At 46.1% G+C, this 50,601-nt stretch overlaps 2 protein-coding genes across 2 annotated transcripts in view; both read right to left on the bottom strand.

Annotated features, from left to right (window-relative positions):
* The window catches only part of Pglyrp1 (peptidoglycan recognition protein 1), a 147,826-nt gene extending 144,346 nt beyond the window's left edge, over window positions 1-3,480 (bottom strand). Inside the window, exons 1-2 of the mRNA XM_052763192.1 lie at window positions 2,810-3,480; window positions 1-44 (exon numbers count right to left, since the gene is read on the bottom strand). Coding sequence (XP_052619152.1) covers window positions 1-44; window positions 2,810-3,066 — 301 coding nt within the window. The 5' untranslated portion in view covers window positions 3,067-3,480. The remainder of the gene's footprint in view (window positions 45-2,809) is intronic.
* A 6,179-nt stretch (window positions 3,481-9,659) lies between these two features.
* LOC128125608 (MHC class I-like protein MILL2) lies at window positions 9,660-49,218 on the bottom strand. The gene is given in 6 exon segments (XM_052763188.1): window positions 9,660-10,633; window positions 23,350-23,489; window positions 23,491-23,860; window positions 24,903-25,178; window positions 25,781-26,044; window positions 49,102-49,218. Coding segments are annotated over 5 exon segments (1,107 nt in total). The 5' UTR covers window positions 49,190-49,218; the 3' UTR covers window positions 9,660-10,633; window positions 23,350-23,380.
* Window positions 49,219-50,601: the final 1,383 nt, after the last annotated feature.

The raw sequence follows: 50,601 nt of genomic DNA, 5'->3' as shown, positions 1-50,601 counted from the left end.
AGCCTCGGCCTTCATACACATGACCATCCTCTCCAATGAGGAAGCTGTGAAGAAGGAGTGGAGCTTAATAAGGGTAGGAGGAGCTTCCTTCAACATCCGTTATTATTTTCTACAATATTAAGGCAACTGCACCCATTTATTGCACCCCTCTTCCTTGCCAAGCACAGCCATGTAAATACCTTTTCCCTCATCTTTGTAGCAACTGGTGAGTTGCCACCCCCATTTTACATAGAATCAGAGAGGTAGAGTCAGCATCCATGGTAACACAGAAATCCCATTGTTACCTGCACTGTAAACCCAATTGTGTGGATAAGGTTGGAATTCACTCTTTCCCCCAAGCCTGTGGACTCGCCTCCTCCCCTCTCAACTCCTGAGGTTGGTACTGCTGCCTTTCCACAGCTTAAGCGGACAGCCAGGGCTCAGAGGCCCTGCCTCTCAGAAGTCTGCCCCGGGGCCAGAGAGATGGCTCATCCAGGACAGGCCCTTTGCCAAGCTTGGCCACTGAGTTCTGTCCCAGGGACCCACGTGGTGACAGGAGGGAACTGACTGGCTCCTCAGCTTTCCCTCTGACCTCGACACTGAGTCGTGCCATGTGCCCACCCCAGCCAAATAAAAGGTATAAAAGAGAGTTTTCAAAGAGGTTTGTTCTTGGTCCAGCCTGCCTTGGCTGTTGGGGTCCTCAGGCATCGGGATTGTGGACTCAAGGGTGCAGGCTACATCTACCTCTTTAGAGGTTTCTAATCTGTGAATTTCACTTACTGACCAAGTCTCAATGGAGACCCCACCCCCTCCAGGGCATCTTGGAGTTAGGTCAGCAGCCTGGAGTTGGATGGTGGAGGATTCAGCCTCTGAGGAGCTGATGAAGCACAGGATGCTGGAACTTGGAGTCCCAGTCACTGTCTGCCATCTAGGAGGCCCGCTCACAGTCTGCCTTAGAGGAGATGGGACGAAGATGGGGAATATGGGGACCCAGGGCCAGGCTCAGTCAGTCTAGTGTCCTGGCAAGGTGCCGACCTTTATGAAAGATTCTCTAATGGAAGAGTAGGAGACACTTCAGTGTGTGTGAGGCAGAGCCTGTCTCCTGCACAGGGACAAAAGCCCTGTCACTTTTGTGAGACACCAGATCCACCAGCAACAAGGCCATTGGCTGACTCCTGCATGCCCTCTGCATTGTGATGTCCTAACCACATCCGAAGCACCGGGCTGGGGTGGAGGCACTGATTGTACAAGGATGCCTGTAAACCTCAGCCACCATGACATGGGCTCTGTGGTTATGGTGCTTGCAGAAGACCCCGGTTTGGTTCCCAGGACCCACATGGTGGCTCAAAACCTGTAACCTAACTTCCAGGGGATCCAATGCCCTTTTCTGACCTATGAGGGCTCATGGTACACAGACTTATACTCAGGCACACACACGCCCACCCCCCAGAACAAAACAACCCAACCCTCCATTTACAAGCAAGGAAAGTGAGGCTCATATAATGTGATTTTGCTTTTCTCTAAGGCCGTGACCCCGGTTCAGTCTTCCCTAGTCCCCACTTTAAACCTGGGAAGCAGCTTTGATGTTGGAGCCTTAGAATGGTTCAAATCTCGGGTGGAGACGCCTGGGGACACCCGCCAGGTGTCTGATCCTCTGCTGTTTGGCAGAGCAGTTGGGTGGGCTGGGAGCCAGTATTTCCAGTAAATTCTGCAGGTGATTTGACTCTTAGTTTACTTAGCCTTAGGAGTCACAGGGTTCAAATGCTCCTTTTGGAAACAAGCCCAGGTATGGCAGCCTGTAACACCGAAAAGAAGCAGGTGCACCATATGGGTGTGTCCCCCAGGGGCCCATCCAAGCAGCCCCCAGCTCTCTGGTGATCAGCCAGAGGGAACCGGTCTTTGCCGGAATCTCCCAGCACTTGTCTCTGTGCTGCACCCCCACCCCAGCTTCCCTCTGTGTCTCCTAGAGCTACATCAAAGCCACAGGAAGCCATCCCTGCCTACCCTGCCCTCCCCCACTTCTGGAGATAGGATCTTACTGTGAAGCCCAGGCTGGCCTTGAACTCACAGTAATCCTCTTAGCCTCCCAACTGCTGGGACTACAGGCATCTCCAGCGTGCCTAGCACAGCTAGCCTGTTTTTCTCTCTGTTAAACCGTGGTGTGTGTGTGTGTGTGTGTGTGTGTGTGTGTGTGTGTGTGTGTGTGTGTGTGCGCGCATGCGCGCGCAAACATCAGTCCACCCGTGGCCGAGTCAGTTCTCTCCTACAGGTTAGATCTCTGGTTGCTGGGCTTGCTGGCAAGCGCCTTTACCTGCTGAGCCATCGAGAAGTCCTATTTCTGTGGATTCTATTTCCACCCCGAACCCATCTTTTTCTGTCTTTATGCACACGGTGATATGTGCCTAGCGAAGTCCCCATCTGGAACTCTGGCACACGGAAGACATTTGCCCATAGATCTGGGGCCATATGCTAGCCGGTTTCCCGGATGTTTAGTATTAGGAGCCACACTCCCATTGGCCTTTGCACAAGTGGAAGCTGAGCCCCAGGGCAACTGTTTCCCTGTGGAGCCCCCTGGGTCTCAGGCATCAACTATGCCCACTGATGCCATGGCTTGGTGCAAGGCTCAGTCAGCCTGGCACTGTCCTGCAAGGTCTGGGCCGTTAGGAAAGGATTTCCTTATGAAAGTATGGGGGAAAAACCTTGGTGTGTGTGAAGCAAAGCCTGTCCCCTCCCACAGGGAGGACAGTCCTGGCACTCGGGAGACACCAGACCCACACCGGAAGGGTTGGAACAGTGAGGGCTGACCTCCTCCCGCCCACTCTGTACTCACTTGTAGGCCACGTCGCACCAGCCCAGCGTGCTCATGTGGTAATGCTGCACATTGCGGGCCTGCTGTTCACAGGAGGCCGGGCTGGCACAGGTGCTGCCTGCCGTGTGTGAGATCACCACGTAGCGAACGGGGTGCTGCAGGGGCTGGGAGCACTCAGACGGCCGGGCCTTCCACTCGCTGCGGGGCACGTTGGAACTGCAGGAGGCTCCGAGGCCCACGAGAGCAAGCAGAGTCCAGGCAAACAGCATGCAGGACATGGTGGACAGGGCTTCCAGGGCTGTGTGTGAGTCAGGCCCTGGACTGGAGTTTTATATTCGGCAGGGTGGTGAGGTGAAGGACTTGCTTCACTTCTGGGCGGAACTTACTGGAGTTGTCATAGAGGACCCCAGATTTAGCTTCCTCCTTTGACAAGGGTAGGACAGCGATGTGGCCTTTGCTCAGAGTGTGGAATAGGTGGTGGTGGTGGGCGTGGGGGACAGAAGCTTCCTTATCGGGAAGGGCACAATGGACCGGGGCATCTGTCTTTGTGGTTTTCTGGAATTTCCAAGGCTTGGCTCTCAGCCCAGCTTTGTGTCCTCTCAGGAGGGATTTGTGCAACTTTCCAGGAAGTTGCACAGGCAAGAGGCCTAGGGCTTTGGCATGGACTTCCTTCCTGCAGGTGGGGTATAACAAAGGTACCTTTTAAAATGTATGAATGCACGCATGTATACATTTATCTTTAACAGAGTCTCATGTAGCTTGAAGTCACACTTTAGCCAAAGATGACCTTGAACTGAAATTACAGGTGTTCACGGCCACCGTGCCTGGCTGCAGATCCTCTTGGGTCCAAGTCTGAAGATGCCCAACCCTACAGGGTAAGAGGCTAAGTATGTGGAAGCCCCTTTCACAGCTGAGGAAAATGGGCTCGGAGACTGGAAGTTGCCTCCCGAGAATTGGCAGACAGTAGTGCCTCTTGTCCAGAATCAATCAGAGCCACACTGCCTGCACCTGAACTCCAGCCCTTTTGTACGGTGTGAGCCCACACCAACGACTTAACCTGTCTGTGCCTGTTTGTCCAACTCCAATATGGAGATCGTAGCAAGGTTTCTGACCCCCAGAGTTGATCAGGAATTGTACGAATGGACCAGGTTTTAGGCCTTGGACGTCAGGCACATAGTGTCATGAGTGTCCCCACTACTCACTTAGGTTAGTTCCTGTCTGAGGTTTGCATGGGTGACCATAGCATTCCATTCTGGAGAGAAAGGACTCCGAGTACAGAGGATCACAGTGGCTTCATTCAGGTCACATGGAGAGCTTTCCTGGGGCTTCTGTCCTGCCTGGGCTCCTGTTCCCATGCCTCTCCACAGCACACAGGGGAATCGGGGCAGACCGACGGCCTTCCTGTCCTCTTTGCTTCCACTTCAAATGATTTTGGGTAGTCCTCCCATGGAGCTGCTCATTCTCCAGGGATCTTTCTTTTCTTCAATAAATCTATGTTTGCTTTGCAAAATAGTAAATAAATAGTAAATACTTCTTGTCATGCTGTAGATGGAACTCAGGGCCTGAACATGGAAGGTAAGCACTTTACCACTGAGCCACACCCCCAGCCCCTCACTGGGGGATTCTAGGCAAGGGCTCTACCACTGAGCCACACCCACAGCCCCTCACTGGGGGATTCTAGGCAGGGGCTCTACCACTGAGCCACACCCACAGCCCCTCACTGGGGGATTCTGGGCAGGGGCTCTACCACTGAGCCACACCCCCAGCCCCTCACTGGGGGATTCTGGGCAGGGGCTCTACCACTGAGCCACACCCCCAGCCCCTTACTGGGGGGTTCTAGGCAAGGGCTCTACCACTGAGCCACACCCCAGCCCCTCACTGGGGGATTCTAGGCAGGGGCTCTACCACTGAGTCACACCCCCAGCCCCTCACTGGGGGATTCTAGGCAGGGGCTCTACCACTGAGCCACACCCCCAGCCCCTCACTGGGGGGTTCTAGGCAGGGGCTCTACTACTGAGCCACACCCACAGCCCCTCACTGGGGGATTCTGGGCAGGGGCTCTACCACTGAGCCACATTCCAGCCCCTCACTGGGGGATTCTAGGCAGGGGCTCTACCACTGAGTCACACCCCCAGCCCCTCACTGGGGGTTTCTAGGTAGGAGCTCTACCACTGAGCCACACCCCTAGCCCCTCACTGGGGGATTCTAGGCAGGGGCTCTACCACTGAGCCACACCCCCAGCCCCTCACTGGGGGATTCTAGGCAGGGGCTCTACCACTGAGCCACACCCCCAGCCCCTCACTGGGGGAATCTAGGCAGAGGCTCTACCACTGAGCCACACCCCCAGCCCCTCACTGGGGGAATCTAGGCAGAGGCTCTACCACTGAGCCACACCCCCAGCCCCTCACTGGGGGATTTAGGCAGGGGCTCTACCACTGAGCCACACCCTCAGCCCCTCACTGGGGGATTCTAGGCAGGGGCTCTACCACTGAGCCACACCCCCAGCCCCTCACTGGGGGATTCTAGGCAGGGGCTCTACTGTTGAGTCACAACCCTAAGTTCTGCTTTGTAATCTTAAAGTTAAGGTTCCAAGCTCTTGATTTCTCGAGGTTCTTCTCTTTGGCAGTTCTGCATGGTCCCCATGGGAACAGAGTAGGTCATGTATGTTCAGAATGTTCATGTGTAGCAAGAAGGTAAGGGTCTGTGGGTGATAGGACACAGCTGGAAAAAGTGAAGCACATGCTGTCATGAATGGTGAGGCCTTTGGGTCTGCATGAGCGACTAAAGAATATTAATTAATTAATTAATATTAATATTGATTAATGTTGGGGATGACCATCAGAAAAGGCCTGATCAGATCTGAGATTTTGTCTGACAGGGCCGGAGTTCGTGCTGGGAGACAACTGAAGAGAGAACACAGTCCAGGTAGAAGGAAGTAGTACAGGGTGGAGGGAAGAGCAATGATAGTAAAAGAAGTGGTTCAGTGAGTAAGATAATGTTAAGGGGCTGGAGAGACGGCTCAGTGGTTAAGAGCACATACTGTTCTTGCAGAGGGCCTGAGTCTGCTCTCCGCACCCATGTCAGGGGCTCACACTGCCCGTAACCCCAGCTCCAGGGCATCTGGTCTCTTAATCATTTGCACTCATGTGTCACACACACGCACACACACACACACACACACACACACACACACAGCTAATAGGGAAGAGCCACATGACTTGATGGTGGACTGTACATCATTTCAACCATCCGGTAACTGCTGAGTGCCTGTTGTGTGCTGAGCATCACCTGGGGTGCTGGGTATAGGCGGAGAGGCAACAAGAGTGATAGGCAGATGGTACTCCCACCCCCTGGCATGAGGCAGACTCTCAGGCAGCCCAACCCGACTGTCCATTTGCTGACTGGTGGAGGCTAACCCTGAACTCCTGATCTTCATGTCTTTGGGCGTGGGAGGGAGAGAGGAAGGGGGAACAAAAGCAGAAGGAAATCCAGGGCAGTGTCCAGTGACAGAAGCTAAGGGAAGTAAACATTTCAAGAAGGAAGTAGTCATCTATGCCAAAAAAACGGTCCAGTCCCAAGGTCATCCTGATAACGAGTGAAGGGCAGAAAGTTAAAACCAGCTCAAACTATATTATAAATGACGCCTAGGCCAAGGGCCGGCCATTCAGAAAGTGTTGAACCCCCATCTCACACCATGTGCAACTGATAATGTGTGATGGGGTCTAAAAGTCAGACACAAAATAGTGAGCCGCCTCACACAGTTAACAGTAGACATTTGAAAAAATTGAATTAACTGTTGTGGGTTTTTTTTGTTTTGTTTTGTTTTTTGGGAGACAGGGTCTCGTTATGTAGCCCTGACAAGCCTGGGTCTTGTCATGTAGACCAGGCTTGTTTCAAAATAACTGATTAATTAATGAATTAAAACTTTTTTTTTTTTTTTAAACAGGATGTCTCTATATAGCCCTGACTGTCCTGGAACTCCCTATGTAGACAAGTTGACCTTGAACTCACAGAGATCTGCCTGCCTCTGCCTCCCAAGTGTTGGGATTAAAGGTGTGTGCACCACTATACCTGGCAGTTAAATTTTTCTTTTGGTTATGTGTATGTGCCTGTTTGTGTGTATTTCTGTTTGTGGGTATGTGCATGTGAGTGTGGATGCCTGCCAAGGCTAGAGCATTGATCACCTGGAGCTGGAGTTACAGAAGGTTGTGAGCCACCAACTGTAGATGCTGGGACTCAAACCGAGGTCCTCTCCAAGAGAAGTCCAGACTCTTGAAATCTCTTCAGGGCACAAGAATAGAAAATTTTTAATTTTTGTTTTGTTTTTATGGTTCTAGGCATTGAACCCAGAGCCTCAACTGTAATAGCCTTAACTCCAGCACTCGGGAGGTAGAGGCAGGTGGATCTCTGTGTTCAGGGCTACCCTGGCTCTCCAGAGCAAGTTCCAGGACAGCCAGGGTTACATAGAGAAAACCTGTCTCAGAAAACAAAACAAAACAAAACCCAAACAAAGAAAAGCCAACTTAGCCCAAAGTAGTGGTATATGTCTATAATCCTAGTACGTGGGAGGTGGAGATAGGATCATGGATTTAAGGGCATCCACACTGACAGTTTTGAGGCCAGCCTGGACTACATGAGACCTCCTCTCTTCTTTTTTCTTAAAAAAAAAATAAAGTACAAAAAGATACTGTTGACCTCTTTCTATCCATACATTTAAGAATTGGTTCTCTCTCTCTCTCTCCTCCTAATAAAGCTCTAAAAGGTAAAACAAAACAACAACAACAAAAGAATTTGTGACACCCTTATTCGGGGTGGAGGTGAGGAGGCTCTAACACATTCCTAGTGGAGAGAAAAACTGTCAGCAGCCTCTTGGGGAAGGCAGTGCAATGACACATATTCAGTACTCTCTTACCTAACAAGCCTCTATTCCTTAGTGTCTCTATAAATGCTCCAGTGGCCGGGCATGGCAGTGCACACCTGTAATCCCAGGTCGGTGAGGCTGAGTGTGGAGGATCTTGAGTTCAAAGATAACCTGGGAAAAATAGGAAGCTCTGCCTCAAAAAGGAAAGGAGAGAGGGTGGGAGCTTGGTCCTCATGCTTACACAGCAGCGCTCTTGCTAGCTGTCCTGTTTCTCCAGCCCTCATCTTTCCCTTTTTCTCTTCTTTCCTTCCCATATCCCTCTACGTTTCTTCCTTCTGGATCCCCCATTGAGGTCCTGGGGGTGTGGCTCAGTGGTAGAGCCCCTGCCTAGATTCCCCCAGTGAGGGGTTGGGGTGTGTCTCAGTGGTAGAGCCCCTGCCTAGAATCCCCCAGTGAGGGGCTGGGGGGTGTGTCTCAGTGGTAGAGCCCCTGCCTAGAATCCCCCAGTGAGGGGCTGGGGTGTGGCTCAGTGGTAGAGCCCCTGCCTAGAATCCCCCAGTGAGGGGCTGGGGTGTGGCTCAGTGGTAGAGTCCCTGCCTAAATCCCCCAGTGAGGGGCTGGGTGTGGCTCAGTGGTAGAGCCCCTGCCTAGAATTCCCCAGTGAGGGGCTGGGGTGTGGCTCGGTGGTGAGGCCCTGCCTATCATGTCCGAGGCTCTGGGTTTCATGCCCGGAGTACTAGCCTTTTGTAAAAAGCACTAGAACATTTCCACATCAGATCTAGAACCACAGAAACCAGGCAGCGTAGCACATGCTTGCAATCACAAACCCACAGAAGGCTTACAAGTTCAAAGTCATCTCTGGCTATGTAGGGAGTCTGAGGCTAGTCTGGGCTGTAAGAGACCCTGTCTCCACCAAAAACACACAATGTATTTCTTCTGCCATAAACCACAGCTCTCTCTCAGGAGTTGGCACAGGAGGAAGGGAGGGGAAAGCTCATTTGGCGTCAGGCACCTTTTCCAACACCTGGGAAACTTCCATGATAAGCAGTAGGTTTTCCTTCCTCTTTATTGAGAGAAGGAACTCTCTCCCTGCCCCACCCCCGCACCATGCAGGTAGTTCCCAGGGTGTTTCTACCCATCACCCTCAGTAACTCAGACGACTTCTGTTTAAAAGTTTTTTATTTTTATTTTTTAAATGACGCCCTATGCTGTGAGGATCAAAGTCCTGGTGGGGGTGAAGAATTCTTGGACACGCTAAAAATCCTGCCCATTGGGAGATGGCTCAGTAGTTAAGAGCACTTGTTGCTCTTGCAGAGGACCCAGGTTTGGTTCCCAGCACCCACATGGCAGCTCATACATAGCCTTCTGCAACCCCAGTTCCAGGGGATCCAATGTCCTCAACTTCGTGGGTACCAGGCATACACCTGTGGTGCACCTACACTCTTGCAGGCAAAACACTCATACACATTAAAACAAACAAACAAACAAACAAACAAAACAAAACCATAAGCACTTTCAGTCCAGGAATGTGGGGTCTTTGGATGAATCTGCCAGCGGTTCCTAATTCACAGCTCACAACGCTTCCTATTGTTCAAATCCCCATTCTTCCTGTCCCACCACCATGGGTACTCCGCCATTCGTACCCCTGCTCTCTTCAGACCCAGAGACCAGGGAGCTTTTGGGTTTCACCTGACCCCCTTGCTCACTACTTCAGGAACGGGCTTGTGCAGGTTCTGGAAGGAGGTTAACTGCTGCTTGAACAGGAACTTCTCCATGTTGGGTCTTAGGGTCCTGAGTCTGATCCAGAAGTTGGGGCAGGCATATTTCTTGGTTCTCAAGAGGATCCTTACTTTGTGGGGAGAGATTCAGGTTTGAGCTGGAGGTAATGTTCATTTAAATAACATCCTGTATTATTTACTGAGCACCTACCGTGTGTTCCACCCTCCTGTTGGAGGAACAAGGCTCTGAACAAGAGATGTTCAGATGTTCACAGATCCTAGTGGGTGAGGCAAGAAGTAAATAAAAAAACCAGTAACTATTTCAAGAAGAAATATATTTCACACAATTACTCTGGTTGTCTGGAAGTTTCAGGGTTCCGGGAAGCATATTAGCTTTGACTTCTATTTGGGATTTCATGGGAGGTAGGGGTGTGGTGGGCAGGCGTTTGATGGGCTGGGTTCCCATAGTTCCCTCCTTTCTCCACCAGATGGCGGCTTTCCCTCATTCTCCGGGCTTTCTAGCCAGCATTTGCAAAAGCCGCCGCTGAACCCGGAAGGGTTTCTGTTGTGATCCATCCCCAACTCCCTCCTACACACAGAGCAGTTCGCTCGTGCTAACCTCAGCGACAATCATAATAGGAACTACCAGCTGTATAAATTTCCTGGGTTTTATGCTGGTGTCCCAAAGTCACACATTTCAGTCTCTCCTGCTTGACTTAATCAGCTCAAGAAGCCAGGAAGAAAGGTCCAGAGGAGGGCCCGCCGTGAACGAAGGGCGGGGAGGAGAGGAGAGACCCCCTAGGCGTGGAACTTTTAAAAGGTTGGAGGAATTGTTGGTGTAGAAAGAACTGGGGTGTGTGAGGAGTGGGGCTTGCATTTCATTCCTAGGGCACAGAGTCATGTGAGTGATTTCGCAACTTTGAGCGATCTGGCTGCTGTTGTTGGGAGACAGAGTGGAAAGTATTGTGAAGCTACTGATGTTCTCGGAGGGAGCTCATAACCGTGGGAAGTTCTGGAAGCCAGCTTGCGTTCACGAGGGAAGCCAAAATTAGTGTGGCCAGCGCGTGAGAAGGCAGAGAAGACAGAAGGTGACCAAGTTTGTGATGGTCCTGCTGGACCACTGGCGCTAGCCTCACCCCAGTGCCCCTCCCCTCCTTACCAAAGCTGGTGATCCAGGCCAGAGGAAGGCGCCTTTGCCGAGCTCTGCACTTCTGGGTGAAGGCTGACTGGGGGAAACTTCGCTGCTCCTCCGGGGCATTAAGGGCCCTGGAAACATACAAGCAGAGGCAGGTAACTGTGCTATGAAAACCAGATTATCAGTGTAAGATTTCTGAGGCGGCTTAAAAAGAGACGGAAGGCGGAAAGAGGCATCGTGACTCTGCATAGACCGGACCCCATTTGTTCATGGTAACGGGACATAGTCCCATCCAAGTGGGTGGATGAAAGAACGACTGCAGGAAAAAGATGTCTGTGACCCGGTATAGGAGCGGAAATGACTGCAAGGAGTGTGTGTGCGTGTGTGTGTGTGTGTGTGTGTGTGTGTGTGTGTGTGTGTGCGCGCGCGCGCGCGCGCTCTCGCTGTCCCTCCTTTCCAGAGTTGCCTGTCTGCACCGAAGCTTGGAAGTGTAGTCTTCCCCCCCCCCCCCCCAGGAAACCTATCAATCAGGAGAAACCCCACGACATGGACCCTCAGCGTCAGAACTTCAAGTGAAAACAAACAAACAAACAAAAGCACATTTGCTCAATCCTGACCCGCCATCCGGCTAAAACTGAGGTCAGCCTGACCCTCGGGCGTGCACAGTATTTACAGGAACCGTAACTCACCGGCCATGGTTCTGCATGGCGACACAGCTGTGCCCTATTCTTGCTGAAGTTCATATCCTGTCATGCCAGCTAACAGCCATCCCAGCCACGTCACCGGATGCACCAAACTTGTGGTTTTACCTCTATAACCCCCCTGCTCCCTGAGCTCCGGGCCTCTTTATCATGTGATCACAGGAGGGCGTGCTTGGGTGGCTCAATAAAACCTCCAAATCCACGAGGAGTTTGTCCTGCTCTCCTTCTCTTGGTGAGAAAATGACTACAATGGATGACGTAACTAGAAAACATGACTTTTATGTCAGGTGTGGTGCATGCCTTGAGTCCCAGCACATGGGGAGTGGAGGCAGAAGCCAGCCTCTGCTACATAGAGACTAGCCTGGGCTGTGTGAGAGTTTGTCTCAAAAAATAAACAAAAACAAACCAAATAAAACGTTAAACACTTCTCAAAAAAAAAAAAAACAAACAAAAAACCATAGTGTGTGTGTGTGTGTGTGTGTGTGTGTGTGTGTGTGTGTGTGTGTGCCAAAACAGCTTGACCACACAGCTGCCATGACAGGCTTGGAGGCCCAGACACAGCTTCTGTGACAGGCTTACTGGCAGGCAACAGCCAGACCCAGGAAAAGCCATGAGTGGACCCCACCCAGGCAGGGCCTGCATCTAAGGGGAAATACCTGACATTCTAAACATTCCCAGCACCCCTAGACAAATGTCAACCAATCAGGGTCCTACACCCTGGAAATCCCCTCGCCCCAACCTCTGCTATGATAAAAACTACCCTGCCTGAGCTCAGGGCTCAGAGAGACCAAGCCTTGGAGCTTGAAAATAAAGGTGCTTTGCTTTTACATATGGGATTTGGTCTCCGTGGCAGTCTTTTGGGGGTCCCAGCGATCTGGGCATAACAATACAATTATTACAGGTCAGTTAAAATATCAAGATGCATTGTAAAACATTTCCCAGCTCCTTATAAGTGAGCTGGTCCTCAGGGAGATCTCCTCCAGATCAGTTCTGACTTGAGTTCTCTACATCCTGCAACGGGGGCCATGTGTTGTCCTCAGCAATAGGGTCTCACCTTCTGGCTCTTTCCTCTTTCTCTCCAAGCAGAAGAAAATTTTTTTTATCAAAGGAAATGATTGTTATAGAAAGATAGACAGGAGACTTCAAAATATAGTACAGATTTTTTTTTTTTTTGAGGGGGCGGGGAGGGAGTGGAATCTCACTGTGTAGGTCTGGCTGGCCTGGAACTCACAGAGATCCCGTCTCTGCCTCCTGAGTGCTGGGATTAAAGGCTTGGACCAGCGTGCCAGGCTTGAGTTTTCATTTGGAGAATAGTTACTTTTATTAAGCAATGCTTTCTACATTTTGTGATAAGAAAGAAACCATCAAGCAAGGACAAGACATAAAATACAAAATGTGTTTTTGGTAAAATATGAATTTAGAAAGGGAAAGGAAATAACTCTCAGAGGTCAGGTCACATGGGTTTGTCCTAAGGTAAAGGATTGTTCTAGAATGGAAATAGATTGATGGGGCAATAATGGCAGTTTAAGCTGGAACTAATTGGCTTTACTTAAAGGTTACTAAACACTCCCAGGGTCAAATTTCAATGCCCCAAGGTTAAACTGGTGATAGACATTTACAAAAAACTGCCACACAGAACAGGATTTTGTCTTTTGTCTTTGTATTGAGCTGTTAAAGAGTTGAAGTTTGGGGGGCTGGAAAGATGGCTCAGTGGTTAGGGGCATTTATTGCTCTTGCCTAGGACCTGAGTTTGAGAGACTTTACTCACATCAGATGGCTCATAATCACTCATAACTCAAGCTTTGGGGAGATATAGCACCCTCTGCTGGCCTCCATGGGGACTGCACTCATGTTCACATTCCTCTCTCCCCACATAGACTATTAAAAGTAATAAAAATATATCTTTTAAAAAATTAAAAAAAAGTTGAACTTTGTGTTTTATCCAGATGTTAAGTTTCTATGTTTTCCTACAATGTACCGCTCTGACTTGCCAGATAGCCACAATGGGAAAAATTCTGTTAATGGGTATTACTCCTGTCGGGGGCATTTCTGTTAAAAATTACATAATAATTACGAAGCATTACTTTTTGTGTATGTGTGAGTGTGTGTTCTGTGTGTGTGTGTGTGTGTGTGTGTGTGTGTGTGTGTGTGTGTGTGTGTGAGCTGGTGCTCATGAAAGTATGTGGTGAATGAGTATAGAGAACAGAGGTCAGTCAACCTTGGGCCTCCAAGGCCTCAGTCCAAAGCGTATGGTGGCTTCAGCCATAATTCTTACAAAATTCTCCAACAGCTAATTAAAAAAAAGGAAGGGGGGACAATAAAATTTCTATGAAGGAAAAAAGGAAACAAAGAATTAAGCAGATGTTAATCCCACTGAATGAAAGTAAAGACCATCACCAAATTCTTTGGCCAAATTAAGCGAGCTGTATTTTCTGTTAGACAGGGCTACCCCCCCTAAAGTGGGGGTTTGAAAAAAAAACAGGAGAAGGTAGAGTTTAGTCCAAAAATACCTGCAAGACTGGGGGGAGGTTTCAAAGGTTGGGGGATTTCCAGAGGAATTTTGGTTACTTGGGAACTTGGCAGAACATTTTAAAACGATTTGGCATAACATCTTTTCAGGTACATTCAAGGTGTGAGTCAAACTCCATGGAGGGGGCATGTCAAATTCCAGAAACAGGGTAAAGCATGGTCAGCTTGAATTTTGCAGCACACAGAAATGGACTTGTTCTGGCCTTATGACAAAATGATTTCCATCCTTAAGAAGGAGTCAGGCTGGTCCACCATCCCCCTTGTCTGTGTGTCAAATCCTCGATAGTGACTGGTCATTTATATCTGTTGCACAGGCTGAGATGCCGGTGGACCACAAGCACCTTCGCATTTTCTGTTTGGTGAGAGACAGAACTTCTATCATGGTTAGGGTTTCTCTATGTCTGATTGGTTAGCATAGAAAGAATAATTTTTCTTAAAGCCATCCTCTTTGTTCTGTATAGAGCAGGTCAAGTGCCTTATCATATTGGAGAACTATTTTAGCTAATGAGTCTAGTCTACCAGTTGACAGAGCTTAGCCTATTTGTGGTTTTTTGTTTGTTTTTGTTTGGTTTTTCAAGACTGGGCTTCTCTATGTAGCCCTGGCTGTCCTGGAACTCACTCACTCTGTAAACCAGGCTGGCCTTGAACTCACAGAGATCCGCCTGACTCTGCCTCCCAAGTGCTGGGATTAAAGGCATGCGCCACCACTGCCAGGCAGTCTGTTTGGTTTTAACAGGTACCTTTTTTGACAACGAAGGAGTTTGGTATGCCAATAGGCATAATCTATATGGTTATATATATATATATGTGGCTATATATATGTAGCTATATATATATGTGTGTACATATATGCAGTTATATATTTATGGATATACATACATACACACACACACACACACACACACACACACACACACACACACACACGGAGTTCCCTTTCGATTTAACATTCCAGTCTTTGTTGAGGACAACAGATGATGTCTTCTCCTCACTACTTCCTGCTAAAATTAGGATGCTGTTGTCAGGGTGCAGGAAGGCTGGAATGTCAGTCAAAAGCTGAGAGGGGATTAGGGCAATGGAGCATTCATCAGCTGCATCTGGTTTACTGACCCAGCTGAAGAGACGGGGAGCAATTACACCGGTTGGAGTGGTTTAGATCAGTTTTCAAGTCCAGGGCTTATGGTTTGGGGACTGGCGTGGTGTAGTTCACCTTTGGAGCAGTTTGTAGTCCACAGCTGATGCTGCCCACCAGCCGAGTGGGACTTTGCCGAGACAAACACAGACTGTCGACAGAAGTTAAAGAGCACCAAGGAAACTTTTATATTTGGAGCTTACTGACGCATAGTCCTGGTAGTTGTGGGAGGGGAGGAGTCCGAAGACCAGGGGAGAGAGGGAGAGAGAGAGAGAGAGAGAGAGAGAGAGAGAGAGAGAGAGAGATCTCACCCCCAGTACAGGCTGTTGATTGACAGGAGTACTTGTCTGGGGTTCTTTTGATCTGTGAGAGGCAGAGCCAAGTCTTATGACTTCTTCCACTTCCTGAGCTTACAGGAATTATTTTTAGATAAGATAAAAGTTTTAGACATATTAGCATTACCACTACTTGGAATCTGTACTGAAGTCCTCATTATAGATAAAGCAGTAAATGGTGTCTGTCAAACAGCTGGAGTAGACTCATGTTTTTGAGTCATAGCCAAAGCCACAGCTTTGGGTTGAGAAGTATGAACACTTTTTTGGTCCAGAGGGCTGGATATAGATGGGACAGAGATATTTTTAGCCTGATGAGAAGCTCCTCAATCCTATATTTAGAAGACAACCAAAGGAAAATTAAAATCTTGAGCTTCTGACTCATAATAGTAGTCAATGCTTTACCAGCGTCTTAGAAATCCATTGATCAATGTTAAAACTCTGGGCCTTTGAAATCTTTGTATAAAGACAGTGTAGAGTAATTTGTATGTATTTATGTTTTTCTTTCTTAGTGTTCTGGTGGAAGCTCCACCTCAACTTCCCTCCCCATCTCTCTCTCCCCAAACCCGCTCTCTCAAAGCCCACCAAACAGCAGACCCTCCCTTAGAGCTGCCCTCTCCCATTCTAGACCCCCACCCACTCCCTCAAAGCCCACCAAAAGCCAGCCCCCTCCCTGGGGCTGCTCAAGACCATGCCTACAGATTACTTAAGGCCTGGTGGCTATATTTGTCATGCAACTCTTCCCTGGCCTTTCCAAGGGTCACCCAGGATTGCTTTGCTCTGTTCATTAAACATGGATTTATTAATTCAGTTTGATTTGGCTTACTACGTCAGTGGTGGTGGCAGATACCCAGCAACCTAGGATTCAAAACTTATCACTTAGCTCTTTATAATTTATTTAAGTTTTCATAGTCTCAGACCTTTGTAATTTGTATTTAAAATGTTTTCTTAAGTCTCTCAGAATGTACATAAATTTAAAACCTTTTTTTTGATTCAGTCATTTACCACGAGACACAGGTGGTTGATTGCTGAGAGCTGCCATTACAAAGCAAGTTCCTAAATAGTAGAAGTTGCATCCGAAGGCTGTTTACCCCTCGATATGAAGCCTGTTAGAAAGGATAAGCTGTGAGTTTGCCTTTCTCATCAGGAGAATTAATAGCTCTAGACAGGCAAAGCCAGATTATCAAATATGAAATGCATTAACCAGGCAGCTGCTGTTAAACTGATATAGCTACAGTTAGCCGTCAACACCATCAGAGATCTGAGGGTAAATTATAGCAGGAAGAATAATCCAAATGGTCTCCATATTGACTAAAACAACAAAGACTTACAGTTACCTGGATGGTTGCCCTAGGCTCCGGTGGTAGTTTTTTGGGGACAGAGGTCAGTCTTTGGCTGCCACAAGGGATAGTATTGAGCATAGACCTTCAGCTGCCAGGTCCGGAAAATCTGATTTTCCTGTGGGGAAGGCACCTGGGAAAACTGACCTTGCTTTGACGAGGCAGAACGTGACAGTCAACTCTACAGTTTGGTTAGAGCCTTGGCAGCAGGCCAGTCATGGGTAGCTCTTCCCAGTGGTTGAGCATTTCCACAGTCAGGTCTGTGCCCCATTGTCTTCTTGGGAGTCCGTGGGGCCGTCTCTAGGAGCTAGCATCTCTGTCTATCATAGGAAGTTTTTTCATTAAACATTTTAAATGCCATATCCAGCAGATCTTTGAAAAGTGTTGAGGGCTATCTATTAAGTATACCTGATTTTAAATAAACTTTGTGTTTCTAGTTATTTGTTTAAGGCTTAATCTTGAATATATACATTGGAGACTAAACGTAATTTGTTCCCGTAAATAAATTACATTTGTAGCCAGCATGACTACAAGCATAGTTCTGAACATATTAGTTGTTTATAAGGTGACTATCAACCCTCATACCGTAATTCATTTATTCTACTCTCATACAGTATATCCTGACTGCAGCTTCCTCTCCCCCACCCCTCCCAGTTCCCCCTTAGTTACTTTTTTAAACAGTCTAGAACAAGTTAGTAGCTTCTATAAGATTAAGATTCAAACTCAGTTTTAAATTGATTGGCATTATTGTTTTAACATTAGCCCTTAGAATCACTGACCTTGCTGTGGGGGTTTCAGACTGGGTGTGCTGTTGGCCTAGCAGAATTGAACAAGAAACTCAGTGGCCATTGATGCCCTCAGCTATGGCAAAGTTTGCTACGAGTATCCAGCACCTGCATATCCAAGTATCTGGCCTTTCATCCTGTCATGTAGTCCTTGTCTTACTTAGTTCTATCGTTGTGAAGAGACACCATGACCAGGGCAACTCTTTTTTTTTTCCTTTCCTTTTTTTTTTTTTTTTTAATGCCAAATGCTGTTTATTGAAGGAGGGAGGAGGTCTTAAATACAGACTTACAGCACAATGGGAGAACCCTGGAGGGCAGAAGTTCGAGGGCAGAAGTTTGCTACCTATTTTACAATCTTGCATCTAAGCTGTTAACGCGCGCATTATGCAGGATACACAGACAAGGAACTTCCCTTAAGCATTCAGGAGGGTGAAACCTGGGAGGGAATTAGCATAGGGAGGATATCAAGGTCAAGGTCAGCAAGCAAGGCAGCAGTTACCCAAAATGGGGCCAGGGCCCTACAGGTCCCCCTTTTACTAATAAATGAGCTTCTGACTTAGGTTGCGTGGGATGTCAGCAGGTCACCTTACCCGTCATAGAGACACCTGCCCAGGCCACACAGGTGCTCTGTCTTAGGTTGGTGAGCACCCCCCAGGCATTACCCGTCTCTGAATACTCATTATCATACAGGCTCAATAGTATGTAAGCTGCAGAGTTAACTGCTGCCAAAGATCTCAAAGTGGCGCTGGGCTTGCAATCTGTGTGTTCAACATAGAAAAGACCAACAGAAGTCCTAACCCACCCATAGCCAGTAGGCTAAAGGCAACTGAGCCATTCCCTTCCTTAATGAGCAGGGCAACTCTTAGAAAGGAGAACATTTGACTGAGGTGGCTGCTTACAGGTGGAGAGATGGTAGCGTGCAGGAAGACATGGTGTTGATGTCATCTTGATGAGGAGAGCACAACAGGAAATGGACTGTGACTCTGGGTGGTATCTTGAGCATATATTAGACCTTCACAATGACACACTTCCTCCAACAAGACCACACCTCCTAATGGTTTTACTCCCTTTGGGGACTATTTTCTTTCAAAACACCACTTTCTACTTCTTGGCCCCCAAGGCTTGTAGCCATATCATAATGCAAAAATGCATTCAGTCCAACTTCAAAAGTCCTCGTAGTTTATAACAGTTCCAAATTTGTTTCTAAGTCCAAAGTCTCTTCTGAGACTCATGCAATTTCTTAATGGTAATCCCTGTAAAATTTCTAACATATAATGGCACAAGATATACATTACTGTTCCTAGACATAGGGAAGGGAGCATAGTGAGGAAATACTGGACCAAAGCAAGACCAAAAACCAGCTGGGCAAACTCCAAACTCTGTGTCCCTAACATCTTGGGGTCTCCAAGGCAATCCAGGCTTCAACTTCACAGCATCACACAATGGCCTCTCTGGGTCTCCACTCAGGGACACCCCGACACATGCCTGGCCTCAGCAGCTTTCCTTAGTCTTGAGGGCAAATTCCATAGCCCCTTTCTTCTATCCTTAACTCCAGAATCACATGGCCAAAGCTGCCAAGTCAACTATATCTTCACCAACTTTCTGTGTTCAATGGTTAGACCATGCTGGCCTCAAGAGATCCGCTCACCTCTACCTTCCCAGTGCTGGGATTAAAAGTGTGCACCATCACACCTGGCTCTAAGCTTTTCTTTAATTCCTATTCACAAGTTGGAAATTTAGCTGGGTGGGATCTTGCCCTGAGGTCACCACTCTCTTTATTCCATTTCTTAGTCTGTTTATCTCCTTGAACACAGGACTTGGCTCCATTCCACTTTTTGGTGTTTCTTTTCACCTTAAATTTTACATTTTGCAATTTACCCTGCTCGGCTTGATTCTTTTCATTATAAATCTTCATTAGAGTTAACACCAATAACCACACAACAGAGTCAATACTAGGCTGCTTTGAGATTTCCTCTGCCAATGGAATGAATTTAAAACTCTTCACTTTAGCCTCAGGCAGAATCTTTGGACAAGGGCAAAAAAGCAGCCACATTCTTCACCAAAATATCACAAGAACGATCTCTAGGTCACATGCTAAAACTCTCCTCTGAAGCCTTTGGAGCCAGGCCCCCACAGTTCATCAAATCTCACCCAGCACCACTGCCTTCCATGCCCTGTGCATATTACCAAAGGCATTTTTGTTTTAACGCAAGACAAACTTTAAGATGCTGTCTTTTCTCCAGAGTTCCCTGTGGGATAGCATTGTTGAAATCCTCATTTTCCTCTGAGTTTTTTTTTTTTTTTTTGATTTTGTTCTTTTTTTAAAATCCCCCTAGACAGGATTCCTCTGTGTAGCTCTGGCTGTCCTGGAACTCTCTCTGTAGATCAGGCTGGCCTCGAACCCAGAGATCCACCTGCCTCTGCCTCCTGAATGCTGGGATTGAAGATGTGAGCCACTATTGCCTGGCTTTTTTCTTTTTTCTTTTTGGCTGTTTTGTTCTCTTTTTTTTTTTTTTTGTCACAAAATCAGGTGTCTCATGTCATAGGACAGACAGGAAACTTTTAAATAAGCATGCTTGGGTTTAAAGAAGCAGGAGCAATAACCCAACTCCACAGCCAGCTTTTCAATAAAGCAGAACTGCTGTGGATATCGCTCTGTATAAATAAAATGCTGATTGGCCAGTAGCCACGCAGGAAGTATAGGAAGGACAAGCAAAAAGGAGAATTCTGGGAACAGGAAGGCTGAGTCAGGAGACGCCAGTCTGCCATCCAGGGAGCAGCATGTAAAGGCAACAGGTAAAGCCACGGAACACGTGGTGACATATAGATTAACGGAAATGGGCTGAGTTTAAGTGTAAGAGCTAGTCAATGATAGGCCTGGCCTAATGGCTAAGCAGTATAATTAATATAATCTTCTGAGTGATTATTTTATAAGCGGTTGTGGGGTCCATGGGGCTGGGCAGGACTGGAGAAATCTCCAGCTACACAGAACAGCATAAAACAATATTTCAATATTGTCTAGATCTAAAAAACATCTGAATCCCTGAAAAACTGAATTCAGGGACCAGAGCAAGATGAGAACAGAGAAAGCAGCTATGGCAAGCCACCAAAGTGGCCACTGCTCCACTTCCCCCTGCTAGGTCCCTCCCGACTCCGTAGGCCATGGTTTTCCTAGGACAAGGAGGCGGAAGGAGTTGAACAAAGGAGATTAGATTCAGGGATCTTGTTCTGAAAAGAAAAAGGAGGGATATAGAAATGATAGGTTAAAAGGGTAGATTATTGAATCTAATTCAATAAAAAAACTATTAATCTTAACATATTTTATATTGGTATGGATTTTGGTTTATTGATACAAATTTAAAGTTAATTTTATTATGCTATATGTATATTTCTACTCTTATTCAAAATATTGTACTTATATAGATCATTTAAAAGGTAATGTGTAATTAAGAAATACATATTAATAGTCATTTTTTTAAGGTCACACAGAGATATATTTCAGATAGATAGGCAATCTATCTATCTGAATGCTTCAAAGTGCGACAGAATATGACATTTAAAATGTTTTAAGAGGGCCTGGAGAGATGGCTCAGAGGTTAAGAGCACTGGCTGCTCTTCCAGAGGTCCTGAGTTCAATTCCCAGCAACCACATGGTGATTCACACTCACCTAGAGTAAGACCTGGTGCCCTCTTCTGGAGTGCAGGGACACATGCAGGCAGAACACTGTATACATAATAAATAAATAAATCTTTAAAAAATGTTTTAAGAACTTAAATTTTTCATGACAGTGATACATGTCTCCTCCTGGCAGCACCAATCTACTTCAGAAAAGATATTGGGCATTGAAAAAACTCTATATGGAGTTTGCTTTCTTTATGACAAATCTAGCCATGTGGGCAAAGAAACTGCCCTTGCTTCAACTGCTGACAGTTACTGTCCAAACTGGACCAGCAGGATACAAGAAAGGTGACTGCTGAACTTTGCCAAGACAAGGTAGGACAGTCCTTCAGAATTCCTTGCTTCACAGGAAAGTCTGTCAGATATGCTAGGCCTGTAGGCCAAAGGTGGATGACCCAATGTTACAGAGGAACTTTGGGTGACTGTCCAGGCAGCCTGATGTCCCTGTCACTAGGTAACATTTCACCCTTCTGGGGTCTTTGATGGAGTTGAAGAATAGATAGTAATAGTTATAGTTTTCTTTAGTTATGATAAAAGATAAATTAGGTACAAAACTTTGGACTCACAAAGATAAGATAGATAATAGAGCATTTTCTCTAATTGTGCCAAATACAAATAGACTGGATATTGTAACTGTAATTCTTACTTGATAATTGTTTTCATTGTGTATAATCTTACTATGTTAGTTAAAAAAATCTTCCTTTTTAATTAGACAAAAAGGGGGGAATGCTGTGGAATAATTCTCTTGTACACTGTAAAGATTTTTCACCCAAATTGGTTTAATAAAATGCTGATTGTCCAGTAGCCAGCAGGAAGTATAGGCAGGGTGACCAAACTAAGGATGACGGGAAGGAGAAGGGTGGAGTCAGGAGTTGCCAGCAGAGGAGCAGGAGATGGACATGCCGTACTGAGAAAAGGTACCAAGTCACTTGGCAAAGGATAGATAAAAATACGGGTTAATTTAAAATGTAAGAGCTACTTAGTGATAAACATGAGCTATTGGCTGAGCATTTACAATTAATAAAAGCCTCAGAGTGGTTATTTGGGAACAGGGGTCAGGACAGAAAAACTCTACCTCTGTCTACACACCACATACACAGACACACATACACACATACTGTGTACACATACACCACACACACACACCACACACATACATACACACATATACCACACACATCACACATCCACTGCATATACACACACACACAGCAGATATACACACGCACACCCCACATGCACATACACCATACACATACATCACACACAGACACACGTATGCACACACAGCATACACACATACAAAACACACCACACACACATACACACACCACACACAGACACACCACACACAAAAAAACCCACATACACCACACACAATACTACACACACACACACACAAAGATGCATCAATATTAAAGCCCAATGGACTGATGAGAACTCCCAGACAGTGGAGATTTAGAACATTGCTGATTATCCTGGGGCGAGCTTTAGACCCCCTGACCATTCTTGTGGACCTCTGAGTCTGCCCTGCTATCCTTTTGATAAGCAGGTGAAACCTTTGAAAGGTATGAAGGGATCAGTAGCTTCCACCAAGCAGAGTGTCAGGAGATCCGTGCCCCTCTTTGCTGGAACCCATCTACCTGATGTTTCCATTAATGTATTTGAAAAATATCTCGATTGAAGGTTTTCTTTGTTCTACTACAATAGACATGTCATCAGACAGGAACTGCATTGGTACATGGCATTTAGGGAGACTTGGATCTGTGTTCCTGGGCCTTAGTCAGGCATATTTGGCTGCAGAATAACCACGTTCTGTCTCCTTTGTTGTGAGAGCTGGGTTCTTTGTTTTTTTTTTTTTTTTTTTTTTTAAGATTTATTTATTTATTATGTATAGAATGATCTGTTTGCATGTATTTCTGCAGGCCAGAAGAGGGAGCCAGATCTCATTACAGATGGTTGTGAGCCACCATGTGGGTGCTGGGAATTGAACTCAGGACCTCTGGAAGAACAGCCAGTGTTCTTAACCACTGAGCCATCTCTCCAACCCCGGTTCTTTGGTTTTGATTGGCACTGCCTTTCTTCTACTTGGCCTGGCTCCTCAGCAGCCTCCAGGATGTACCTGATGCAGGAAAAGGCTTTCCCTGCTAACTTAGCAGCAAAGAAATGAGAGAGAGAGAGAGAGAGAGAGAGAGAGAGAGAGAGAGAGAGAGAGAGAGAGAGAGAGAGAGAGAAAGAGAGAGAGAGAGAGAGAGAGAGAGAAACAAAAACGAAAAACCCAAACAAACCAGTTCTGTCTCTAGTCACAAGCGAGAGGAAGAAGCAGACCCCCCAACATGGGCTCCTTACCCGGTAGTTTTCTGTTCTTTGTGTTCTGGCTTCAGTTGGCTCTGGCCAGCACCACCACCAACACCATGGGGAGTGCAGAAACAGCTGAGGCGGCTTGGGAGGTGGCAGCATCATGAATGTACTCAGCAGCACGCCCTGGACCTGCCATGAAGTGAGTGGTGACTGTGTCCTATGGGTCCTTCCTGCCCCTGCCTCCTACCCCCTGAGGTGAACGGTTGCCCCATTTTCTCACCAGGGGCAGCAGGGACCTTGATGTCATGGGTTTGGTGCCTCAGGTGGCAGGTGAACTCTGGTTCCTGTCCAGGAAGAACCCAAATGGACACCCAGGTCTGGTAGGTCCCGTCCCCACTGGGCAGGATGGTCCCAGGCCCAAAGGTACGCTGCTGTGTCGGCTTTCCATCCTGAAGCCAGGCCAGGGTGGCCACAGCAGGATACAGGTTAAAAGCCCAGCATGTCAGGGTGATCCTGCCCACTGGGTATGTCCTGTTGGTCACCTTCACCTCCGGGAGGCCTGGGAGAAGATGAGGAAGAGCTGGTGAATGGTGAGATGAGGAGGGCAGAACGCAGACAGCCACACTGTGCACTTTTGCCTCCAGCCTCTACCCTGGGCCCAGTGGTAAGAGGACTGGGGAGGCCGGCAGGCAGCTTCAGTGACGCCTGGCAGCTCACAGGCATCAGGCCCTTATCTGCCAGAAGACTTTTTCAGAGGCCAGAGGATCAACCTTCCAACACATGTGTAGATGATTCTGTAGGGATAGTGGGCTTCTCTAGTCAACCAATGGCTGGCGATCTGACTGACTCTCTACCACAAAGCAGGTATCACACACTCCGGAAGACCGGGACGGACGACCAGACTGTGACTCTAATTCTTTGGCTCATGAGGACTTTGACTGGTCACCAGTGTCTTATCTCCCCACCCCACCCCCATTTCTAGGGCACTTTTCATAATTTTTTTGTTTTTTGTCGTGAGACTTAGCCAAGGAGAAAGCTTTAAGTATCACCTCTCAGGGGCCTTGCAGAGCTGTGCATACCTGTGATACCGGCATTCAAGGGGCAGATGCAGGGTCTTGAGTTCAAAGCCAGCCTTGGCTAGGTAGTGAAGCCTTGTCTCAAGAGACAGAAAACTTAACCCTTGCAGACAAAAGCAGAACATCAGGCAAAGGATCCCAGTCATGGGACATGGGTTGGGTAGCTTGCATTTGAATCTGTAGTCCAGCTCTGTGGCTGGATCCTTCTGTCCTGTCTTAACGCTGATCAGACAAGCATGACTCCATCTTACCACCTAAGCCCAGTTGTTTATACCTATCTTTCTCTCCTTCTGGACCCAGAACATCCCAGAGAAAGAGGCTGATGGAGAGATGGAGCCCTTGTTCCTGTCTGCCAGGGCCTGGTGTGGGAAACCCTCCACCCCAACTTCCAGGCATCACCTTAGACTCTGCCACCCTTATACACACCAGTGAGAACCAGACACCCACAAATACCATGGGAGGAGCCTCTTGGCCACAGGAATATTCCCCTGGGTGCTGGGAACCAACCCTGGTGACAGTTATTACCTGTATCCGGTGGAAAGTTCTTCAAGAAAGCCAGATATCCCTGGAGCTGAGCAGGACATATGTCCTCCAAGAAAGTCTTAAATTCATCAGCTCTGGGTGCACGTGTCTCCCAGAACACCTTGGTCTGCTGGGTGGAGGGCACAGTCATTGTCCATCTGAGAGTCTTCTGGTCAAAGGTGAGGGAGTTCTGCCCATCGTAGCCCAGGCGCCAGAAGCCTCCAGTGCTCTGGTTTCCCTGAAGCTCACAGCCCAAGGTTTCCTGGAGGGTGTGAAGGCCTGGCTTGCCCCAGGCAGGAACCTGTCACCTGCTGTTCCTTGACCTTAGCTCCCCTGAGACTTAGGTCTAAAGAGACTATCCAGCGCTCTGCCCCATGGGAGCATTATTGCATTATTCCCTTAAGTCTGGCTATGCCTTGCTCAGAGTCAGGGCTTGGGAATCATAAATGGGACCTCTGTAACTCTTGTGAGGGGCACCAAAACAGCTTGACCACACAGCTGCCATGACAGGCTTAGAGGCCCAGACACAGCTTCTGGCAGGCAACACCTGGACGCAGGAAGAGCCTTAAGCTGCCCCCACCCAGTGGGGCCTGCATCTAAGAGGAAATGCCTGACATTCCAAACATTCCCTATACCCCTAGACAAATGCCAGGTGGTCAGGGTCCTGAGCCCTGGAAATCCCTTCACCCCAACCTCTGCTATGATAAAAAACCCCACCGTGCCTGGGCTCTGGGCTCTGACTGCTGCCTCAGACAGAGTCCAAGCTCTGAGCTTGAAAATAAAGGCTCTCTGCTTTTACGTATGGGATTTGGTCTCCGCGGTGGTCTTTCGGAGGTCTCCACAATCTGGACATAACAACACCTCTAGTTCTGCACACTCACCCTTCTTCTGGCCCTGCTGGCTTGTGACCTCAGCCAGCATCCTCCTGAGTTGCTCCTCCTTTTTCTGCAGGCCCTCAGTCTCTCTTGTCCAGAGCTCAGCTCCTGCATGTCCCTTGATCTTGGGCCCCACGGCCTCTGCTCTCCTGCTGTGCCCGTTGTAGCGCAGGAAGAGCTCATCATCAGCGTATACTAAGACTGGGAATGGGTGCTTCCAAGAGTCCTCTGGAAACCAGACTGTGAGGTCATAGCGCAGTGTATGGGTTTCTGAGGGAGCGAGAGAAAGACGACACAATTGACAAGCTGGTTTTCACAGTCAGCTCTGCCTTGATGGATTGAACTCAGACTGTATTGTGCTGCTGTGTGAGTGTGAGAAGCCAGAGGGGTGTTTTGTTAGAGCATGAAAGAGAAAAGGCGCTCGGAGTTGGGGATTAGGAAATTCTGGCCCCTCACCACAGGGTTTGAGACAGTAAGTGGAGAGTGGAAATAAACATGAGTTCTAATCAGGTCCTTTGAGACAAAGGGTTTCATACAATTTTTGAGCTGTTTATTAGGTCTATAGATTCAAAATATTCTGAGAAACAGTTCTGCAACTTATTCCTAAACAATGAACCATAGATGTTGGTAATTTTAAACTCATAGGAAGTAATGGAGACAGAGTTGGTGTAAAAGGGGGGATAATAATATCCTGTCAATTATTTTGCAAGCTGGAAAACAATAATGTATTGCTTGGGTTGGGGGTGGGGAGGATGGTGCACGCCTTTAATCCCAGCACTCATGAGGCAGAGGCAGGCGGATCTCTGTGAGTTCGAGGACAGCCTGGTTTACAGAGGTAGTTCTGGAACAGCCAGAGCTGTTACACAGAGAAACCCTGTCTCAAAACCCCCTCCAGAGAGAGACAGAGAGAGAGAGACACACAGAGACAGAGAGAGACAGAGAGACAGAGACAGAGAGAGAGAATTTTCTGTTGAATACAATTTGGCAGGTCTTGGCAGGGTGGGCAGAATAGACTCCAAAACTGTTGGGCTGGAACTCAGAGCCCCATGGCTGCAAATGGCCCCATGGCTGTGGTGGTATTGTGTCCCCCAAAATATTGTGCACCCTAATAAACTTATCTGGGGTCAGAGACAGAACAGCCACTAGATACAAAGGCTAGAAAATGGTGGCACTCACGCCTTTAATCCTAGCATTCCAGAGGTAGAAATCCCTCTGGATCTCTGTGAGTTCAAGGCCACATTGGAAACAGTCAGGCGTGGTGACTCACACCTTTAATCCCAGAAAGTGAGCCTTTAATCCCAAGAAGTGAGCCTTTAATCCCAGGGAGTGGTGGTAGAAAGCAGAAAGGTATATAAGGCATGAGGACCAGAAACTAGAAGCATTTGGCTGGTTAAGCTTCAGGCTTTCAAGCAGCACAGTTCAGCTGAGAGCCATTGGGATGAGGACACAGAAGCTTCTAGTCTGAGGAAACAAGACCAGCTGAGAAGTTGGCCGGGTGAGGTTAGCTGTGGCTTGTTCTGTCTCTCTGACCATCCAGCATTTCACCCCAATAACTGGCCACAGGTTTGATTTTATTAATAAGACTCTTCAAGATTCCTGCTACACATGGCCATTTCAGCTGCCTGGGGTCAGTTGAATACAGAGAGCAGTGTCTGATGCCACACCTGAGTTCCAAGGGCTGGTGGCTGGGGCTAAGCTGTGGAGCATAAGCTAGGGCTCAGCTGCCTTACAGCTTAGCTTTTTTCCTGTTCATTCGTTTTCCCTCAAAGCAAGAATAAATCAATATAGATTGATCAGTGGTTCCTTCACATGGGGAAAAATTGAAACGGGCCAAACTTCTAGTACAGGAACAATCACAACTAGGACATAAAGCACCTGTGTCGGTGCTGATTAAATTTCCGGAGGTATTTCAATATGTAGATGGCATTCTTTCTTGCTCATTTGATCAATACTTAAATACATGCTTAACTCTCATGCTAAGTAAACTAAAAGAGCAAAAGTTGAAATTTTGGGCCATATTTACTGGGTACCATCCTCCCCCACCCCCAAGACAGAGTTTCTCTGTGTAGCCCTGGCTGTCCTGGAACTCACTCTGTAGACCAGGCTGACCTCAAACTCAGAGATCCACCTGCCTCTGCCTCCTGAGTGTTGGGATTAAAGGTGTGTGGCACCACAGCTGGCTGGGTATAGTCTTATCTACCTATCACTATTGGGGATGTGACTCTGCTCTTTCAGTTGCTTTCTGGATACTCTCCCTTAAATTTTATACACACACACACACACACACACACACACACACACACACACACACACACACACATACCACCTGAAGCAGAGCAGGTTATTAAATAATGCAGCTGCTGAAGCTGTAGCTCATAGAATTAATCCCTTACTCCCTTGTCAATCACTTATACTGCCTTCCTTTCTCCTTATCACCTGCTGGAGCCATATGTCAACAAGGTAATGGTATTATAGAACTTTATGCATGTCATAAGTCTCCATAACACTATGCAACTCCTTATCTACGAGAAGTTTAGTAATAATGGGAAGGACATGTCTTAACTTATTGACAAAGAGCCTACAGAAATTATTGTGCCATTGAATCAAATGCAGGTTGATTATTTGTTCCATGAATTAAAAAAAAAAAAAGAAATAAAAAGGGAAGACATGACTGCTCCTAGGTATGGTGGAGGAGAAAGTTTATTGTAGATATGAGGGAGAGCATAACCAGGGCAGGGCAGGGAAAGTTTATTGTAGATATGAGGGAGAGCATAACCAGAGAGTCCAGAGTGAACATGACCCTGAAATGGGTCATGTGAGGAGAGGGTGGAGGGGAGAACCAGGAGACCAAGAGGCCAAAAGGGTAAAAAGGTTTAAAAAAAAAAAAAAGGACCACATAGCCCAAATGGCTGGATTATATAGGGAAGGGCAGCTGGGGGGAAAGGCAGCCAGCCCTTGGAGAAGTTTAGGGTAGAGGGCGGATATGCCAGCCATACTCTGTAATAGGCAGGGACTGAGAGCTGTTGGGAGGACCAGGTCTGCTTTGATATGTTAAACAGGCACCTCAGCCATTTGTCCTGAGTTTGAGATCTACCTGAGGAACCTGCATGACTCCATTTTGAAGTCCTTGGCCACTAATTCTGCCACCCTGCTGCCAGATGTTGACCCTGAGGAGCCCATCCATGCCTGGAGATGCTGAATGTCATCCAAGGCATGTCACCTGATCTGACAGATGTTCCTGTCACTACCAGAGATGCAGGTCTCTATACAGATGGCAGCAGCTTCAGAAAGATCCAGGTATGTGGGGGCAGTGGTAGTGACTGTCCAGAAGGAGCTCATTTGGGCACAAGCCTTGCCTAGCGGCACATCTGCCCAGGGAGCAGAAATAATTGCTCTGATACAGGCTATGAGATGGACTGAAGAAGAAAAAGGTGAACATCTACACAGACAGCCGATATGCTTTTGCCATGGCTCATGTTCATGGACAGATATACAAACAGAGGAGTTTGCCCACTTCAGAGGGAAAGACTACTAAAAATAAATATGAAATTGTCCAGTTGCTGGAGGCCCTCCCTCTGGCTACCAACTGAACTGGCCACTATTCACTGGCCAGGACACCAAAGAGACAAAAGTCCCCAAACTCAAGGCAACAACCATGCTGATCCAGTTTCCAAAGAGGTTGCTCTTGGGGAATCCAAACCCCAGACTGTTCTGGAACTATCTGCTGTTCCTGAACCCCTACTCTGCCTTGATGATGTTCCTGAGTATGATCCAGCAGAGATCAAATCGTATTCTGACTTGGGGGCTCAGGAGAGCCGCAACAGATGGTGGATCTTGCCTGCTGGAGAATCTGCATGCCCAGGGTACTGAGCCAAAACTGGCTAACTGCCTTACATCATGCCATGCACTTGTTACCTGAGAATATCTCAGAACTCATCTCCCCTCATGTCTGGCCACCTGGCCACAGAGAAAAACTTCAAAACATTCACACTGCTGCCTGACCTGTGCCCAGGTAAATGCAAAGAACATACTTCCCCCCAGGCCAATGGAGTCAGGTACAGTATCTGGTGAATTTTGGGAAATGAACTTCACTGAAGTCAAGTCAGGATTGTATGGCTACAAATACCGGCTGGTTTTTGTCAATACCATCACAGGCTGGGTAAAGTCTTTTCCACCCTGAATGGAAACAGCCCAAGTGGTAGCTAAGAAATTAATAATAATGAAAATTATTACCAGATTTGGCCTCCCCATATCTCTGGGGTCTGACAGTGACTCAGCTTTCATGGCCAAGTTATCTTAATTGCTCTCTAAAGACTTTTAACATAAATTGGGAACTTTGTTGTATATTATCATCCTCAGAGCTCAGGAGAAGTAGAGAGGATGAATAGAACTTTAAAGGAGATTCTAACTAAATACACTCTTGAAACTGGGGGTAACTGGGCTGACCTCTTGCCTTATGCCCTTCTCAGAGTCCAATGTACCCCCTGAAAGGATATACGGCGCTGGTTTGGTCGGCGGCGGAAGAGTCACGAGCCATGGTTACTGGAGTTAGAATGAGCTTTATTAGAGAGAAGAGGGGATAGGACAGGAGAAGCCAGTCCTGGCTGAGGGAGGGGAGCGGGGCAGAGAGCAAACGGAAAAAGGGAGGGTGGGGGTCCTGTGTTCGGCTTTTTAAGGTGGAGATTGCGTGATCATGTGGTGGTACGCAGCCGCCCGAAACACCCTGATGACGTAGGCCATTGCAACCAGAAGAGTGAGAGGAGAATATTAACACCCCCTACCAAGAAGAGTTCACCCCATGTGAAGTAGTCTATGGGCGACCACCTCCCATGATCCCTTGGTACGTGCTGGATTGTTACCAGATTGCCCCACTCCAATGTGTGAGTCCTTAAAAGGATTACTATTAACTTTGGATAAGAGTCTCCCTCAGGTTCAGGTGCTCAACCTGTGGGGTACTGCCAACCTGATCACCTGTTCCTGCCTGGAGATGCTGGATTAGTCAGCCACTTCAAAACTGACCGGCTGGAACCTGGATGGAAAGGACCTTATATCGTGATTTTTCTGGACTCCTACTGCTGTTAAAGTCATTGGTATTTCTGCCTGGATTCAACCCTCACACCTCAAGAAGGCAACAGGGGAACCCATGAAAGAGGAGCCCAGCCCCTAAAGGTGGAAAGTGACTGAAAAAGCACTGTTAAAAAAATCAAACTTTTGCCGGGCGGTGGTGGCGCACGCCTTTAATCCCAGCACTCGGGAGGCAGAGCCAGGCGGATCTCTGTGAGTTCGAGGCCAGCCTGGGCTACCAAGCGAGTTCCAGGAAAGGAGCAAAGCTATACAGAGAAACCCTGTCTTGAAAAACCAAAAAAAAAAAAAAAAAAAAAAAAAAAAAAAAAATCAAACTTTCTAAGGCTTGACTGTCTAACATAACTTTATGTTCTTGCTGTTGAAATTTGTATCATGATTGTCCTATGGGTAACAGTTTTGTTGTTTTATTTTCAACCTATACAAAATTCATCTCGACATGGGAAATAAGAGGCATCTCTATCACAGAAAACACCTCGATATTGTCTTGCCATGCAAAAGATTGCCTTTATCCACCAGAGTCCATGGTTTGGACAAAAGAAGGGGAACAGTCTTTAGCCAGATGGATGGAGGATACTTGCGATGGACGAATCTAACTGACCAATCCCAACATAATAACACAGACTTCAGCATAATCGCATGTTCTTTAAAGGGTTCTGATAATTGAAATGACAGGTGTGCTAAAATAAGAAGGGGAAGGGAGGATTCGCTAATCACTTCAGTTGAATTTAACATACCCAGAGTAACCTGTCTGTAACTAATAATGTGGAATATAATTTCTGGGTCCATTTAGCACTGAAAAGCCAATGAGAAAGCTCCTTCTGTGTCAGAGGAGATCCTTCTATTCCTGAGCTCTTAAAAAGAAATTATATGGAATAGGGGTTTCTTATAAAAATTATACAAGGATAATGGGGGACAAAATGAAACATGCCCCTACTAATGTTTTAAAGGCTGTGGCCGATGTTCCTATTGATAATCCTTTATCCTCCACTGTCTATGTTTTGATTGCACAAATGTCTCTTCTTATCCACTTTTTATCACACCCTCCCCTTTGGTAAACAATTGCCCTTAGGTATTTGGGCAGAACAAACTGGACTCAATGGTTTAAATAATAACAAAGGAGGCTAAGAAGTTGGGTGGGTAGGATGATGGGGGTAGATCTGGGAAGAGCTGGGAGAGGGCAGTGAATATGATCAAAGTACATTCATTGTATGAAATTCTCAAAGAATTAATAAAAATCTTATTTAAACAAAAACAAAAACAAAACACACACACACACACACACAAAACAATTACCCTTAGGATGGGCTTTTTTTTCTGTGAAGATAATACTTATCCTGTACTCTCAGCAGGGTATAAGGGTTTGGGTGGGATAGGATGTTACACCTATTTTATTCAGAAAATCTTAACAATCTGTTAATAGAATTACAAGAGCTCATCCTGAAAATTGTGATGATTCCTCACATCTATTAGATTCCACTATAGTTGGTGCCACCACAGCCTTAGTGTTACCTGTCCCAGGGCTTGTTGTTGGACACAAAGAGAGGTTTCTAAAGTAGCCCGTCTAATTTAAAAAACTACTAATATTACAGCAAATATATTAGCAGAAATTAATCAAGAAATGGGAGGGCTGAGAACAACTGTTCTTCTTAATAGAGCTACTATAGATTACCTGTTATTTAAACATAATCTTGGTTGTCAGCAATTTACTGGAATGTGCTATTTTAATATCTGTGATTTCTCTTATACTATTGACAACCAAATTGATGACCTATGTAAAGAAATAGACAAAATCTCTCACACAAATTTAGACTGGCCTACCCTTTCTGAGGAGTGGGTGGGGTCAGGGTAGAGAGGAGCAGGAGGAGGGGAGGGAGTGTGGTTGGTATGTAAAATGAAAAGAAACTTTTAAATAAAAAAAATTTAGACTGGTCAATATGGCTAAAGTTGTTCTCCCCCTCCATTGGCCCTCTAATATTATTTCTACTAATTATCATAACTGGGCCCTGTGCTCTCCAATGTGTCACCAACTTGATCACCCATCAGATAAACAATTCTAGAATTATTGCTGCTTGATGATATTATTAGGACATCCCCCTATCAAAGATTTGACAGGGAAACATAAGTCAAGAGGGAACAGAAGTCAATGGGGAACTTGCCTGACTCCGTTTTGAAGGCAGGAGCCATTATGTTGGATTTAAAAAAATAAGTTTGTACTCACTGTGAGAGTTGATTTGCTCTCTGTTTCCTGGAACCTGACCTTCCCCAACCCATGACCTTGATTTGTTTTTGAGAATACCTTTACCCTCCCTGGCCCTCCCTGACCCCTCCCCAATCACATGGTAGGTGACCACATGATTTTTCTTTTTTGGTTTTTCGAGACAGGGTTTCTCTGTGGAGCTTTGCGCCTTTCCTGGAACTTACTTGGTAGCCCAGGCTGGCCTCGAACTCACAGAGATCCACCTGCCTCTGCCTCCCGAGTGCTGGGATTAAAGGCGTGCACCACCACCGCCCGGTGACCGCATGATTTTTTAAAAAAGATTTTTGTATTTCCTTATTGCCCCATCATTTCCCTTCTGCAAAACTACTCGTAATTTTGCTCCTTAAGAGAGACTCAAGAGATGGATTTGGGGCTTCTCTCTTTAACTCAACTTAGGAGACAGTTGGTGGCCAGCTCTTGGGTGTACCCAATAAAAATCAAGCTTGCTTCAAATTTGGCTCAAATTGTGGAAGTAGTCTTATTCTTGCTGTTGGGATTAACACTGCCACCCCAGCCTTTTTGTTGATAATAAGTGATAAGGGTGGATGTAATCATTCTGTGACTACTTCCTGCTGACATTGGGGCATGGTTTCATGTCCTACAGAAGCTGGCATGCTGGCCCAGGCTGGGGAGACAGAGAGGAGTGAAGGCTGTTTCACAGTCCAGGCTTCGTGGGACTATCTGGGGCTAGGGAGGTGTAGGCCTCATCGGAGCAGTTTGTGAGGCTGGACCACCTGGGGCTAACCACTTTGGAGCCATCTGGGATGCAAATTCCACAGGAACATCTGGGTCAGGCAAGTTGCTGGAGCAGTCTGCGGTTGATTTGAAATATTCTGGGACAGATAGATTAGGGACAGAAGGTAAAATTAAAGTTTGTCAGAAAATTTTTATCTTGGGTGTACACTTGAAACTTCCGGGCCCACAATCTTGGTAGTTGGGGAAGGGGAGCCCCAAGACCAAGGAAAGGGGAAGAGATCCCTGTTGCTAGACTTTTTCTGCCTGGCCCACAGTCAGGGCAAATCTCTCTCACCCGCCAGTCCCAAGCCGCTCAAACCCGATCAAGTAAACACAGAGACTTATATTGGTTACAAACTGTATGGCCGTGGCAGGCTTCTTGCTAACTGTTCTTACAGCTTAAATTAATCCATTTCTATTAATCTATACCTTGCCACGTGGCTTATGGCTTACCGGTACTTTACATCTTCCTTGTCCTGATGGCGGCTGGCAGTGTCTCCCTCTCCAGCTTCCTGTTCTCTCAATTTTCCTCTCTGTTAGTCCCGCCTATACTTCCTGCCTGGCCACTGCCAATCAGTGATTTATTCATTGACCAATCAGCAACACATTTGACATACAGACCATCCCACAGCACCTCCCCTTTTCTTTTCTTAAAAAGGAAGGTTTTAACCTTTACATATCTCCAAAGTCAGTTTGGTATATTTGGGAATTTGGGCGAAGCTTCTCTTACTACTTCCTGCTGGAGGGGGGCGCTGTATCTTCTGGGGAAACAAAGAAAATTTTAGGATCATGGAGTAGTCCGTGAGGCTGTATCATCTGGGCCAGTTGCCTTGAAACGGTTCTGGATGTTGGATCATCTGGGCCATGGTGTCATCGGAGACCTTTCAGGTGGTCTTGGCTGGTCAAACCTGATGTGTCTTAATCTGGAACAAATCCATAGTCTCTTGTTTTCTGTGGAAACAAAAGAGACTCTTTTCCAAAGCAACATATCCTTACATCCAAATTTTGAAGTCAAAGTATCTTTAAAATATACATACTGGTTTAACTCAGCTTCCTTTACAATCAAATATCTCTCTGTAGTTAAGAATCCCAAAGACAACATAATCCAGACTCTCTGTGTAATAGTCATCTCTATGTGGCTTATTTTTTATATTAATTTTACTGTCTCTTTAAAGACTTTATTTTTTAAAACCATGTATTTGTTTCTATACTGTATATATCACTTTTTTTGTCTCTTTTAAGCCTACGTATATTTTACACACATTTTAAACTATTACATCTGAATCTGTCTTATTGTGAATCTATTGCTTTAAGCTGCAGCAGCTGTGGCTGCTGGCTCCGCCCACCTCAGCTTCCCAACATGGCGTGGTACTTTACCACCAGCTCTGGGAGCTATCATGGGTCTATGCTTTTATCCAAGCAGCGTGTAGCCCAGAAACCTCTTTTGTTTTGTACTAGCAAAGGCTAAATCCACAATGTAGCTTAATGTGCCACTTGCAGAGGCCTCATTCCCGCCATTCTGCAGGTCGAGCACGCACACCAGCAACCCGCCAGTAGCTCAAACCGGCAGCTGCCGCTCATTTGAGAGAGATGGAATTGGCTCACTCCTTCTCTAAACCCAAACACATTGCTAAAAGAAAAGTTTGAGAGATTCTTCAGTTCCATATCAGAAGAGCCCTCTGGTGTGGGACAGAAGGAAACCAATAAAAGAGACCATTGTCTTCGAGATTCTAATTCTCTCCATGCTTACTCTTGATTTCTCAGAGTCCTTTCTTACATGCTATGTCCTCTTTAAATCCAAATCTTCCATTTTGATAATGAATAAGTTTTTCTAATAGCAATCTCAGAAGTCTCCAGAAGAAAGATGGGGCCCCAACAACAACTCTACCCAATCCAGAATGATGCCATGGTAATCATCATCATACTACACTTCTTACCGGAATTTCAGACAATCTTACCCATTACTCTAAGACTTACTACAGAACCTACAGTTAGTCTAACTGAGATTTAACTATCTGAGCTTTCTCACAGTACCCAACAGAGATAACATAACCCCCTAAACAGCAGGAAACAATTCTAAGAAAACGACACCCCTTCTCCCTTAGGTTTCATAATTCTCAGGGTTATGGATGATGGTTATAGGGTTGGAGGTGGAAGGAAATATTAAACTCAGTATTCCAAAAAAAAAAAAAAAACAAAAAAAAATGGAATGGATAGGTATAAGATATTATGGTAGATTATTATGTATACTAGTAAACAAATTTAGTAAAATAGTAGCCTTAAATAATTTGCACTGTAATTTGCACTGTTATGGGTTCTTATATGTTGATACAAATGTAAACTATTTTTATATTCCTGTTTAAGATAATTTGTATATTGATACAAATACGGAACTATATTTGTTATAATGTACATATATTTCTACTCTTATTTGAAATACTTGTATATTGATACAAATGTAAATTTACATCTGTCATACTTTATGTATGTTCTACTTCTGTTTAGGATATTCGGTATATTGATATATATTTAAGATTATTGTCATATTGCATATCGCACTATATACTCCTACCTCTGTTATAACATCTTGTGTATTGTCACAATTTTGAAGTCATCGTTCTTTACCATACATTTGCTTATAGACTGTTTACCTTGTTTACATGAAGCTTAAGTCCTTAGGTTATTTCGGTAGATAAGACTTATAGATTTATAGTCACCTATGCTTGTCATCTCTATAGTTACGTTAGTTAGGTTATCCAGATTTACAGATACATAGGTCAGATGGACAGGTAATCTTCAAACACTTCATAGACCTAGAGAATATGGCATTTAAATAACTTAGAATTCTGTTGATGTGAGACATAATTGCTCCTGGCTGCACCAATTTGATCCCGAGAGAATGTTGGGCTTCTAAGACATTTCCATTTGGAAGTTTGTCTTCTTGGCACAAAATGGCCTACTGGGCAAAGAACTGCCCTTGCCTCGACGGCTGACAGTACAAATGCAATGCTGTCCTTTCTGGACAAGCGGGACACAAGGAAAGCGACCACTGTACTCTGCCAAGACAGGGTAAGATGGTCTTTCAGAATTCCTGCTTCTGAAAATGGTCTGTCAGATACTTTAGGCCTGTAGCCAATTTGAATGCACCAACAATGCTGAGAAACATTAGGTGACTGTCCAGGCTGCCAGCTGTCTCCGTCTACTCTCGCAAGATTCCCGAAAGTTGTTTGCATCCATCTACCATTTCTCAGGTACCATTATATTCCTTCTCAGGTCTTTGATGGGATTGAAGACTAGCAGTTATAGTTACAACTTAGTAGATAGAACATATTAAGTATTAGATTCAGGTTCTTTAGGATAGGACACCTTTTGGAATGATCTTTGTAACATGCCATTTACCTATGCTCTATACTTCTCTGGATTTTATTATGTGTTTCTTGCTTGATATTGTTTGCATTGGTTGTACTTCCATCTTATCTAGGTCATTATCCCTCATTATTCCTGGACAATATTTGATAACCATTCCTTTGTATATAGTCTTGTATTAGGTTAGAACTTTCTTATTTAGACAAAAAGGGGGAGATGTAGTGGGTATCCATTCCAGCTTTGATCTGGAAGTTCCAACCCCCATTGAGACTTCGGCAACTGTCACGCCTACAAGGCGGGGCCAAGGGAGGGGCCTGGGGACCCGAGATCTGGATCGGCGGGCGCTCTCTCTGTTGCGGGACCCTGGACTGGAGAGGTGGACCGAGCAGAGCTCCAGAGAACACCGCTGGACTGTGATACACCTTCCCCAGACTCCGCGACCTACCTATTCCTTAATTTGTAAGTTACGCCATTAAATAAATCTCCTTTTAACTACGTGGAGTGGCCTTAATAATTTCACCAATAGATCCCACCCTCAGGAATAGGCAGTAGGCAGGGAAACTTAGATTGCTGGTTGACAGGAATACTTATCTGTGCAAGTGTTACAGCTCTGGAGGGGAAGGTATCCTGACTTGTTGGGAAGCCAGGCTATACCTACAGCTGTGAAGGGAGGTATCCTGGATACTTAGCACCTGTGAGAAGGGTATCCTGACTTGTCAGGAAGTCAGGCTATACCTGAAGCTGGGTTCCGGTGGGAGATGCTCTCCCCACAGTGTGGCAATCCTGCTCCTCTCCTAGAGAAAGTCATTACAGCTGAGTTCTGCTCTGCTCCCCAAGGGAGTTTCCCAGCAGAGGTATCTGTTTCTTCCCAGTTGTGGCTGTTGTTCCTTCTCTTCACTCGGCTAAGGGGCAACCCTTGCAGAAATGTAGCAATCTGTTCCCGCTTCTTCCAAGAGTTGTTACTTCCGCTTCACTCCCCTAAGGGAGTTTCCCAGCAGAGACTGCTCCACGCCAGTGAAAGAATATCTTCACCAAAAACTCTTTCAAGAGATTTATTTGGGAAGGAGGAATCCAGGAAAATGGTTGCCTCTGCCAGGGTGGAGAAGACAGCTGCCCACTCAAGAGGCACAGGGCTTGTATAGGGCTTCTTAGGGGGTGGAGTTTTTCCAGGGAGAAGATTTTTAGGGAGGGAATTGGTCAGATTTCAATCCCCTTGAGCGTGGAGAAGTTCAGATTAGCTAGATTTCATGCTCAGGGATTGGTTAGTTTTGTGTTCAGTTGGTCAGGGGAAGATTTGGTTCTGGTTTCAGGGCCAAAGCGTGTTTCTTTCTCTGGCCCTTTTTAACCTTCTGGCTCTGGTTTCAGGGTTATGATGGGTTTCTTTGCCTGGCCCTTTTACCCTACAGGTAGTTAGGACACCTCTCCCCAGAGTTGTAAAACTCACATTTTGGTGCCAAAACCTGGGACCAAACCCACAGAGTGGCAACAAATTTACTTAGAGTTTATAGCGTAGTCTTAAGAGAATTTTGAGAGCAGAGTGCAGAGAAACCATAGAGATGAAAGATTTTCCAGAGTGGGAACTAGAGAACCCTTAGAGATAAGTGATGTTTGGAAAGTGGAGAGCAGAGCAAGTTTAGATAGAAGAGATTTTGGGATCGTTTGTTTGTGCAGTGGCAGAAGTTGTTTCCATATGAGAGTATTTGAAAATAAAGCATGTCAATCTTTGGCCCTTGAGCTGTACTAAGGTCTTGTATAATATTTTAGGGACCAGCCTTAATATTATACATCCCAGGGGCTCAGGAGGGAGAACTAAGAACGGCAAGGACTATTTTCAGGAAATAGAATCTCAGCACACCGAGCTCTTAGTCCATTTAGTTCCTCTGGGATAACAACCTATTTACACAGCTTCAGACCTGTTCTCATGCTTAGCTCCTTTCTTGCCTGATTTCTCTCTATATTTATCTACTGCTCCCTCCAAGTTCTATCTTAATTCTCTCATCTTAATTCTGCCTCATCTAGGCCCTTCTCATCTTGTTCTTACCCAGCTAGTACTTCCCCATCTGACTCTTCCTCATCTTCCATCTCATCCACATGTTCTCTCTGGTCAAAATCCTCCTTATCCCTTTCAGTTCTCTGTCTCTCTGTTCCCCCCAAGTCTCTCAGGAGTCCAGTTATAAACCCAAGCAATAGCAATCCCCTGGTCGAGCAAGGTCACCAGGCTTGAATTCTACGGGGTCATAAAGGCAGGTAAGAAATTTCCTCAGGCAGTGACCACCAGGCTTTCTTTTACAACCCAAAATGGGAGTAGTAAAAGAGGAGGTCAACTGAGTGCTAATAACCGGTTAATATATGAAAAGGGGGGTCTATGTGCTCAGCCTACATTCTGAGAAGTGGTTAGGTAAGAAGTTAGGGGTCTATAAAGTTAGTAAGGCTGTAAGAAAAGAGGGTCCAAGCTAAATTGTGTAAAGCTATTACTTAAGGTCCACCTGACCTAGGCAGTGTCTCTGTGTGGAATTTACCTTAATTCAGGAGACTTATTATGTGGTGGTCTGGACTGTTGTTTCTGTTAGTCCTTGAAAGTGGCTAAGGGAGTTATCTGATTCCAGTGCTGAAAGGGGAGAAACAGATGGGCTGGGGGGAAGGAAGTCTTTCCTGAGGCTGTTCTCCAGATACCACTCTTTGGACTCCAAAATGTCGAAAGAGTGATCAGTCCACACTGTTAGCAATTCTTAGGGAAAAGTCAATTGGGAAAGCTATGAAGGCACACATGATTTTCATAACAGAGGACAGCTGATATATAACAAGCCAAATAACACCAAAAGCTCCTTGGAATTTGGCTTCCTCTGAAGGAATTCCTTGATCCCACCAGGTAGTGGCTTTGCCATAACCAGCTGAGTTCTTGTAATATTTTCCTGCAGCCCGCAGCACTAAGGCCAAACTATATGTCATCCAAGGACAAGAGACGGTCAAAAATGAATCTCCGTTGGAGGGAATTTCTATAAGCTCCAAGAGGGAGCAGAGAGTGCAGAGTAGTGACCCAGACCACTCAGGCTTAGAGAAACTAACCCTGAGGGAAGAGGGGCTTAGGAGGGTTTAAGAGAGAGGCAGGGCCGGCAGTTCCCTGAGGTGTGGGGTGGGGTGGGGCGGATATTTTAGAAGGGAGCTGAGAGACAGAGAACGCAATTGGAGAAGCCCGGGATGGGTTTACGGATGCTGTGGGACGGCAGCTCCCAGAGGGAGAAGAAACTAGATGACCATGGGGATGTAGCAGGCCAGAGGCACGGCAAGCTGCAGGGGCCAGAAAAACACAGAGTAAGTGCGTTTAGTAGAGAGATGTGCCCACATGGAGGGTGGAGCAGACCAGAGCCTAGAGGGATACATACGCGAAGTAGACAAATGGTTAGAAAGCGGCCAAAGGGAAATGGCGGGCGAAGAATCAGACTCTAGAATTTGGGATCAAATTTGTGGTGGCAGAAGCCAGCAGAAGCAAATGATCCGTACGTACCTTAGGAGAGGCAGATCAGCAGCTTGGTTCGGAGAGGCTGAGTTCCTTTGAGGGGAACTCATTTATGCCAGTTCCTGGGTTTTGGCATGAAATGAATGATGTAAGAAGAAACAAACAAACAAAAAAAAAAAAAAGAAAGGAAGAAATAAAAAAGAGAGGTCGTGACTGATCCTAGGTAGGGTGGAGGAAAAGTTTATTGTAGATATATGTGGGAGAGCCAGAGGCAGGGGCATCTGGGAGAGTCCAGAGTGAACATGACCCTGAGGCAGGCCATGTGAGGAGAGGGTGGAGGGGAGAAGGAAGAGCCAGGAGACCAAGAGCCCAAGAGATCAAAAGGGTAAAAAGGTAAAAAAAGGACCATATATCCAAAATGGCTGGATCATAGGCTGGCTTATGCAGGGAAGAGGGGCTGAGAGAAGGGCAGCCCAGGGCTAGAGAGTTCAGGGTAGAGGGAGAGGTATGCCAGCAAGAAGGACCCTGTAACAGGTAGGGACTGAGGGATGCTGGGAGAACCTTGTGGCTAAGGTCCACTTTGATATGTTAAGTAGGCACCTCAGCCATTTGTCTCCAGTTTGAGACCTAACGTTTCACACTGATAATAATTGTCAGGTTGCATTACCACGTGTCTTGGGATCTATCGATAACTGTTTGTTATCCAAAATACCCCCTTTTAATAATTTTTGAAGATACCCCATGAGTATTGCCTAAAATTACATACAAAAATCCTGTAGAATCACTTTGAATACTTCTACAGAGGGCTCTTCAAAAGGGCAAGGAACATGTTTTATATACAAATTCCACGTGCTCCTCCAAAAAGGTTGTGCCTATCTCTGGTTGTACGGCTCAACAATTGGAACTTGCTGTAACCAATCAGCTTTTATTAGACACTTCTCAGCCATTGAATATCTTAACTGACTCTGCTGTTTACTTAAGTTGGATGACAGTTTATTGGGTTAACTAAGGAAGAATTAGAGTTGTCCAGTCATGACTGGAGCTTTGTAACCCCAGTTTGCACATCCTTACCAGAAATAGGTATCCTTAAGGAAGACTGAGACTCAGCCTTAACTGACCTCATGTATAAATTAGCACACGAAGGATAGAGATGCGCTGAGAATGGAAAACAACCTAACTTGAGAGAAAGGGAATGTTGTGGAAGGACTGTGAAGGTAGAGAGGATGAAATGAAAGATGGAAACATTTGTAACGAGGTCCTCAAAGATGGAGCCTAGTGAATAGAATGTTGCAGAAGGATTGTGAAGGTAGGGAGGATGTAATGAAAGATGGAAACATTTGTAACAAGGTCCTCGAAGGTGGAGCCAAGGGAATAGAATGTTGCGGAAGGATTGTGAAGGCAGAGAGGATGTAATGAAAGATGGAAACATTTGTAACGAGGTCCTCGGAGGTGGAGCCTAGTGAATAGAATGTTGCGGAAGGATTGTGAAGGCAGAGAGGATGTAATGAAAGATGGAAACATTTGTAACGAGGTCCTCGGAAGATGAAGCCTAAAGAATGTTGGAATGGATAGCACATACCAGTAGCTTGGAGACAGAATGGAAGAAAGACAGACAAGGAAAAGGGGTTTAGTGCACTCCTTTAGCTGAGTTTCTTTGCTTTGAAAATAAAAGGAGACTAAAAAACCAAATCCAATCCTACTGAAACATGACAGTCATACTGGTACCTCTGTCTGTAGCAGGAAGAACCTGCCTAGGAGGAAAGCCTGAAGCAGCCCTGGCTATTGCTGGCAGGAGGCTGCTCCAAAGGGCTGGTGCAGTGAGCTGTTACTGTACTGTAGAAGATGCTTTCCCTAAAGATGCCTGTTCAAATTATGCATCCATCCAATGGTGCACTTGCAGCACAACAAGGAATTTTATCTTGTCTTTTACATAAAAAACGGAGACTTTCTCACTTCAGGTCTTTTAGGCACTAAGAACCCAAACCACATGGATTCCTTTCTATGTATGATTACTAAAACTTTAAAAAAAATTTCTATTTTTGTACAACACAGAAAAGTAAGAATGATAATTAAACATGCTTGGGATGGATTAAAGAAGGAAAACAGGAGTAATTGGAATCAATAAAGTTTTTTAGATAATATAATGGTCAAGGGATGCAAACATAAGCACATATTTCTCAAATTCCCTCGAAGGCCAAAAGGGATTAAACCAAAGGTACAATTATTACAAGTTAGATAATTTTGAAGTTTTCACCTAAAATTATTTTTGTTGTAGCCTGAGACTCTGTGACATCAGACTGTCTTCAAATTGTAGTAAGAACTAAAGCCTTCCAGCATGTTCTTTCATGAAACTGTTAAGCTTTAACACTTTTCACACTTTTGTTTTGTTTATGGCACCAGCTGAATATGTATTTTCTGTTGTTCTAATGTTAAATGTTCTTATAATAAAAAAACCTGGTATCAGATACTGGGGTAAAAGCTGAAATATCAGAGAAGCAGAGCAAGCCACAGCCACCACCTATTACCTCAGAAACTCCACAAATCCTCTGACTGAAATCCCGAGTCCTCACCCAAAAGGGTCTCAACTGAACTGCCTTAGCTCCTGTTTCCCCAGCCTTATATACGTTTCTCTGCCCTGCCATCAGTTCCTGGGATTGAGAGTGTGTGTGTGCTTCCCAGTACTGGGATTAAAGGCGTGTGCCACCACTGCCTGGCTCTGTTTCCAGTGTGGTCTTGAACTCACAGAGATCCAGATGGATCTCTGCCTCCCGAGTGATAGGATTAAAGGTGTGTGCCCCCACTGTCTGGCCTCTATGTTTTATCTAGTGGCTGGCTCTGTCTTCTGATCCTCAAGCAAATTTTATTAGGGTACACAATATATCACCACAACTTTCTCCTACTTGAATGGAAAAACCCAATTCTGTTCTCCTTTAGGATTTTCTGTGATTATTTCTTGGGTACTTCTAAACATCCCGTTACCTGGTAGGAGAAGAGTCTTCTCAAGTTCAGAATTAAAATTATTCTATGTTTTAAAAAACCCCAAACTTAAATTAATAAGCTTTTAGGTTTAAATCTTTAAAAACTAATGACCATTGTTAATTAAGTAGGTTTTTTGTTTTTTGGTTTTTTTTTTTTTTTAGTTTTGTACATGTCCTTGGTCTGATAAACGATCAGTTTCTGGCAAGGGCAGAAGTTAGAGGAAGTTAGAACCCATGCTATACTGAAGACATTATTTTACGCAATATTCCAAGATTCCAGTGCATAATTACTGGTGGGAGGTTCTCAAATTAGTTTGACATCTGGAACTACGGTTGCCGGTGTCTGCGGCCTTTTCCGCTGTCAGCTATGCAGAGACCTGGGCTTAAAAAGTACCCTCTAGGCTTGCACAATGCCTCTTCATAACTGGTTAGCTACAGAGGACAGCACCAGATGAGAGTGGGATCTTGGGAGCCCCAGAAAAATACCATTGTGTCCTATCTGTAACTTGGCTTTGTCAAATAGCTCTCTATGCATGTTCTTTCTAAGACTCCCATTGCAGCTAAACAACTGGTAAGGATCCTGCTTTTCCCAGCAAGGGCTTCAAAGAATTTTGCAATTTATGGAATATTAATCATGTTACTGAAATCCCTTGCCATTCACAGAGTCAAGCTGTTGTGGAATGACACCATCAAATACTTAAATAACAAATTGAAAAAATGGAGTGGGGAGGGGGAGAAACCCTGTCTTGGAAAAAGGGGTGGGTGGGTGTCTTAGTTAAGGTTTCTGTAAGAGTTGCTGTGGTCATGGTGTCTCTTCACAGCAATAAGAGCCTAAGACACTAACTTTGAATTTTTAACATTTTTACATTTTAAAAGATAATGCTTTTTCTGTTCCGCCTTAAAATTTTCCCTAAAGAAGACAGCTTAAAGCATATGTTAAATGAAAAGGTCTAGAAAGTAATCAGTGGAAGGGGCTCCATCCTGAGTCACAGAGGTGGTCAGCCTTCGTATGAAGTGCTAAAGAGATGTGAGAAAACCCACAGTAGACGGCACTACAGAATCTAAAAGTGTTTTATGCAGTGTCTAGGATTCAGTATAAACACGCAGTCACATGAAAGGGTACTACTCCATGGTTGGTAATCAAGAGGGTTATGGAGGGTCTGAAGAGATGTCCCAGTAGTTAGAAGTGCCTGCTGCTCTTGCAGAAGACGAGAGATTGGTTCTTAGTATCCACATCAGGTGACTCACAACCTCCTGGAACTCTAGCTCCATGGGATCTGACACCTCCTTCTGGCCTCCACAGGCATCTACACACATACGTCATATACTCACAAATCATACACATAAACAAAGTGTCAAAATTGAAGGCTGTGGTTTTCCATCTTTGCATGGATTCTGGAGGTTGCAATAGGGTGGTCAGGCTTGCTTTACCTGATGAACCATCTCACAGACCCAAAAAGTTTGTTAGTCTGTTACTCAAAATATTTTACATAATTAGTGTAATAAGAATAGAGATTTTTGAGTCAGGAGTGGTGGTCCACACCTTTAATCCCAGCACTCAGGAAGCAGAGGCAGGCAGATCTCTGTGAGTTCCAGGTTTGCCATGGCTAGAGGAGACCTGTCTCCAAAAGGAAAAAGAAAGAAGGAAAGACTAGAGATTTATTTGGTTCTATCTGGAGGTTTTGGTTTAGTCTGTCTGCCCCATTGCTTTGGGGTCTGCGGCAAGGCAGAAGGCGTGCTGGGAGCACATGGCGGAGGAAGCTGCCTACTTCACGACAGGCAGAAAGTGCAAATGAGAAGGAAGAGCACACTGGAGTCTGTGGTGGTTAGAATGAAAATGCCCCCATAGGCTCACAGCGGGTGGCATGAGGAGGTGTGGCCTTGTTGGAGTAGGCGTGGCCTTGTTGGAGTAGGTGTGGCCTTGTTGGAGGAAGCGTGTCACGGGGGGGGGGGGGGGGCCGCTTTGAGGTTTCAGATGCTCAAGCCAGGCCCAGTGTCACTCTCTCTGCCTGCTGCCTGCCTGTCTCTCAGCTACCTCTGCAGTGCCACATCTGCCCGCATACCACCATACTCCTGCCATGATGACAATAGACTAAATCTCTGAACCTGTAAACAAGCCCAGTCTTCTTTTATAAGAGTGTTCTGGTCACGGTGTCTCTTCATAGCAACAGAAGCCCTAACTAAGACAGGTCCCACTCTCCTCTTTAAGGCTCTATCCAATGACTCAGCTTCCTTTCCCTGAACTCAGTGCCAAAGAAGGTCTCAATAGTGCCACAGACTGGACCAGGTTTACAACATCTTTGGGTGACATTGGTCTGAACCATAGAAGAGAGAGAGGAAAATTCCAGACAATGGTGGCAAATTCTGATATTAGAAAAATAAACTACATGTTTCATATATGTTAAGGGAATATTAGAAAATCATACAAAATATATGAAAGAACAAAGGATTTCACCAGAGAATTGACAAGATGTGTGGGATGACTCATCTCTAACAGGCTTGAGGGCCAGCCGGCCCAAACAAATAAAAAAGATACTTTCTGAGAGCCAGCCTGGGTCTGTCTAAGGGCCTTGCAACAGCAGCTGAAACATGATCTGGAGATGACCTGGACCAATGAGAGGCAGCCATGTCACACCAGCAGACCTCCCCGCAGGGTGGGGTAGAGGGTATATAAAACTTGCCTCTTCCTGAATAAACTGAGCTTGTTGTTTCGACATTCTCCCAGAGTCTGTGTGGTTTGACTCTGCGCCTGCTTGGCCCCCTCCCCCAAAGGGAACAACAGCACAGGACCCTGTTACAAAGAAATATGATTTGGGCAACTGAGGCTGGAGCTAAGTGGGTGAGCCCTTTCCTAGCATGTGTGAAGCTGTAGGTCCAGTTTCCATGACCACAGTGTAAGAGCTAAATAGTACATAAGATGGGAATTCTACTGAAGAAATGTATAGTGTCTGAGAATTAGGACTCATGACAGGATCTGGAGTAGATTAGACAGAAATATTTCTGTATCTAGTTCAAATATTCTTTCAGCGGCTTTACCATGTGCCTTATGGACTGAGTGACAATGTTAAATTCACACAGTTCATCAGATGTAGTCCATGCACCCTCTGATGGGGAATGTCTCCAACATCTCCAGAGAAAAGTAATCTTATGAAAACTGACATAGAAAGAAAGAGAAAATGTCAGCAGGTCCTTCAGGTGATTAAGAAATTAGCTCACTGTGGGGCATAGTGGCACACACCTTTAATCCCAGCACTCAGGAGGCAGATGCAGGTAGATTCCTGTGAGTTCAAGGCCAGAGTGGTCTACAAAGTGAGTTTCAGAACAGCCAGGGCTACACAGAGAAACCCTGTCTCGAAAAACCAAAGACACACACTGAGTGTGGTAGTGCATGTCCTAACCGTAGCTGGGCCAGGAGGCTGACAAATTTCAAGGCATCCTGGACTACGCAGTGGGGGCACTGTCAAAAACGAGGGACCAGAGATGGCCCAGGGGGTAAGAGTGCTCGCTCTGCAAACACTAGATACTGAGTCTCATTCTCCAGCACCCACATAAAAAGCAGAGCCTGGCTGTACACACTTGTAACCCCAGCTTTGAAGAGCAGAGACAGGCAGTCCTGAAAACTCATTGGCCAGCCTGCTCAAACCATGATTCTCAGATCAGTGAGAGATCCTGTCTCAGGACAATAGAGGAAGATCCCTGCTCTTCTGTCCTGTGCAATACCCTACACACTCACATGCTGAAACACACACACATACACACACACACACACACACACACACACACACACACACACACACACAGAAATTATTTCCCATTAAGAAAATAAGTTTTTCTAGCCAGGCATAGTGGCTCCTGCCTTCAATGCCAGCAATGGGAGGCAGAGGCAGGCAGATCTCTAGGAGTTCAAGGTCAGCCTGGTCTACACAGCAAGTTCCAGGACAGTCAGAAATGATACATAGTGGGACTCTGTCTCAAACAACAAACAATAACAACAACAGCAATTCTTCCAAATGTTAAAAGAGCAATCTTCTATAACAATCTAGGGATCCAGGGAATGGAGAGGAGATTCTCAGCTGGGTGACTTGAAGCTGCCCTTTGACTCCAGCCCCCAGCTCCTCCCTTCAAACAGGCCAGATCCTGCACACCCTCCCCAACACCATCCTCCAGTTCGGTCCCACGGCTGCCAAGGCTCTTTTCACCTTATTGGCAGGTCATTCCCTTCCCACTCCAGCTGCTGGTTTCAACACAAGCCCCTCCCACTCTTACCCTCGGGGCCACTGAAGGGTTCACAACATGCCCCCACGGTTGGGCGTGTTTGTGCATGCCCGGCGGATCTGGACACCTCCGCCTAGCCAGTTCCAGGTCAAGATAGCCATTTCCGGGTCAAGGCGTCTCACATGACCAGGATCCGTGACTTTGCATGTTTAGGTAAGCGTGCAGCGTTGGGTGTGTTTGCGCATGCCCAGCGGATCTGGCCACCTCTGCCTAGCCAGTTCCAGATCAAGATAGCCATTTCCGAGTCAAGCCGTCTCGCGTGACCAGGATCCGTGACTTTGCATGTTTAGGTAAGTGTGCAGCGTTGGGTGTGTTTGCGCATGCCCGGTGGATCTGGACACCTCTGCCTAGCCAGTTCCAGGTCAAGATAGCCATTTCCTGGTCTAGGCATCTCGCATGACCAGGATCCGTGACTTTACATGTTTACGTAAGCGCGCAGCGTAGCCATGTGATCTACGCACATGTGTAGAGCAGTTACGTCGACCTGTGCATGCCCAGCCTTTATAAACTGGCGCCATATTCCCGGTTCCTTCTTCTCTACACACGTGTCTCCCACAGGCCTGAGCACTCTCTGTCCCTTTTACCTTAATAAAACTCTTATTAGCGGATTCTGTCATGTTCCATGACATTTCCTTGCAGGGTAAGAGCACAGCACCGGAAATAACTAACAGCCCCCTCCCAGCCCCCCAGGGATTAAGCCACTGTCTCTGTGCACAGGTGACACCAACCACTCCGAGAGTGTCTCGAGGGCAGGGGACACTAAAATCCCTCACCCATCTCTGGTCTCTGTGCCAGAGACTCCCTACATCCTTCCCCAGCTGCAGACACCCCACTTCCTCCCTAGAAGGCCACCCACGCAGCTGTAGGACAAAGAGCAGACAGTTCCTGCCTGCAGAGGCTTCCTGATTTCAGTGTAGTAAGTAGTCAGTGCACCCCTGTACTCACGTACCCTGGAGCTGACAGGGAAGCCTCCCCAACCTGTGAACACACCACTTAGACCACCCACCCGCATGTTTTACAAAAGGGCTCAGTTATTCTTCAGTTAGTAAAGCCTCCCTCCCCATCCCGCCCCTTTCCTCACCTTTCTCTACTCTTTCCTAGTTTCAAGCTCTCAGACTTAATCCGCACCCCTCCCCTCCTCACAGGGACGATCCCCACCCTGCCCAAAGCTCACCCCGGAGGCAGCATAGTTCTGAATCCACCGTGAACAGCAGCAGTGAGACACACAGGAAGAGTCCGGGGTTTACAGAACTGGCTTCCATTTTTTCCCTCTCAATGGCTTCGTGATAAACAAAGCCAGCAATGTCAGCTCCACCCTTTTTAGCTCCACTTACTTACTGGCCTTCAACAAAGCCCGCCCATAAGAAGTTCCCAAATACTCCTCCTATTTTTTTTAAGGTGAGACAAGTTAATTCATGTTTGCATATCTAGTATTGTCAAATGAATCATCAACATAAGTAACTTGAGCATAATGCTGAAAGCACATTTTGAAGGCTGTTAAAAGGGTCAGATCCTTGTACCTCCTGTAATAAATCTTTAACCAGGGCTGAAGGGAAATTGAATGCGAGGCGACACAGGCCAGGTCGGTAACTAATTGCCCGAGTGTTAGTAAAGCTAAACTAACATTTTTGTGATGCCATATTCCCCGTAAGTGATTTAATTCTATCCCATTTCCATCGTGATTCATTATAGCTCCAAGGAGTGACACAGACATGTGCAGAGCCAGCAGGGCACTGTAGAATTAATGGATATTGTGCTGTTTGTACTGTATCTCCTAGGTGTAATACCACAGCTTTTAAAATATGTGATGAAGCTTCTATGTTTGTGTCTATACATTTCATTTTTTTTTTTTTTTAAGACAGGGTTTCTCTGTGTAGCTTTGTGCCTGTCCGGGAACTCACTCTGTAGACCAGGCTGGCCTCGAACTCACAGAGATCCGCCTGCCTCTGCCTCCCGAGTGTTGGGATTAAAGGCGTGCACCACTGCCACCCGGCATTTGTGTCTATACATTCTTGTGTTGACGAAGCCACGTTAGTATTATAAGCAAACTGATTAACAAAATGGGCAATGTGCACTTATTTGTTGGGTCAGGGACTCCCAGGCAGTGACATATATGGAGGGCAGTATTATGAAATAACATATGAAAGGATGATCATGTCATAACTGTTCATCTTCTCCAAAAGTCCCATAGACTCTCACACTGTTCAGGGCTGTGTCTAACAGCCAAAGGTTTGGCTGAACATCATCCCCTGGAGACTCTACAACACAGTGGTTCTCAGCATGTGGGTCACAAACCCGTTGGGGGGGTCAAATGACCCTTTCCCAGGGTCACCTAAGACCACAGGGAATATCAGATATTTACATTACAATTTATAACAGGAGCAAACTTCCAGTTATGAAGTAGCAATGAAAATGGTGTTGTGGTGGGGGTCACCACAACATGAGGAATTGTATAAAAGCATCAGGAAGGTTGAGGACCAGTGCTATAACAGGATCAGGCCTGTGACGGTTTCCTAGGAAGTCATCTTCATCCAGACCAGGTGGGCACCTCCAGGAGAAGTTGATCAGCACCTCAGGCTGTCCACTCGGAGGCACAGAGTTCTTTAGAGCTGTGGAGCACACTATTCAAGGGGGAATTCCATTCTGAAACCCCAGCAGCAGATTCTCACTGTAC

Source organism: Peromyscus californicus, unplaced genomic scaffold (assembly GCF_007827085.1).
Source record: "Peromyscus californicus insignis strain IS unplaced genomic scaffold, ASM782708v3 Scaffold_4__1_contigs__length_199733344, whole genome shotgun sequence".
Classification (NCBI taxonomy): domain Eukaryota; kingdom Metazoa; phylum Chordata; class Mammalia; order Rodentia; family Cricetidae; genus Peromyscus; species Peromyscus californicus.
Note: the sequence above shows the minus strand (reverse complement) of the source record. Positions and strands in the feature narration are given on the sequence as shown.